A 70331-nucleotide genomic window follows, 5' to 3' on the forward strand; every position below is an offset into this window, starting at 1 on the left:
AGAGTGCCCTGCTCAGGTGACTGGGGAGTATGAGCCGTGACTAGGCCCTACAGGAAACCTAATATACAAGTTCTCTCTACCAATTCCAGGAGACATAGTAGTTCTACCTAATACATAGAAACAAATACAGATACAGGGAAGCTGCCAAAATACAGAAACAATGAAACATGTAACAAATGAAAGAAATGGAAGTAAGCAAACTCCTGGAGACAGTGTTCAAAACAGTGGTTTTAAGGTCACTCAAGGATCTTAATGAGAGTTTCAAGGGACTTAATGAGAGCTTCAAGGAAATTAATGAGAGATTCAAGGGACTTATTAAGACTTTCAAGGATCTTGGTGAGAATGCCAAAGACATAAAAATAGGACCAGTGAGAAATTAAGCATATACTAACTGAAATAAAGAATAATTTACAGGAATTCAACAGTAGAATAGAGGATTCTGAGAATCAAATAAATGATTTGGAACATGAGGAAGCAAAAGGCACCTAATAAGAAGAACAAAAGGGAAAAGAATAAAAAGGTATGAAGATAATGTAAGGAGCCTCTGGGACAACTTCCAGTGTACCAACATTCCCATTATGGGGGTTCTAGAAGGAGAAGAAAGAGAGAGCAAGATCTTGAAAACCTATTTGAATAAATAATGACAGAAAACTTCCCCCACATGGTGAAAGAAATAGTCTTACAAGTTCAGGAAACACAGTAAGTCCCAAACAAGATGAATCCAAAGAGGTCCACATCATAATTAAAGTGCCAACTATTAAAGAAAAACAGAGGATTTTAAAAGCAGCAAGAGAAAAGCAATTAGTTACCTACAAGGGAGCACTCATATGACTGTCAGCTGATTTCTCAACAGAAACTTTGCAGGCCAGAAGGGAGTGGCAAGAAATAACGAAAGAGATGAATAGCAAGAACCTATAACCAAGATTACTCTACCCAGCAAAGCTATCATTTAGAATTGAACATCAGATAAACAGCTTCACAGACAAGAAAAAGCTAAAGGTATTCATCCCCACCAAGCCAATATTACACGAAGTGTTGAAGGGTATTCTTAAAGAAGAAGAAGAAGAAGAGGCAGAAGAAAAAAAGAAAAAATATGAACAACAAAATGGCAATAAATACATATCTATCAGCAACTGAATTTAAAAATCAAAATAAATGAACAAGAAATCTAATGAACAAAATAAACTGATGAATAAAATAGAATCAGAGGCATGGAAACAGAACAGACTGACAAATCTCAGAGGAAAGGAGTGAGAGGGGTATGGGAAGATATTAAGGAAAAATCTTATATGCATATATGCATTACCTAAGGACACAGACAATAGGGTGGTGAAGGTCTGGCGTGGGGTGGGATCTGGGTGGATGGGGGCCCTGGAGAGCAAAGGGGGGCATCTTTAATGCTCTCAGCAATAAAGATTTTCCTAAAAAAAAAGGATATTTAGATGTGCCCTGACTGTAATCAAACTGAGACCTCCTGGTGTCATAGGTAGATGCTAATAAGTATATTAAATCTACTTAATTATGATATATACATATATAAATAAAAATAAAATATGGTCTGTGTTTCATTTATTTCTTTTTAGGTGCTACAATAAACAGTAATCACAATAGAATTTAGCTATGTTATCCTAGTCTTTTTATATCATCCTATCTAATAAAAGGCTAATATGCAAATCGACCTAATGGCAGAAAGACCAAACTATGATGCTGTGACACGCACTGACCACCAGGGGGCAAATGCTCAACACAGGAGCTGCCCTCTGGTGGTCAGTGGGCTCCCACAAGGGGAGCAGCTCAGCCAGAAGCCTGGCTCACAGCTGGCGAGTGCAGGGGCAGTGGCAGTGGCAGGAGCCTGCCTTTGCAGCAAAGCTAAGGCTGTCCAGCTGCCCACAGGGAGCCCCAGACTATGAGAGGGTGCAGGCTGGCTCAGGCCTCTAGCAGTTCATAAAATATGACCTACAAAATTTCCTGTCTCCCACCAGAAACTGTTGCCTGTCATACCTCTTCGATTTGTTGTGTTTGTTCTGTGGCACTATTGAACACATGGCACCAGATACTGTCAGAGGCGGAGATTCAGGACATGACAAGGTATGTTCTGTTTTTGACACATCTTTATATATCGCTATAAACTGTATAATAAGAATCCCAGCTAATAACTTAGGTAGAGTTTTTAACAGAGTTCTCTTTCTGGTGTTGCCTTATCTTTACTTTTTCTCCCCTTTACGTTGTATACATGAACACATTATGGTATCTAGGGTTGGGAGGGAAAAGATAATAGAAAGGTTAGGACATTATGGATTTCCCTTCTTTCAACGTTTACTGCTGAGGATCATCTTTTGTTTTATAGAGTAACACTTTGATAAAGGAAACTTCAAAAGCAATTAATTCTTCATATAATAATTTTTACATTATCTCCATGAAAAGAATCTGTATCTTGAGCAAAGCACCAGTGGTAACTCTATATAAAACCAAAATCATTCATTTCCTGTTGCATGGGGCCTGCTCTTTTAGGACTCAGCTGAGCCACAGCACAGTGCAGAGGGGTCACTGAATGCGCAGACTGTCCACTGCTCCTGGCTGAGTCGCGCTTGATGATTTTGGACAGCGCTTTTTGGCATTATTGATTTTTGTTAGAAAAATACACGGGACATATAGTTGGCTGTGTCACCTTAGGTTGATATTTGCTTTGTAAGAGGGCATTGAAAAAGGAATCTTTCCTATTTTTTATTTCCAAATGTGCTTTTAAGTTTGTAGACATACTGGAGACTTTGTTGATTATCTCTCCCACAGAAATAATCATTGTAACACTCCTTGGAGAAAGAAAATCCAAGATAGTCTCTGTTTTCCTAAGCCCTCTAAAGCAACAGTCACCAACCGGTGGCCCGCAGACCACTGGTGGTCCGTGAGGTCCAAAAGGTTGGCGACCGCTGCTCTAAAGAGCTCAATTTTTTCCTTCCCACTTTCTTTGTATTTGCAAAATGAAGGCTGGGAAGAGGCTTTCTAAGTAATTATGTTATAAAATCTAGGTCACATATTTTTATTTCATGAATGAAAGGGTACACACCTGTCCAGTTCTTTATCTTTTTAAAAAAGTATATATTTTATGGATATTACAAAGAGGAAGGGAAAGGGACAGAGAGTTAGAAACATCGACGAGAGAAAAACATCAACCAGCTGCCTCCTGCACGTCCCCTACTGGGGATCGAGCCTGCGACCAAGATATATGCCCTTGACTGGAATCTAACCAGAGAGGGATCCTTTAATCCACAGGCCGACTTCCATCCACTGAGCCAAACCAGTTAGGGCTGTCCAGTTGTTAACACTTTTGCTTTATTAATAACTTTCTCCAAGTAAGGGATTCTGACTTTTTTTGTTTCTCACCTCCCCTCTTCCTCATTCCCTTGCAAAATCCCACATGTACATTCCACATATCTTAAGTGTAGAGATGTTTGCTAATGACTCATCATATGTTTAAAGACTATTATTCAACTTTTCACAACTAGGAATCTGATTGTAGAGCTGTATCTATTGATTTCCAATCCAACGGCAGAACATTCTGAGGGTCTGACTCAGATGGCAGTAAAACTGCTTGTATAAATAAAATAATTGAATTGTTGGTTTAGTTTGAGTCAAGGTATTCTCTGAAACTATTGGGAATTTTGATAGGAATTTATAACTATTAAAATTTGAAAATTACTTTCTAAGTTTTCTAAGATTTAATAGAACCATTTTCTTTTCATCCTAACCCGAGGATATGCTTATTGATTTTAGAGGGGAGGGGGAAGAGATAGAGAGACGGAGAGAGAGAGAGAGAGAGAGAGAGAGAGAGAGAGAGAGAGAGAGAATGAATCATTTAGGTAAGAGAGCAACATTGATTGGTTGCCTCCCATATACACCCTGACTGGGGATTGAACGCACAACCTAGGTATATGGCCTGACTGGAATCAAACCCACAACCTTTCAGTGTATGGAATGATGCTCCAGCCAACTGAGCCATAGCAGCCAGGACATGGAACCGGTTTTCAGGAAAGAAAACCTTATATTACTCCTAGAATTTCTGCATACCTGAGGTCCAAAGTTCAGCTAAGTCAGTGGGAGTTGATTGAATGAGCTATAATGTGTGCAACGTGCTCATCACTGTGCCTGGCTTGTACTCACTCTGTGGTTTCAGTCTGCCTGACCCTGTTTTCTATGTCACTGTTATGTGTTTTCCTTAAAACATTTCTGGTCCCATAAATTTTGCTGCATTTCTCTGAAACCTTGGCCCTGAAATTTGGAAGCAGAGAGTTTAAAATTTTAGTATCCAGTTAATATCTCATTGGCATAAGCTCATATAATCAACCATTATTCAAATCCTGATTTGCATAATCATTAAAGAAATTTATCAAGAATCTTTAAGTTATATGTAATTTGCTGTGTTCTCAGTTCAGGTAACTACATTTATAAATTTGTTTCCTATTTCGGTCACATTTTGTTTTGCATTATTTTAAATCTCATCATGCTTCCCACAAATGAAGGCTGTTAGACTTTTGGTAGGTTTTATAAGAGGAATTCATTTAGGTGAGTATGAAGAAATAACACCTGTAGGTGGGCTTTTTTTTCATTTTTGTTCTTTGACTTTAGGGAATTTGTAATATTTATTGGAGCTGGATAGTTACTAAAAATGCTAATTGGTACTTTGTCCCCCCTCTATCATAAGTCCAAAGATTTCATTTACTTAAAAAATTAAATTTATTTTAAATCAAAATAAATTTTTTAGTTAACCAAAATAAAACGATTACTAATTTAGAAAATAATTAAAACACTTCTAGTTCATTGATTGACAACCTAGATGTTTAAATTTGTTCTGACATACCTGCATATCTGTTCTCTAAATGTCTTTCTTGCATGTGCTAGTTTATTGCTCCTTGCACAGAAAGCTATGCACAGGCTCTTTTTGTTAAAATATTTCCCAAATATGCAGCTTTATTTTGTTCATTTTTCTTTCCTCTAAATTACTTACTAGTTAATATTCTATCAAGTCATTTTGTAGTCAGCTGACTGGTGGGTTTAGGTGTTGTAATGTATGAACTACTAACTGGAGGGTCTCCGTTCACTGTGATTTGAAAGAGAACTCCCAAGCTGAGCTACTAGGTCAGACTTAACAAAATAAAACGAATGGTTACTTCAAAGGAACTGATCAAATTTCTGCAATTTGGCTGATGGAAAAAATAATTAAAAATGGAGATTGGCAAAATTATGTTGAAGCGGTTAATTTACATTTATAAGTACATAGGATGTAGACATAGACCTTTTATATTTCCTCATATTTTATGTGCCCAGAAAGATTTTAAATTTCATAGGGAGTGTGTCATAATTTTTGTGTATTCCAAAGCACTTAGCATTGGCCGGGAGCTGCCACAGCCCCTGACCCAGCTGTGCTCCCTGCCAGAGCCCTTTGGAATATGGGGCCCAGAGCAGTTAGGAATACAGGCTCAAGAGCCGTTTAGAATTTGGGGCAAAGAGCCTTTTTCGAATGTGGAGCAAATAGCAGTTTAGAATGTGGTGCAAACAGCAGTTTAGAATGTGGGGTGATGAGCCATTTGGAATGTGGGGCGAGTAGCCGTTGGCACTGCTTGGCGCAGAGCTGGTGGGCTCAGAGACGGTGGGCCCAGAGCCTGTGTGCATAGCGATGGACGGTGGACACAGCCTCAGGATGGACGTTACTGTCCGTGAGCTCATGGAGCTCTTTCTGCAGAGCCCGCTGGTGGCGGGGGTGAGTGCACCTGCCTCCCTGTCCCATTGCGGGTGCCCTGGCTCCTCTCCCACCCTCCTGGACCCTAGCAGTCCTGGGACTCAGGGGTCTTCACAGGTTTCCAAACTGGGGGCGGGGGTCCTGGCCTGGGAACCTGAGGGGTTTCCTACTCTGGAGCCCATGCACCAGGTGCAGGACCCCCTGGCGCTTCCAGCCCTGGACTGAGATGAGTTCACCTGCTCCTGCCAGGGGGCTGGCTGCGGGTCCAGGCTCTAGACGGTTTCGCTCAGTGGTTAGAGTGTTGGACTGCCGACCAAAGGGTCACAGGTTTGATTCCCCGTCAAGGGCATGTCCCTGGGTTGAAGGAGGTGATGTCGGCAGGTGGAGGAGAGGCTGCCCAGTGAGGATGAGGCTGTGGACCTGCGCTCACACCCAGCAGAAAGGGGGAACCAGGTGGTCCTATGTGGCCTGTGGGGGTGAGATACAGGCTCTCCTGAGAAGTATTTCAGGTTATGAACGGTTTCCTCAAAATATAAGATTGTCATGGACCCAACCTTCTGACATAAGTGCTCTAATGTTTTGCCATCTTCGCGTTAGATTTTATTTGGAGAATAAGATGTCATCCCTCTTGACCCTCCCCTTCCCAGGCTTACCCTCTTTGTGGGACACATGGGTGGTGTGCGACTGAAATCCCTGGGACAGTTGAGGGAGCTCCCACACTGGGAGGAGTGCTGTCTGGTGGGAAGTCAGTGTCCTCCTCGAGCTAGTGTGACAGCAGCAGTGGTGTGTGAGGAAAGAGCTGGGCTGCAGAGTGGCTGCACCTGCTGAGGACCCTGCCTGCCCCCCACAGGAACTTGGTGGCTGAGGGTTAATAATGTCAGTGAGGTGGGTCAGCTGTGGGAGAGTGGGCCTAGGTCCCAGGGGGCGTGGCCTTGGGAGGTGGGTGCTCTCGGGGACCCCAGTGCTGCACCCTGCCCGGCCTCCGCAGCACCTTACCCTTGTGTGCCCTCAGGTGACCCGCCACCAGGAGAGCCTGTTTAACCTGCAGAGGTTGGAGGCCTCAGACATGGCCCTGGAGGAGCTGGAGTTTCTCTCCAGCAACATGACCTGTTGCCTCAGGAGGCTCTTAATTGAGCAAGACAGTTACAGGGAGGTGTGTTTGCGGGTGGCTCAACAGCCTGGGGGACGGTGGGGAGGGGCCTGGGTCTGGGGCCCTAGTTATGGCCGCACTCCTCATCCTGACTTCCCCTCAAGCGTGCACACTGTCTGTCCTCCTGGCCCATTTCCAAGGGGGCAGGGCGTGGGCACTTTCCCTGCAGGGCACAGTCCCCTGAGACACCTGTGTGAGGACGGAGGTTGAGCTTGGGGAGCCTGCTCCATTCCCTCGGCCCTTCTGTCTCACTAAATATATCCTCGCTTCTTAAAAACTCCCCACTTTCTCCTGCCTCCCTCCTGGCTTTGCAGTCTCGGCTGCCATCTTCTCTTTTACTTTCTTCCGTCTTTTGGTCATTCTTCACCACGTTCTAGTGCGGGCACTGTGCCGGGCACAGGAGCACGCCGGTGAGACCCCTCTGTCTGCCCTGCTGTAGCTGGTCGTGACCCTGACCCAGGAGTGGAACACCAGCAGCCACCCCAGCGAGGACACGCAGCACCTGGCCGTGGAGCTGGCAGACACCAAGGCCACGCTGAGCGGCGTCAGGCAGGAGCTGTGAGTCCCCCAGTGACCCGGTCTTTCCGCTCTTGGGCCCTGTGTCGCCACCCGTTGCAGTGACATGTGGTTCACTGTTATGCGGTGCAGCAAATGGGGCAGCTCTCACAGTGCCCTGGGGTGACGGGGTTCTGCTGTGAGCTGGGTCCCTGTTGGGCTCTGGGCTAGCGCGCCCCCTTCCCTCCCCGGGCCTGTACAGCAGGGTTCTGCTGGGCCTGTAGGGCTCCGGCCAGTCCAGACCTGGCAGACTCAGAGCAGCAGCCTGCCGCTCAGCCTCGGGCCCAGTGTGGGTGCTCTTGGCTGGAGGGAGGATGTGTCTCTCCCGTCCCGTCCGGTGGACCTGCTCCCCCTTTCCTGCAGCTGGTGATGGCACCATGCCCGGTATCTGGGAAGCTGCCCCCTTCACCTCCCTGCCAGTGGGCCTCCCTGCCTGCCTGGCTGTGGAGGGAGCAGTGGCTCTGGGGGCTCCTTCCCTGTCCGCACCCTCAGAGGAAAGCTCAGGTCTGTGGTGAAGTCTGAGAGCTGCAGTGACAACTTAAAGCTCGCCTTGGACTCCAGAGCGTTATTGCAGCCCCACGTGCAGACACCCTCCTTATGCCTAGAAGCCAGGACCCCCTCCTTTCCCACTGTGGTCTCCCAGGTGGTGGGCTTTCCGGGTGCTTCTGAGGAGCCCTCACCACGTCTTCTCATCGCCCCCAGGGAGGAGAAGACGAAGCAGCTGGCGGACGCCAGGCATCAGTTGTACCAGCTGGTGCTGGAGCTGCAGGAGGCCCGGCGCAATGTGAGCAGGAGGCCTATCATGTGGGCCGGGGGTGGGGGGCTGGGATGCCCCAGTCACCGGGGCCCCAGGTCCAGGAACGTGACCTGGGACACCTCTCCTTCCCGCTCAAAGCAGCGCTGCCTGAGAGCCAGTTGTCCTGGGAGCTGCTGGGGGGTGACATGCTGCAGTGACAGCATGTGGGGCCCCCACACAGGGGCCTGCACATGGACCAGCTAGGCCGCCCCTGGCTTCTCCTGGGGCTACAGGGACTTGGGCCTTTCCCCAGCCCCGAGGGTGCCCTGAGCCAGGTCCCCTGCCTTTGCCCACCTCCCAGAACATGGAGCTGGCGGCCAGCGCCCAGGCTGCTCGTGCCCCCTCCCTGAGCTGGACTCCCTGAGGGAGAAGGCGAGGCGCGTGGAGAGGCTGGAGATGGAGGCGATGGGCCTCAGGCAGAAGGAGAAAGACATGGACTTCTATGCAGCCGCATGGAAGGGAGCCCCGCAGGGGCAGGCGGCCTGCGGGCACTTTTGTCTTGGAAGAGGGCAGAGGGGCCATGATGCCTCCCCAGTTGGCGCTCTCCCTGCACCCCAGACTGTCTGTGCGACCCCTGGGCTCGCGCTAGTAGTGGAAGGAATAGGATTGGGATTGTGGTTGAAAGGCCCTGGTTCTGCTAGGACTTTCCCTTCTCCTCCTTCATGCTATAGAGATGACTTTCTATTCACTAATCTTTTTCTTTAAGACTCCTTGTAATCTCTATGGCTAAATCTTACCAGGACTGTTTCCTCATCTATAAAACAGAGATAACTGTACTAGTCCGTGAGGTTTATACAATGAAGAGGTAAAATACCTGGTATTTGGGCAAGTCCCATATGAAGCTCTCCGTGGTGTAGCCTACTCGGATCCCGAGGTTATGGGTCTGTTCAGAGGAGGGTGTCAGGGCTGAGGGGGGATGGAGACCAAGACCCAGGCAGGGTTACTGATGCTCTGACCATGCACCCAACTGCCTCACGTGAGCAGTGGGTTCAGGACCCTCTCTTCCAGTCTTGTTTGCTCCTCCCACCTACTCAGGGAGTGGCTGTTCCCGCAGGAATGTTGGTGGCTCACTGCTCTGCCCCCTGGGGAGAAGGCACCCTGGGTTCTGTGCCCAAGCAGCCCGGCCCAGGAGGGGTGGGGGTGGGAGGCCAGCTCTCGGCTTTGTCCTGGAAATGGTCCCCTGGCCCTGCTGGTGATGAAAGGCATCAATCTGCAGCACAGACAGGTGTGGGGCGCGGGCACCCTCACTCACAGGTAGGAGGGTTGCGGAAGGTCATGTGCAAGCTTCCCCAGGCTGCCGCCTCCGCAGCCTCCTGCACACTGGGAACCTAAGGCAGGCCCCACATCTCAGCCAACACTCTGCCCCGTGGATGGGGGCGGGTTTCAGGGCTCAGCCTCTGTCTCCGTGTCTTTTCCGGGCCTGTCCAAGCAGCCTCGCTCAGTCATGCAGACTTAGTGACTGAAGGCCTGTGTGGCACCAAGCCCTGTGCCAGGAGCAGGGGATCTAACACAAAGCAAGACTCGCTCCTGGCACTGGGGAGCTTCTGGGCTTTTGCACGGTTTCCCGTGGGAACCCCTGTCCGTGTTCTCAAGGTGTGTCCCTCTGGGTAACAGCAGCAACATTTTTAATATTCTATTTAATAAGAGCCTAATATGCAAATTGTCCCCTTGGATGGGAGTTCCACAGGGAGGCCAGGAGTTCGACTGCTTGCTATGACATGCGCTGACCACCAGGGACGGCGTGGAACATTGCTGGCATTGGCAATGCGCTGCTACCTCTTGCTGGCTACCCGGGAGCGGGGGTGACAGGGATGGAGGTGCTGTAAGAATGCAAGCTCGTTCTCACTCCCCCTGCAACCCTCCCCCGGGACGCCAGGGCTCGCCCGCCAGGGAAGCTCCTGAGCTCAGGTGCTGGGTGCCCAGGAGGAGCCCGCCCTGCACCCGCACAACCTCTTTAAGGTGAGCCAGGCCACAGCAGCCAGGACCACAGGGGCCTGTGGGGCTCCTGGTGGGTTCGAGCAGGAGCTGGTCTGCAAGGCCGGCCAGGAGAGAGCGTGCTGCCCTCCCTGCTTCCGGGGGACACCACTGGGCGGACCAGAGGCCTACACTGCTCTCTGGCCCGCAGTGTCTGGCCATGCTCACCGCATCTCTGTGTGGAGACTTGGGCACCATGACTCAGGTATGGGGGTGAGGGGGCTGCATGGGGGCCAGGGGCCCAGAGGTCAGCTGTGACCTGCCCTTCCATGCCAGACGCTCACACTTCGATCTCCAGCCAGGCCTAGGGACCAACCCAGCAGGAATTTCATGCACCGGGCCTCTAGTCAATTAATCATTTTGCTGTGAAACTAGTAATGCCTTACACTTTGCATTAGTAAATGAATTACAAGAGAAATAGAGAGGTCCATGGAGACCAGGCCACATAGAGGATGAGTCACACTGTTCTCCAAGGCCCGTGTGCCAGGGCCCAGGGAGCAGCGAAGACAGAGCTTGCGCCCACATGCTTACATCACAGTGGTGCCAACAGCCCTGCAGGCTGTGCACAGCCTCCCGTCAGCCCTGCTGGGCCAGGTTTCCTGTGTGCAGCGCGAGCCCCTGAGGGCAGGGGTAGGGGCCTGTCTGACTGCATGCCTGGGGCTGGCACACCCAAGGCACTTGGTAGTGACCTCACAGGTCAAGTAAAAACCCATCTCAGCATGAAAAGACTTGCAGCCTGGGGAGAAGGACGGGGGAATCAGAGGTGTTGTCTCCTTCGGACGGTGACAGTGCCGGGTGTGATGGGCAGCAGAGCAGAGAGCCAAACACGACTGTCACGTGGACACCCACCATTCGGGGCCCTCCTAGGGGTACAGGGGGAGCCACAGACGGCCCGGTGGCCGTCCAGTGTCGCCACTGAGAAACATAAAAGGGGAGGGTGTCAGTGCCACAACCTGAGGAGACAGGCTTGGGCGCCCCTAGGCACAGCTGGGAAGTGGGGGTGCACCAGGGGATCCTTGACTTCCGTCTGCAAACACTCATCCCACCTCTGCCAGGGCCCGGGGTGGAGGACAGAGGAAGAGAGAGAGTGCCTGGAAGGTCCCGCTGGTCCTATGCTTTGTCCTTGGCTGAAATTCCCGCTTCCAGAGGGCAGAATTGCAGGTGCCTTGAGGGTTCTGGGCAGCTGAAGGCCAGCTGGGCCTGTCTCTGCCCCTCAGAGAGGGATGGGCACTGAGCTTCCTGGGCAGGGCTTGCTCCCAGAGGCAGCGGAGGCTCCGCAGGGGAGTCCCAGCTCTCACTCCACTTGCTGGGTGTGGAGCAAGCCTTGTCCCCGTCCATCACAGAAGAGGTGGTCGAGGCACCTCTGAGCCCCTCGTGCCCTGGCACCGGGTGGCGTCGATAGGAACACGTTTCTAGTGAGCTTATAACGTGACGTTCTGTCCACAGATGGGGCCCCTGGATCTGATCGTGCAGGGAGGGGCAGGGCGGGTGGTGGCAAGGCAGGGAGGAGCTGGGTTTAAGATCGGGCCCCGGGGCAGGTGGTCTCACACTCTCTGCCTCCTCCAGGCCCAGCCTTTGCCACTTTAGGACTCAGGCACAGCTTCTCGGGGTCTGGTCTCTCACTTCTGCGGTGGTGGGGTGTGCAAAGCAGGTTTAGATGTTTCTGCTGCCTGATACATGGGGAAGGTTGGCACCCCCAGAGAACTGAGGCCCACTGGAAGAGTAGCTATAAATCATTCCGTTCCATGCTGCACTCTGCTTCTGGACACTTGTCCATCCTGCCTTCCCCAGGCCCCTCAGGGCCCAACTCACATGGCACCTCTGACTCCCCCTCATGGTGTGATTCAGCTGAGAAGTGTCTTTGATCACTTCTGGGGGCCCCGTGAGAAGAGGAGTGGCATAGTCCTGCCCTGCAGGAATAGCCTTGGGGGGAGGGGGCTCACAGGCCAGTTCAGTGTTGCCTCATAGTGGGCACTCTGGGTGCCCAGCATCTGACTCAGTGGGTGGGATAGAGTGGAGTTGAAGTCCTCAGAGTGGGCAATTCCGGCTGGGTTTTGAAGGCTGAGTAGGAGTTTGTTATAAGGATGACCGAGAGGCTGTGCTATTGGATCATTCAGGGCCTGAGAATATGGTGAGACTGGTGAGTACTGGCGGGTAGACACAAGATGAGAATTCTGGGGGCAGTGGCCAAGCGGGGAGAGCTGGGCGTCCTTCCTGTTGAAGCCCCTCCATGAGCTCCGGCTCACATCACTGATAGTGGTCGGGGCTCCTTACCCACGCGGACTCCTTAAGGATAAGGTGCAGGCTGCTGAGGGCAGTGAAGAGACAGGACTGGACCTCTCCAGCCTGAATACAAGCCCAGCTTCACCCCTGGCTGGCTTTGTGACTTGGGGCTCATTCCTTAATTGACCCAAGTCAGCCTCTTCGTGTGTAGGAAGGGACTGTCCCTGCCTCCCTCTGGGGGCTGTTGTGAAGAGTGAATGTGGCAGAGACAGAGAGCACCTAGTGCAGGGCCGGGGACAGGCAGCGAGGGGGCTGCCAGGTGAAGCCAGAGTCACTGACCAAACCCTTCCGGCTGCCAGGCTTTGACCAGAACCATGTCCACTGGTGGTAGGTGCACGGTTTCCCCTCTACCGAGAATCCGGGGTTCTGGCCCGTGCGGGGAAATGAACACATGATGGATAAGCAGGAGCTACTGGCCCGCTCCCAGGTGTTAGAACCCGTGAGTGGGGCAAGCCTTGGAGAACAGCCCGCCAAGAGAAATGGGCACATCCCCGTGTATGTGTGCTTGCAGACTCTGAGGGCATTCAGGGGAGACTCAGACCCCTGAGACTGAGTGGTGCTGGGAGGGCTTGTGGGGGTGGGGCGGGACCAGGGATGAGGGGGATGAGCTGAACGGCTCCCCGGTGTGTGCTGGGCACTGGGACAGGAGTGAGTGCAGTGGACGCCGCCCGTGAGGTTGCCTGTAGGGGCCCCACCGTTGTGTTCCACCCCCAGCATGTGCCTGGCACACAGAGGCCATAGTACTTGTTTGCTTGTTGTGTCTTACAGACCCTCATTTCCGGGAAACTGCCCAGAGCTGTTGTTTCTCTAAGAGTAGGTGTGTGACATGTTCAAATAGGACCTGCTATTGAACAAAAGCTCGTCTGAATTTTGTTCCAGGACCCAGATCAGTGGAGTGACTGTGAGAGGCCTGGACTCGGCCCTCAAAGCCAGGACAGACTCTCAGCCACACCCCTTCCTTGTTTAAGAAAGTGGCTCAGCCTCGTCCCACACCTGTCAGCAGGTGCACGCGTCCAACCACCGAGGCTGTACATGTCAGACACTCTCACAGAGTTCCCTTCCCGAATTTAAACAGTGTCTTGCTGCGGGGATTTTTCCATCTGGCCTGGCCTAATGGAGGAGGGCAGGGGCTCAGAAGTGGAGACAGAACTTCCTGCGGCAGCAGGGCCATCCCTAGGTTGTGGGTTTGGGTCCAGTGACTGGAAGAGCTGTTGTCATGACCAGGGGCCTTAACCTGATGGCTCTCATGTGTGTTCTTGCTGACCAGGTGCCGACTGGAGACGATTATTTTTCCATGGACACCGAGGGCCATCTCCAGGAGCATTGGATTTGGTATTGGATTGATAAGCTATTCGAGCGGGAGAAGGAGAATGTGCAGCTGAAATCGAGGCTGCACCACCTACAATTGGTAGGACAAGCTGTGGTCACCACGTGTAGCAGAGATGGGGGCAGTTTTAGGTTCATGTTGTGCCCTTCTCTGATGTTCAGCTACTGGATCGGTGCTGCTGCCAACACAGTGACGCTCTGAGGGCAGAGAGTCGCTTGCTAAGCTCAGTGGCTTGAGTGGGCACCACTGAAGCCTCCCACACAGAGAGGGCCTGATGCTGTGTTGCTTTCCTGTGAGGATGGAGGGGTTGGGCCTCTGTTGCAAAAAAGGTCTCCTCGGGCGTTTATGATGTGGGTTGAGCTGTGATGTGAGAGTCCCTACGGCCTTTCCAAGGCGTTAGGCCTGCTAAGGGGCCACAGAGCTGCCGTCACCATAGCACTTGCTCTAAAGCCCTGCGCTGTACGTCACTTTGTTCAGACACCCCTCAGAGACCTCGGGTGTCTTCATCCCCTAGGTCACTGGGTCAGCATACCTTTTAGTGGCTGTAAGTCTCACAGCTGGGCCATGTGCTGGAGTCATTTCTGTGCAGCTGTGTTTTTGGTAGTGAGCAGGGGCATGCAGGCCCTTCATCCTGGGGGAATGAGGACAGATGCACGGGGGCCGGGGCTTTTCCAGAGCTTGCCCCCGTCCACATCCTCACCCCCACCCCCACTTCCTGCACTAGGCCCAGGACACAGACCAGAAATGCCTTGAGGAGCTGCGGGAGGAGATCATGGCCCTCAAGACGGCACAGGGGCAGAGTGTGGAGGAGTCCGCCCACCTACACTGGGAGCTGGAGCAGCTGTCAGAGGGTAAGCAGCAGCTCCTGGTGGCTGGGAGCCAGCCTGGCTGTGGATTCTCTCTTACCCAGGTAGCTGAGCCCTTGGCTCTGAAACTCATGTGTCAGCCCTTCCTCTACCCAAGTAAATAGGGTTTTATTCAAGGGCCATTTGGAACTGTGTCATTGCAATTCTCCCCAAGAACATGAAGGGCCTGGCCACCTTGAGTCAGGACGCAAAATGTGAAGGAAGTGTTGCCAGATTTCTCAGCTTCCGTTCAGCCAGTACCAGGAGCTTCCAGATGACAGCACGCTGATGCCCAGGGGGTGGCATCTTCGATCTATCGGTGGAGGATTGGAAGCTCTGGATGCAGGAGACGTCCCCAGTGGTCACTCGCCTCCATTATAGTTGTACCCGGGGCATGGTTTCCTCCGTTGATTTCATAATCGGACAGATGGGTATGGTCTGCTCTCTGTCTTCCTGGGCTGGGGCTGCTCAGTGGCTGCTGTTCAGGGGACTCAGGCCTCTTCCTCTCCCTCTGGTGTTTGCCCCCTCCCAGCCCCCAGAGGAGGTGAGGGGGTGGCCAGGGAAGGTGGGTGTGGTGGCCAGCAGTGCAGCAGGAGCCTCAGCACCCGGCAAACATCAAGCCAGTTCCTGTGTCCAACAATCGCACGTGCACCTGAGAGTGCAGGTTAGGGTTTGCTTAGAGCTCTGCAGAGCCAGGAGGGCCTTAGGCTGGTTTGGGGAGGGGCTGCTTTTTCAATTCTGAGTGTCATTCCTCAGTGTCATGGAAAGGCTGTTGAAAGCAGCTGGGTATTCCTTCTCTTCAAGGCGTCCCATCCGCTCCAAACCTAAAATCAGTTCATTGAACTACGAGTCTGTGTGAGAAGTTAGTTCTTTCTGTGGTTTGGTGTCTCCCCAGTCCTGGGAACCCAGGCTCTGGGAGTTCAGGTTCCTGGGGAGCACACTGCCCCCTGGTGGGACACAGAAGTGGTGCCAGCTGGCAGGGACTGGCTCAGACCAGATGTGCTTGTTAGAGACCAAGGTGGCTGATGGGGTTGGAAAGCCTCCCTGATCCAGATGCTCAGTGCAGCTTGTGAGCCCTTCAGGGTCAGTGACTGACTTCTTCTTCATGTTCCCAACTCCTACTGCTCAGCTGGCAGCTCACGAACAAAGCGTGAACGTACTTTGTGTGGTTGGGGTGGTGGCTTCTTGAGTCAGAAAGGCCTGGTTTGAAGTCCTGGCTCCTCTCCTTGTTAGCCAGGTGACCTCTTCTGCTCCTCAGTCTTCTTATCTGAAAAATGGGGGTAATGAAGCTGCCTCACAGGATTGCCATGGGTACCGTGTGAGAGGAGACAGTGAAGCGTTAGGCTGTGCCTGGCCCACGGGGCGCCAACAAAGGATGGCTGTTCTTCTCGCCCTTGTCTTATCCAAAGATACCCATTGCTCTGCTTCTTGGGGTGCTCGTGAGCAGCCCTACTAGCAGTACAGTGTGATCAGGCTCCCAGAGCTGAGTGTGCGGCCTGGAGGGACAGGCGAGGGAACAACCCTGACCCCTCGGACAGTCATGTTTTCCTCCTGAACAAGCCCCGGGAGTTTCCCAAAGTCACACACCTGCTGGCGGCAGGGAGGGGCCGCGAACTCCCATTCATCTCAGGTCTGTGCTCCCTTTCTGTTCTGCATTGAAGCTGTTTAAAAGCAAAGGAGGACATTGCCTTTTTCTGCCTTACGTTTTCATCTCACTTAGAATTTTAAAAGCAGTTTGGATACACTGTGTCATTCTCTTTCAATGCAACTGTGAAAGTACAAAATGAAATCTCTGACTGAAGAACCGTACCCAGAGATGACGAGTGCTGGGCGTATGCGCCCCATAGCCTCTTCCACCCACAGACATGCGGTCAGTGATCGTGTCCCCGCTGCACCCTCGGCTGAGCCACCTGGATTCCCACCACTCTGAGGCTGGCACAGGGAGCGCACTCTCTCTGCCATCTCCGTTAGTCTCTGAAATCTTTGGCTTGACGATCAGGTTAAAACGTGGCAGAAAGTGGTGCCAACAATTCCACTGTCTTGAACGTTTGCATTGGCTTCTCTCTGCCATCACCTGCTTTCTTCGTAAGCTCTGCTTGCTCCCCTAACAAACCCAGCTGAGCCAGCAGAGGGGCCATAACCGCCCGAGGAACCCTCAGGTGCAGACAGCAGCAGCACCCTGGGAAAAAGGGAGGGCACCCAGCTGACCATCCCAGACCCTCAAGCCTAGGGCTCAGGGTGATGGCCGTCTCAGGGCCGGGGGCAGAGAGCAGAAGCTGAGGCCCCTGGAATATGGGCTCTGACTCCACTTTGCTCTTCAGCCTCCAGCTGCTTCCTGAAGCAGGACAAGGAGAAGCAGAGCCTCCAGGACACCATCCAGGGGCTGCGGGACGCCTCCCTGGCCCTGCAGGAGAGCAGCCTCCAGCGCCGGGAGCTGGAGAAGGAGAACCAGCAGCTCAGAAAGCAGGTACCCGTGGGTGGTGTCCGGAACATACAGGCGTGTAAGTGGCCAGGGGGAGCACACGGGTGTCGGTGAGCATGCGCAGCTGGGGGACAGGCAGAGTCCAGTGCAGCCACTGTTACGGTAGGGGGACAGGAGGCCTCCTGGAGAGGCGTCACGAGGCAGCATGAGGAGCCCCTGCAGCAGTGAGACCGCACACGATGGGCCTCTGTGGGCCTCGTTGCCCTCACCTGTGAAATGGGGGTAACGGTGCACCCACCAGTAGGTGCGGTGAGGATGGTGTGAGTTAGTGCAGGCAGAGGGTCCAGCCCGTGGTAAGTGCCTCATGGAAGGAGAGCAGCGCCCTGTTAGAAACCATCAGGCGGGCCCGGGAGAGAAGCAGCGATGGAAGACTCGCTCCCGTGTGGAGACCATGGATGGGCCGTTTCAGGGCTTGGCTGCTGGTGACAGGAGCGCAGTGCCCACTCTCTCCTTTCGGTCGAGGGGATGAGGAAGAAGAGATGGCTGGACTGCATTGCGTTTCTGGACAAACCAGGTCTTCCCAGTAGCGCAGTAGAAGACATCTGGGAGGACAGACAGGCTTCCCAGCCAGGTTCATCCTACAGTTACCAGGACCCCATTCACATGGCAAGAAGGGCCCTGAGAGGCTAGCGACAGCCTCCCTGTGCCGGTCATTCTGGGTCAGAGGGCCTCAGTCCATGTAGCCACCACGGGTGACACAGCTGCGTCATGGGCTCTGAGCACACCTTCACGGGTGCCCGGATTCCGGGTGAGGAAGGCGCAAGGGCACTCTTGCTTGCTGACCACCTGGCAGGACTGGTGCTTTCAGGTGTCTGGGTGTCTGTCCCGACCGGCCCAGGGGTCCTGCCAGTGTCATTTGCTGAGGCTGCCCCGGCAATGGAAGGGACGTGGGCTGCAGACCGGAGACCTGGGTCCCGCTGGTCACAGCTCTGCTGGAACTTCATCTCTGGATGAGGCTTGGGACTGCCCCTCCTCGTGTGCAGTGGTTTCTCCAGGCCTCTCGTGGGACGTCCGAGGTTCTGTGACTCACGCTTCTCATCCTTTGAGGCTCCGTGCGCCTCGCAGCAGAGCAGCTACCAAGCAGTGTGTCCTCTCCCTGGGGGCCGGAGGAAGGCCCTCCTCATACCGCGTCTCTCTGTGCAGTGCAGCTCAGGGAAAGCCACCAGACAGTCTGGGTGTTAGATTCATGTGGGCTGGGCACAGTGAATGTCTCTGTAAATGGCAGCTCAATCTTTGCCGTGATAGAAAGGCTTGACTTTTAGAAAGATGAGAACCTCCAACGGGGTAGGTCCTCAGGGGTGAGCTGCAGAGGCCTGCGCTGTAGCCTCTGGCCCAGCTCCCGGCAGGGCTGAGAAATGATCTCTGATGCTTCTCCTGCCCTCAGCGTCCACTCCGGTCCCCCCTCTGCACACACAGGACAGGTGGTGGCTGCCGCCTCCCCACATGACTCCTTAGCCCTGTCTCTCGGGTCCCATCCCCACTTCCTCTCCTGATCAGTTCCCTGTAAGACCCCAGGACAGTCCTGCCATAGCCCTCAGAGACTTGTCTTGGCTCTGAGCCCCTGGTGGGAGGGAGGGGCCACAGCTCCCAGACTAGCACTGTCCCTTGTTTGCTACCAGGAGCCTGTGAAGGTGGCCCTTCTGCTCTCCTCCCTGTCCTGCTCAGCCCGCTTGGGGCCTGGCTGCATCATGGGTCCTCCTAATGTTGGATCGATGGTGCATCTGGGCCATCAGCTAAAAACCACAGGGGACATGGCCTGACATTGACCTCCCTGGAGCCAGGACAGGCCCATCTTGGACACGTCCAGACAACATGGCCCTCTGGGAGGTGTCTGAGAAGAAGGGACAAGGGTCAGCCAGGACAGGTGGCCTGGAGTCCCAGGCCCCCCCGGTGCCAGCTCCGCTCTCCCACCACCCAGTGTCGCCCAGGATGTAGGCTGCCTTTGGTCTGTGTAAACCTTAGTTCCCGAAGTTCACGTCCTTCCCTGTAACTCATGACCTTTCTGTGGACCTTAGAGAGGGTGCGCCCCCCACCCTCACTTGGCACTGACATCCTCAGACTTCATTCCTCTTAGGAAGAGGGCAGCCCTTTGGGGCCTATCGTGGGAACACAAGCGCAGCACAGGGGCTGATGGCAGGCCCCTGGCACCTGCGTGCTCTGGGCACCTGGAGCCTCCACACAGGAGCCGTGGCCCAAGCCTTGTGCTTTGAGGAAGACAGGAAACCATCTCAGCCCAGGCAGCTCTCAGAGTGGTTCTCAACCTTCCTAATGCTGTGACCCTTTAATACAGCTCCTCATGTTGTGGTGACCCCCAACCATAAAATTATTTTCGTTGCTACTTCATAACTGTAATTCTTCTACTGTTATGAATCGTAATGTAAATATCTGATATGCAGGATGTATTTTCATTGTGCGTGACCCACAGGTTGAGAACCGCTGCCCTAGGGGAAGGGAGGGCCTTCAGGGAAGGATAGGAGTGAGAGTTCCAGTTCCACGGCAAAAAGAAGCAGGGAAAGATGGGGGTGTCCAGCGGAGGAGGGGGGCCGGGGGGGCATGGGGCAGTCACAGCTTCAGACAAGAAGCAGCCACACCAGATATGCAAAGGTTGGACATAACATTCCTTTCACTGGGACAGACGGGGGCAGCAGGGGAGAAGGATTAACAGTAAGATGGGGAGGGGTGAACAAGGCAGGAGGGTGGGGGTCACACACCCCAGGCCCTGTCTGAGAGAGCAGGCCTGGGGTCGGCCCACTGCGGTGCGTTCGGCTCTGCCGCATCCTCACTGTGGGGCTCTGGGCAGATCACTGGACTCCCTGGGCCGGTGCCCTTCTCTGAATGAGGGGGAGTGACAGCTGCGCGGGGCCTTCCTCCTCAGGGCCGGCTCCAGAGCAGGCGCTGCCATCAGGGCCGATGCCTGCTTCCTGCTGAGCCCAGACCTGGTGCTGGGAAGTGAGGCAGCGATCAGGAAGGAGAAGAAAGATGTTCTCACTTGTGAGAAAGACTCAGACACGTAGCTCCTTGCAGCGCCTTTTGCTGTTGACCCTGGCTGGGTGGGGCTGCCCCGTCCTCGGGTCCCCATGTTGGGGCAGGGGGCTGGGTGTGCCCACAGGGTGCTGTGAGGGCACGGATATGAGCCCCACTGTGCCTGACCCTCCCCTTCATGGGGAAGAAGCTGCCTGCCTGCTACTTCCTAGGAGTCTGGAGACAGTGCCCAGACCTGTGAGATAAAGGCAGGGCGGCCTCGGCCCAGGAGAAGTAGGCAGAGCTGGCATTAGAGCAGCGATCCTTCCGGGAGTTTGTCAACCTGCCTGTACCAGGCCGCCCCCAGCCAGGTGAATGGAGCCAGCTCTCGGTCCTGCTGCTCACTGGGTTGCTGGGTATCTGAAGGTCCTGCCCCCAGAGGTTCTAGTCGGTGGCCTGAGGTCTCGGGTGTTTAAAAGCTCTGAGAGCCACCTGATCTGGATCGTGGGGCTCCTCTGTTTTAGCTTTAGAGCCATCATCCCAAGCCAGCATCAGGGTCACAAGTCAAATGCAGGCTCTTGGGCCCCAGCCGAGAATGACCATGTCAGAAGCTCTGAGGGTGGGAGGGTCCTGGCGTTCTCAGGAGGGGTCAGCTCTTGTTGCACCTGCCCCCTGCCAGGTGTGAGCTGAGCATGTCACCCTGACAGAAGCTGGCGCCCATGCCTGCTGCTTGCTGGCACTGTCAGTTAAGGACACCTGCTCACAGTCACATCGTTAGCAGGGAACCACCTTCTCCCCATCCCCTGTGGTCATGAGTTTGGTGTCAGTGGGAGGGGACAGCAGCACGGGCCTCGCCTGGGAGTCGCACCTCAGGGCCCACCCTGAGTCTGAATCTGCATCCATCACGGTGTTCAGGTGTCAGGCACAGAGTGTGAGACGTGCGGGTCCAGGCAGTTCATGTTCAGGGAGTGGGCACTGGTGGTTCCCACAGAAGAGCTCCGTGTCGGGCCGCTGATTGGGCAGTCGTCCAGGCAGGACGGAGCTGGTCTGACCTGGGCAGCAGTGGGGTGTGGAGGGGGAGCCGCATGGGGAATGAGGACAGGCCTTGGTGGTCCATTTACTTGGAGGGGAGAGGAGGAAGAGAGATAGCAGAGGACCCCTCCGAGCAGCTGGATGAATAGGAATGCCACCAACTGGGTGAAGTCCCTGTAGGACATCCAGTGGTGGCTGCTGGCCCCAGGAATGTGGCCTGGCCCTCAGGACAGTAGTGGACACGGCCTAAGACGGAAGCATTGAGAGTGAGCAGTGGAAAGCTGGGAGGGAAGCTGACCAATTGGTGTCCATGGCCTTTTTCTCTACCATGAGCTGGAAGTGCACACCATGGGCTGGGAGGTGATGGTCAAGGGTATGGGGAGCTCACTGCACAACTAGGCCTGACCTGGGCAGCAGCTCAGGGACACCACACAGGAGCCAGGCTCCTCCCTTCCTGCTCTGCAGCCTTGGCAGTGGCTGATGTACCTCCCCAGGAAGTGGGCAGGAAGGTTTCCCCTTGAGAAAAGGCCTGATAAAGTGTTCCGTGGGGCTGACAGGTTTCGGGTTTGCTTTAAAACACAGTTCACTCCCTGAAACGGACTTTTGCACTTGTTGGGTCTTTGACTCCGCAGAATGAAGACTGGCAAGTCCAGATGGAAAGAGAAAAGCAGACCAGCCGGGATCTGGCAACTCTCTGTGAGGAGCTGGTGGAGGAGAGAGAACAGCTGCTCCGTGACATCAAGACCCTGAAGGCTGAGGAAGCCCAGGAGGTAGGCCCTCCAGCGCCATGCCTCCCCTGGCGCCCCTGCCTGCAAGAGGGAGATTCCAGGACCATAGGCTGTCCTGGGAATCCAGCAGTGATTCCCGGGTCACCAGTCTCTTCCCTCAGCTTCAGCTCACACCAGCAATTCCAGCCACAGCAGGGGCGCGGGGACAGATATTGCTTCCCAGGGACACTGGCAATCTTTTTGTTTTTTCAATCTATTTTTTATTTGTTTCAGAGGGAAAGGGAGAAGGAGAGAGGGATAAAAACATCAATGATGAGAGAGAATCATTGATCAGCTGCCTCCTGCTTGCCGCCTACTGGGATTGAACCAGCAACCTGCACATGTGCCCTGACCGGTAATTGAACCGTGACCTCCTGGTCTATAGGTTGATGCTCAACCATTGACCCACACTGTTTGGGCAGCACTGGCCATCTTGTTTATGATTGTCATGACTTGGGGGAGGAGAAGGGAGGTGCTCCTGGCTGTGCTCCTGGCTGTGGTGGGAGAGGCCAGAATGCTGCTAAATGTCCTGCAGCTCATGGGACAGCCCGCAGGACAAAGATCCCCCTTCAAATGTCCAGCTTCACACTCAGAGCCCTGGATAACCTCCAGGGTTGACCCGCCTCACACTACAGGAAGTCCTAGGGTAGGCAGCCCAGTGCTGGGGCAGCGGCTCAGGGACGCCACCCAGAAACCAGGCTTCTCTCTTCCTGCTCTGCCAGTCTTGGCAGTGGCTGTTGTACCTCGCCAAGAAGTGGGCAGGAAGAATGTGGAGTGTGAAGAGACAGAGGGAAGGCCTCCCGGGATCCTCTGTGGACATCTCATTGGCCACACCTGACACATGACTAACCCTAGCTGCAAGGGAGGCTGGGTATCAGGTACTTGAGTTCTTCAGCCTCTCTAGTATTGCAGAAAAGGGACTTGGGGTGGTGCTGTGTAGACTTAAGAGGCATGCATCCACCCTCCCCCAATATGGCTTCCAGTCTAGGAGGTGGAACGACAGGTGACAAGCCAGGTGACTTGAGACGTGTGCTATTGAGGGAATATACGTGGGTCCAGGGAGAGACTTATTAGGTGGAGGACATTCAGAATCGTGGTGCAGGGCTTCCCTGAGGAGCTGTCAGTCACACTGAGCCCTGGAGGATGAGAAGGAGCCAGTGATGCGGAGGCCGCGGGTGGAGGCAGGTGAGCATTCACAGCAGAGGGAAGAGCATGTGCAGTGTCTGCAGGGGAGAGTGGCGTGAGGAGCGGCCACAGAGGTGGCGGTCAGCTCTCGAGCCCCTGTGGACCAGGGTAAAAGCACCAGGAAATCACCTCACTGCTTTAGGAGAAGATGTGGTTTCTGTTTCTGAGTCATCTGGCTCCTGTGAAAGTGTTGAGACTGGAACTGTCTGGGGGGGGATCTCCGTGCCCTTCACCTTCTGTCCATGTCAGGCCTCTGGGAAACGTTGGGACGTCCTTTGGGGCCATGATGAAATGCGCATTCCAGGCCTACACTTTAGGTCTCCCGTTTGGACCGAAATCACGCCTGTGTCGTTTCCATTGTGTTTTCCTGCAGTTCAAGGATCTTAAACAACTGGTGCGTTCGCTGCGGGAGAGTTCACAGACCAGCAGCAAGGCCCGCATGAAGGGCCAGAAGACTGAGAAAAAAGTCCTCCTCCAGACGGTGACGGACTCCAAAAGGAAAGTGACCATGATGGAGTGGGAGCGGCGGCAGCTGTGCCGGGACCTGGAGCAGCTGAAGGCGCAGGCGGCGCAGGCACAGGAGCTGGAGCACATGAAGGTGCGGGTGAAGGAGCACGTGGTGCGGGCACAGAAGCTGGAGCAGGAGCTGCATCGGCTGCAGGAGGAGATCGAGAAGCTGGCCATGGAGGTCAGCGCCCTGACAACGGCCCCTGGGAGGGTCCACGCCCTCGAGCGGGAGAGCCCGGACCTGTTGCTGGAGAACCAGAGGCTGCAGACGTCTCTGGACACCCTGCAGCCCGAGGGCCTGGAGCAGGACAAGCAGCTGGACACCAGGGTAATTCTGGCCTCAGAATGAGGACGGATTCCTCCTGGTCAACTTTCTGGTGGTTTGAATGCGGTTGGATGGGTGTTGTGTAAATATCAGAGAAATGGGTTGGTAGTGCTGTTCAGGTTCTCTATATCCTTACTGATTTTCCATGCACTTTTCAAAGTGGTCAGAGAGGGTACCCAAGGAGCTTATCCAGAGAAAGGGCATAAATTGCCAAGAAAGGTCACATGTGCAGAGAGGGGCCCAGGACTAAGCTTAGGCCCATGGGGCAGTCCGTTTCTGCCGTGGGCCTTCCCAGAGCAGCTCCTTGAGTGCAGGGAGAACTGTCCTCAGCACGGCTGGGTGCTGCCTCTCCTGAGGGTCCTGCTATTTTGGTGTCGATACTTGGCCTGCTCTTGGCCCCTCACTCCGTGTGGGGATGTGGGGATCTGGAGTCTGTGGTCCCCCTGGGCCTGCACCTGGTGAGGCATCATCCCCTTCTCCCTCCCAGCAGGTGGAAAATTCCACTCTGAGCTCCCAGTGCGCCTCGCTTACTGCGCTCACAGAGCAGAACACGCAGCTCCAGCACCAGCAGCTGGCAGCAGCCCACAAGGCCCTGCAGCAGGAACACGCGTGCCTGGGCGCGCTCCACGAGCACCTGACTAGGGAGCACGAGGCCCTTCTGGACAAGTACCGCCGCCAGAAGACACTGCTGAGTCGGACCCTGAAGCTGGAGAGCAAGGCTCTCAGTGACAGGTGGGTGCCTGTGGCTGGGGGTGACTGACAGGCTCCCCGGGCTCCTGTCCCCCCTTCACTCTGGCCCCTCATGTTTCCTCTGGTCCCGCTGCTTCACAGTGAAGAGAAGTAAATCCACCTTCACCCTCAGCGATGTGGAGTTGGTGTGGCTGGAGACTGAGGGGCAGGAGGGTCCCCCAGGGGAGAAGGGTGTGCCCACTAATCCCGGCTCAGGGAAACCAGGTGTCAGCATTGGGGTCCCAGCTCCCGGGGGATTCCTACCCCCTCTTCCTATTCTCTCCAAACCAAGGACCAGGAGGGGAAGTCACCACAGCTGCCGATTTTCAGCGGCGTGCCTTACCTAGCTCCCCAAGCCTTTTCCCTGTCCAAGTCTCAAAGTCTGCACTTCTGATTTTCTTTTTTTACTTGTACTTTTGGAAAGTTTTGAATATATGGACTTGTACAGACTAGTATAGTGAAAACCCCGGGTTCCCCTCACCTGCAGCAGCATTACCAATACTCTGCCATTCTCATGTCACCTTTACCTCTGACTCTCCATATACCTTTTTAAAGGTAAAATTGATGTACCTTAAATGCATAAATCTTAACTTTGCACTTTTTCAAAATCAGGGCTTTGTGTGCATGTAGTCAGCCAACTTCGTCTGAGCTCCTGCCAGGCAGATCCCTGATTGGAATGACCCCAGCAGGTGCACCGGGACCCAGAGCCTGGGGGAAGTGAGATGTACAGAGGACTCCAATGTGGTGGGGAGAGAGAGGGAGAGATACTCTAAAGAGAGGCTCTCCCACACTTGGAGCAGCCCAGGAGGGAGCTGTCCACTTCCTGTGCTTGTGAGTTATCCCTGCTGAGTACTTCCCATGCCTCTGCCTCAGCAAGATGCTAGGCAAAGGCTGGGGCTTCCCTGGGAGCAGCTGAGGTGCAGGAATTTGGCATCACAGGGACCAGGAGGGCACTGAGCCTGCAGAGCCTGCAGAGGGCGCGTGCTGCTGCATGAACTTGGGGGAGATGACATTCATTTAAATACTCACCCAGTGCTTCCTGTGGACTCTCTCCAGAGCCTTCCACCCCTTTCTCCACCCAGATGCCCATCCTTCGGGGGTGCCGAGATGTCTGCTCCTATTAGACTCTCGTTTCTTCCAGCCAGAATGAGCATCTTCTGCCTCTTGGCATCTCCATCTCTGCCTCCTCTGCACCCATCCTGTGTTCACGAGATGCTTAGTGAGCACCCACTGGGCGCCTGGTGCTGTCTAACATGGTTTGAATGCACCCAGCTGACTACTGATGGGAGCCTCCTGTGGTGCCCACCCCTCACCAGGTGCTGCGGGCCCTACCCTCAATGATAACCGTGTGGATATAGTCTTATGGCTGTTAACATGGGAAGGTTTGTACAGGTGGCATTTGACTGGTCTGAGGCAGGAGTTCATTGCTCTGCCTATGACTCCTTGCTTGGTGGACCTACTGTGTGATTCAGTGGTTTTTGCTGGTTGGACAGATAGCTGGAGGCCCTTGGTGTGTCTGCAGCAGGGCTGCAGGTTGGAGGTGGAGGTGCCTGGAACACTGGCCGGGGGATCTGTATTCATTTCACCTGACACTTGACTGGGACACTCGCTCCTTCGTTCCCCTGGTGCACATGCACTGGGTGTCAAGCCTCGTACCCGGGATTCAGTGGGGAGAAGCACTCGCAGTTTCTGCCCTGCAGGAGGGTGGTTACTAATGGTTGCGATATGCTTGATCCTGTGCTTTTCCAAGACACAACAGGGAAGCAGGAGGTGGTGACCCTAATGAACCATAGCCCTGTTTGTCAAACCTGGATGAGAAAGATCGCCGCCCTGAAAGCCCAGCAGAGCCATCACCCCCACCTTCCATTTCCCATGTCTGGGCAGCCTCCACTTGTGGCTAAAGGCCACAGGAAGGAATGTTTGTCTTCCAACAGCCGACCGAGCAGGTGTGTGTGTCTGAGTCCGCACAAGTCTTGGCTCCAGGCAGATGGTACAAGTACAGCTGATACGGGGTGGGCAGGCGGGGATGGAGGGCTGCAGGCAGGGGCTGAAACCCTGGAACCTGGGTGGACTCTGTCAGCCTGTCTCTGGGTGTGGACACCTCAGGAAGGGGTTCTGGAAAGGGTTTTGCCTGCCTGGGGAAGATTGAAAGGTGATGACTCAGTCTCCACCTTGGACCTGGGGAGGCCCCTGAGTCACCTGAACAGGGAAGGTTCCTGCAGGAGGAGGAACAGCCTGGGGCTGGTCAGGGACTCCCTCTTGTGCTCTGCTGCCCTCCGGAGAGGCTGTGCGGAACCCTCTGCAGACTGAGACAGGAAGGAAATAAAAGCCCGAGTTGAGAGGGAGGCTGTGGGAGAGGGAGGGCAAGGGCTGGACTGGGGGTGCCATGAGGAGCAGGGTGTGCAACTGCCGCTGGTGGCTGCCTGGGCCCCACCAGACAAGACTCTGGCCCCCAAGCTGCCTGGATCAGAGCAAGAAGAGTCGTGTTCCTGAGTTGGGGCGGAGGGCTCACCCAGGGCTCATTGAGGGGGATCAGCTGTTATGGGCGGTGGAATTCTGCTGTATTTGCAGTGGTTTCTTTGAGAAGGGCGTGGAGTTCAGAAAACAGTGGTTTTGTTCCCAGTGGGATGAAGGAGGGAGGCTGCTTTGACAGGGACTGGTAGGGACCATGGAGACACGTCGGGTGGGAGGAGGAGGGACTTGCCTCCTGTGCCTGAGGAGACCCCCAGAGCTGGCCCAGTGACAGTCCCCTCTCTATGTCCAGCCCTGTCCCCTGTCCATCCCCCTCTCCCTCAGCTCTGCAGAGAGAAGCCGCTCACCAAGGCTTTGAGGTCTCCCTGGGTTTCCATTCCTAGCGGGTATGTTTCCCTTCAACAGATACAAGGACCAGCTCCAACATAAGGCGGCGCTGGAGCAGCTGGGGACGCTCTTGACCACCGAGCGGGAGGCTCTGCAGCAGGAGCAGAGGACGAGCACCATGGCCGCTGAGGAGAACCAGAGGCTGCAGCGAGAGCTGGACAGGTACCCAGCGGACCCCCTGCAGCGCTTCTGCCAGGATGCCATTCAGACCCACTCACTCAGCACCTGCTGAGCTGAGCTCAAGTGAGACCCCTGGTGATGGTGCATTTTTACCAGCCCTGCCCTGGAAGCAGCTGGTGGGAACAAGGTAAAGGGGCCTCCAGCTGGTGGCTGGAAGGAAGGACTCGGCAGCTGGGATGGGGCATTGTCTCGGTTTGGACAGTCTCCCCTCCCACAGTTATGATGCTGATGACTGTCGGGCAGGGGCACCTGCATCCTCTCACACCAGCGATCCCATGAGGGAGGGGGCGTGGTCCTCAGCATTCACACATTCCCATTTGTGAATTCACCTCCTGGCTGAAATGCACTGGTGACCCCCAAATCATTGCCCATGGCCTGTCATGGATGCCCAGAGTGGGAGATACTGGAGTCGCCTGATGTGCACATTTGCAGCTGAGGTTGAACAAGGCCTTTGACCCCAGCCTTGTTTTAGCTCTCACCTACCAGCGTCCTCTTCATGGGCCACTGAGTGCCACGGTGTTCTATTTTGTGTGCTTTGGAGGCGATTTCGCTGTTTGAAATGGCCCCCAAATGGAGTGCTGAAGTGCTGACTAGTGTTCCCAAGTGCAAGGCTGCGCTGGGCCTCACGGGGAATATTCGAGTGGCACACAAGGGTCATTTGGGCCCAGGTATGGTGCTGTTGGCCCTGAGTGTATTACACGAGGCATCTTTATGTCTTGATGAGCTGACAGAATGTGACCAGAGACTCCCAGGAACCGGTGGGAACAGTTTCAGTACTCACTAAGTCAGGGTTCACGTGGTTGGGCAGAACATTATACTGTGAATCACAAGAATTGACTGAGCTATTGTTATCCTTTCAAAAATCCACAGCAACAGAGGAGGAAACAGGCTCAGGGAGATTAAACAACTTGTTCAAGGTCAATGCTCCTAGTTAGTGGCACAGGCAGGATTCGAATACAAGTCTTGCCTCAACCCAGAGGCGTGACCATATGAACCCTTCCTTCCCACAGCCCTGAGTAAACTCAGCTGCCTGCAGTGGCCGGGCAGGTCCAGCAGGTGGGGAAGGAGAGTCAACAATAGACCAGGCCCTGGTGGAGAATACAGCCCAGCTATAGAGGCTGTCAGCTGGGAGGAAGGCAGGGCTGCCAGGTCTTCCTTCTGTATGTTTTTTGTTTTTTGGTTTTGTTTTTTTTCCTGAGAAGAAGATATCTGAATGTTGATGAGTACCTTAAAATTTTGGAATGCTGATACAGTAATTATTTTTTTGTTTTGTTTGTGTTTTTTATTAAATCTGCTTTTTTGGGCAGGACAGAGGAATGGGAGGACCTGGAGACATATTTGAGGCCGGGGACCCTTAAACCCAACCCGCGAGTATTCACAGGACCACAATGGCGAATCTTTTTATCTTGTTCTGTTTCTTCTTTATGTTATTTTATTTTTTTTTTAGTTGTCTTTATTGGAGAGACATCAATTAATAAAATCATACACACTTTAAAATGAAATAAAATAGAATAAAATAAGTAAATGTTAAAAAAATTTTAAAAAGCTGTGTGGGCCAAACTTCACACACCTGTGTTCACATTGAGTCCATGAGCCTCTGGTCATATGAGCTTTTTTGGTATAATCTACCCCAAGGAATCCCAGGTAATGATGATGATGATGATGATTTAAGTGGATATAGGTAACACTCCAGAATCTTCTATTTTATTTATCTCAGTAGTTGAAATTAGAAAGGGGCTTGGAATTGGGGAGAAGAAGGGATATAGACATAGAGTCTTAGAGCAGTAATGTTCTGATTCAGTGTTTAAATGTTTGAATCAAAGAACCCTTTTTCCAAGTAGGCAGATGTGCCAAAGCCTCACATAGAAAGGACTTTTACAGGGATGCTCTGTTGCCGTGGTGTCCGAGCCTGCCTGTCGTCCTCCCCCAGCTGGCAGTGGGGCACCTGGGGTAGCCTCCTAGAACCCCAATGAACACAGTTTGAAAACCGCTGATTTTGTTCAACCCTTCATTCACACATGAAAAACACTGAGGCCCAGAGAGGTTGCAGTTTTGATTAAGGTTGCACAACTGGGACAGAGCCTGGGAGTGCGCCTCAGCCCTTGGCCTTGTGTCTCTCCACCCCTAGGGCCAATTCCCTGCACCAGCAGCTGAAGGCGGAGCAGGAGGAGCTTCAGACTCACAGCAAGAAGCTGTACACCTCCATGAATGATATGCAGCTGGAGGTAAACCACTGGCAGGCCCAGTGTGAGGGGCTGAAGGCAGAGCAAGAGGAGCTGTACGCCCTCACCAAGGAGCTACAGGCCGACGCCAATGAGCTGCTCACAGAATACAAGGAGCTGCTCACAGACAACAAGGAGCTGCAACTGTCCCTGAATGACACGCAGCGGGAAGTGAACAGCTGGCAGGCCCGGTACGAGGAGCTGAAGGGGCAGCAAGAGGAGCTGTACGCCCTCACCAAGGAGCTGCAGGCCCTCACCAAGGAGCTGCTCACAGACAAGAAGAAGCTGCGAACCTCCCTGAAGGACACGCAGCGGGAGGTGAACCACTGGCAGGGCCGGTACGAGGAGCTGAAGGGGGAGCAGGACGAGCTGCTCACAGACAACAAGAAGCTGCGAACCTCCCTGAACGACACGCAGCTGCAGGTGAACTGCTGGCAGAACCAGTGCAACTGGCTGAGGGAGGAGCTCCAGAGCACGGACATCTCGCTGACCGAGCTGGACAACCGCTGCCAGGTGAGGCCTGGGGCTGGAGGGCCTCAGGACCTTGGGTGGGCCTGTTCCCTGGGCTGACTCCGTGGGCTCAGCCAGGTGGGAATGGGTCCTCAATGGCATCTCTGCTCAAAGGGTGTGTGTGAATGTCACTCAGAGGCAGAGAGGAAGCCAGAGGCAGTTGACTGGGACGAACACCATGACTGGCAGGGGTGTGCTACAGAACACCTTTCACCTGATCTTTGCTTTTTGTCGGGGTGGTGCATGGAAGCATCCAAGTACCGTTTCATCTCCATCCTGTCGACTGAGCACTCTGCTCTCTGTGTCATCTCATTTAATTCTCACAGTGATCTTGTGAGCTGGGGTTCCCATCCTTGTCCCTCTGAAGTAGCGGGTTGGAACCCCGTTTGTCTGAAGCGAAAGCTTGGGACTTTCCTGCTACACCAACCACGATGATATTCTAGAGCAGGAGCTGGCCAGCCTCAGCCCAAAATTCAGGTCCAGCTTCACGCCTGTTTGTGTACAGACAACTTTCTAGTAGCCATATTCAAAAAGTAAAAGGAATCAGGTGGGATTAATGTAGGGGTCTGTTTTATTTAACCCTTATATCTAAAATATCACATGGAACCCCAAAAGCTTATTAATAAGATTTTTTAAAATAATATGATTTTTTATTGATTTTTTGAGAGAAACATCCATCAGCTGCCTCCTGCATGCCCTCTCCTGGGGAATGGAGCCAGCAACCCAGGCATGTGCCTTGATCAGTGTGGGGCGCAGCTACAGTGTTTGGACAGGTTCAAGCCTTGGACTGATGAAAGGGCACAGTCCTCTCATTGCGACGTGCAAGGCCCAGCTTGGAGGGCAGAGCCTTCCCAGCACAATTATAGCCAACAGCTACAGTGGTAAGCTTGAACCTGTGGTCCGAACACGTGGCCCCACATGCCTGAGTGATAGAGTTCAGGTGCATGTAGTTGAGTAGGACTGAAACCCACGAGAATGTTGTAAACATCTTGATCACACCCTTCCTTTGCCTCGTGGCATCTGCTATAAAATAAAGACATGGCTTGTGGGCGCTGGCGCTGTCTCTATGTCAGAGGAGCAGCATCCCACTGAGACCCAGCTTTCATTCTCTTGCTGTCTTTTCTTAATCCTTCACCGACCCCTCTCAGGGTCACTGAACCAGGCTGAGCTGGCCTGGCACATAAGGCACCCTGGGGCTGAGTATGCCATGGCCGTGCCGGCTCACCACAGATCAGAAATTACACTGGTGATTTCTTAGTGAATGGGACACTCAACCTACTGAGCCACACACACACCGGGCAGCTTATTAATGAGATACTTTACATTATTTTTAATTGTTATTAAGTCCTCAGAACCTATTATATATTTTGCACTTATGGCTCAGCTCAGACTGGCTGCGTTTTCAGTGCTCAGCAGCCACACGTGGCCAGTGGCTGCCCGATTGTACGGTGCAGTGGCAGAAGGCTTGGCCATCCCCATGGCATTGGCCGTATTGGTCATGCCAGCTGACGTAGATAATACCAAAATGACCATCTTTGTGCACGTGGCCTTTTTCTCCTTTTGGAAGTAGATTCCCAGCAGTGGAATCACGGGAGCGTGTGGTGTTTGAGACATTGTCCATCTGTGTTTTAGCTGCTCTCCCGCCTCAAGGGCAACTTGGTGGGAGAAAACCGTCACCTGCAGAGCCAAATCCAAAGGCTGAAAGAGCAGAACCAGAGGCTTCTCCAGGAGGACGTGGAGGACAAGGACCAGCACCAGGAGGAGCAGCAGCAGTACGTGTGAGGGGTGTGGGCTGACGGACGCCCGTCAACAGAGGGGCCGTGGCTTCCAGCTCCATGACTAGACCGCGCCATTCTGGGCAGCAGAGAACCCCTGGGTGCATTGGTGTCCCAGGCAAGGGGACGGACCATCTTACCAGCACATCCTTCTCTCGTTTTCCCGGGAATGGTTCTAGATTTCTGCAAATAGGGGTGGTTGGCTTTGTTGGCTTTTCAGAGACACTGCCCCCTGCCAGATGCTTCTTAATCTTCTTTTGGGATCAAGTTCACTTTGAAAAATACAACAGTGATAAAGAGAGGCTCCTAGGGAAGGTCTTCAGATCACAGGCTGACCCCTTTCTGTGTCGGTTTTTCCCTTAATGGGCTGCAGAGTGGGTTGTTGGTGCACAGTGGCTCTCCTCCCTCTGCGGACATTGTGTTTGCCGACAGGCCTGGCCCTGCAAAGTGCACAGAACCAGTTACCTGGTCTCCAGGAACCAGTAGGAGTGATGGGATGTGAGTAGAGCTATGTGCACACAGACGTTGAGGAGCTCCATGGAGGTAGAAGGAAGCGTAGTGGTAGGAGTTGGGGTTCTGCTGCTGACATGGATGGGGAGAAGGCTGGCCAGTGTGTGTGGGGGGGATAGGGGCTGAACGTGAAGGTGGGGCTTGGCATGGTCTGGGTGCAGGGAAGGTGCAGGGAGTGGCAAGAAGGAAGGCTGGAGGAGGCAGCGCTGAGCTGTGGAAGGCTTCCATGCCCGGCTAATGAGTCGGATTCACTGGGAAGTGGGTGTTTAAGGGATGCTGGTGTACAGGGCCTAGGAAGCTGCCAGAAATGAGGGCAGGAGGAAGAGCCTCGGTGCTGGAAACCTTGTGGTTTGGAAGTCAAGTCAGCTGAGATGCATCTTGTGGGTCCAGGGTGGTCTTCACCCCTCAATGCTGTGCTGCTGGGACTGTCCTTCCTTGTGATCGGGAATGGCTGGCCAGTGTGGGACAGAGGGACATGGCCACAGTGACCACTGGGTCACTGTCCCAACTCCCCAGGGTGACGATTCTGCTCACTGTTCTCCCGGATTCGTCTGCTCATCTACAGGGGGCTCAACACCTACCAAGGATGGTTGACATGGAAAACCGCACTGTACTTTTGGGGTAGAAGTGAGAGTTTGTACCCTGAAGTGGGCTCTCTATAACGCAGCTGCTAAAAATTACCAGCAGAGCTTGGGCAGGTGCAAACTAGAAGAGTAGGGACCTGGTAACCGGGGGGATGATCTGATGACGGTTTTGCATTAGAAAGTGTCTGTAGGAGGTCAGAGAGTGGGCAGGCTTCCTGAGCCTGTTCCAAGCGGAGTCTTCCCCAGCCCTGGGATAGCTGGGCCATGAGTTTGTGGGGCTAGGGAACGGCTGTGGGAACAGAATAACAGACTAGAAGAACAGAGTCCGAAACGAGGGTGCTGGGAGCAGAGCAGGTCCGTGGCCAGGGACCCAGTGGTTTGCAAGCGATCACTTCTCACGGGTGCTCACTTTGCGGTGAACTCGCGGGAAAGCCTTGGATTAGGGGGGCCTGGGCACCTTCTTGACTGAAGGAGCCAGAGCAGCTGCCTGGATGCCGAGGACTCATTTTCCAGCTGGGAAAGCTGGGGTCTGAGCTGTCAAGGCCACATGGGTGAGGAGAGGCAGGATCTGGACAGGCGCCGGCGGCCCAGTGGGGGGCGCTGTATAGCGAGCACTGTGTGCATGGCTCCTGGACCAGTGATGGCGCACCTTTAGAGCTCAGCGTGTCAGCATTTTGAAAAACCCTAACTTAACTCTGGTGCTGTGTCACATGTAGAAATTTTTTGATATTTACAACCATAGTAAAACAAAGACTTATATTGTTGATATTTATTTCATATATTTGAATGCCACTTAACAAAGAAAAATCAACCAAAAAATGAGTTCGCGTGTCACCTCTGACACTCGTGTCATAGGTTCGCCATCACTGTCCTAGACAGACAACAGGAAAGCATGCCATGCCCTCTGCTTCAGAAAGGCCAGGCTCCCTCTCCCAGGAGCAGGGGTGCCCTCTGGCAGCCCAAGGTTTAAGAGGTGTCTCTCTGGTCCTTTCTGTGTTTTATAAATGTGAACTGACTTCCCACGTTTAGGAATTAAGGGATTGTGCTTCAGAGCCGGGGCTTCTGGATCCTTCGGGAAAAGCAGTCAGAAGCTCTGCCACATGGAGAGCGGCGCTTCGTTTGCAGGCCCCGCGTTAGGTCCCAGGTGACACCAAGCGCTCAGCCTCGCCTTAGCCCCCACTCCTCCCTCAGGTCCTCCCAGGCCGCTTTGCTCCTTATCTTATCTGTCTGGCTCCCAAAAGGCTTTGAGTTTGCTTCACTAGAAGTGTTAGCAGAAGCCCAACATTGGAGTGGGTCCAGTTGGAGGACTGACTTTGCTAAACTGACCTTTTTAATCTGATGCCCATCTAAGTCACCGAGGGCAGACCCCTCCCCACCACTAAAGGTATCGTTGGTCTGAACCCGCAGGAGCTAGCCTAGCCCTAGATCTGACCCGAGTGCCCAATGTCCTGAGCTGACGTGGCTGGGACCCTCGGGGTTTCCCAGCTTGAGTGTCAGATGGTTCGGGGTCTCTCTCCTGAGGTGACGTACACCCTGACCCTAGGTGTTCAGCCGTCTCCTTGACATGTTAGGCTCCTGGACCCATGTCACATGCTTCCATCCCCGTATTCCCAACTCAGGGGTCATGGTGGTCATGAGCACCGTGATGTCTGAGTCCCAGAAACACACCGGCTCCTCTGGGCCAGGTCCCAGGCAGGGGTGATGAGTCAATTTATGTGTTTTATTTTCAAAAACAGACTGTTTTTCTCTCTCCTCTGTTAGAGACAAATTAAATGCCTTACAGAGACAAAATGAAAAACTGGACAAAAAAAGCATGGCTCAGCACAAGTTCCATGATCCAGCACCAAAGAAGTGAGTTGATTTAAGCGTCAGTAGCTTACACACAGGATAGAAAGCTTGCTTTTTCACGAGTGAGGGAAGCTGTAGCATCTAGAGCAGTGGCCAGTTTGTTGGGCCCGTACCTTTCACTGTATGGCAGGTCCCTGTGTGCAGGTCCCTCCCAGCATGGAAAGAATTTAGAGTTTCTGTCAGTCCCACCCTCAGTACTCAGGGTTATCCTATGAGGGATGGTGAGTGCCAGCTGGCCAGGAGCCTGTTTAAGGGCAGAGTCTGTGCTTTTAGAGCCACTAAAGCAGGCATATCAGCTTTTGTCTCAAGATTGCGGGACCTAGAAAATCATGCTTCTGTTTTGGGAAGGAAGCTTGGGGCAGATGCCTGGACCAGCACCCCAGTCTTCAAGCACAGGAGCCTTTTGTTCTGTCCTCCATTCCTCTGGGTTCACTGGACCCCCCGCCCCCCGCCCCAGGGCAGGTTCACAAACACGTTCCCTTCCCCAGAGAGCAGCAGCCCGGTGGTGGGCCGATTTGACCCCCAACACTGCCGGCCTCCATCCAGCAGGGCTCCCCTTGTGCCTGGGCCTGAGCCCAGGAGCAGGGCCTTCCCATTGTCCTGTCCCAGCCCAGGCTTGAGGTCAAATCACCATGAATCCCGCATGGCCTCTCTGTAGAAATCACAGAACCACAGAATTTCAGAACCTCTGCCTGACCCTTCTGTTGACAGGGAAATTGAGGCACCGATGAGGAAACTGAGTGGCTTGTGTAAGTAAGCACAGTGCTGTTTCGTGGCAGAGCCAGGACCAGAACCCAGCTGTGGTCCTTGTTACATTCGAATGCTTCATTTTCTGTTAGCTGCAATGTATTACCCTTTACATCCACTGTTTTCATTTATTTACTTATTTTTCTAATCCTCACCTGAGGATATTTTTCCATTGATTTTTAGAGAGAGTAGTAGGGAGGGAGGAAGGGAAAGGGGAAATGAGAGAGGGAGAGAGGGAGGGAGGGAGAGAGAGAGAGAGAGAGAGAGAGAGAGAGAGAGAGAGAGACATCTATGTCAGAGGGACACACCAATTGGTTTCCATCTGCATACACCTTGACTGGGGCCGGGGATCAAACCTGCAACACAGGTATGTGCCCTTGTTGGGGGATCAAACCCACCACCCATCAGTGCTCAGGCCGATGCTCAACCACCAGGCAACACCACCCAGAGCTCACTGTTTTTAATTCAAACGGCCCACTCTCCTGCCCTCTTCCCTTCACCCAGATTCCTCAATGCCGGGAATGGGCAGAGTATGCCAGCCTATTTCACGTATTATTAACTCTAGCAGAAAATGAGGAGGTCCCTGACTCTTTCTGAAAATGGCGTTTTGGTGGAATTTTGCCAACCAGCATGATTAGGTCAGCACAGAACCACTTCCTGCACTTGGCACAATAATCAAGAGCTGAGAGCTGGGTTTGAAGTTCTGTTTTCCCGAGGGGCTAGTGTGGGCTAGTATGAAGGCTTCCACCACCCCTGGGTCTGTGCAAATTAACTGCACATTGTGTGCCACCTCCTGAGCCCCAGGTGGGATGATCATGGTGATGGCAAAGAGCAGCCTCATTCTGAACCAGATTAAGCACCACCTTCTCAGGCTGGTGATGGAAATCCCAGCTCGCGTAGGGCACCCAGACACCTGCTGGAGGGGCAGTGAGGCTTAGTTGTGTCCTAAAAACCTACTTCTTACAGGAAAAAGCACTGGATTGGAGCCAAAGACTTAGTCAAACTCATCAAACTAAAGAAAGGTGGTTCCAGAGAACGACCAACGTCAACCCCACAGAGGCCTCCCTTTCCGCTGGGGTCCTCAGACCAGGCCTCGCCCAGTACTTCTCAGCCTCTTCAATCGCAGCTGGAGCCCCTCGAGGCCACCCCATGCTGCTCAAAGGGGACAGAAGAGCAAGACACCTGCAGGGGGCACAGGGGAAAAGGTAGGAAGGGCTTACCTGGCTTGGCTGCAGGCAGTAAGTGAAGGGGGGAGGATCTCAGGTCTCCCTCAGGGAGGGGAGAACCAAGGAGACTGCATGCTAGGTGTGTACACGTGTGTGCGTGTGCGTGTGCGTGTGTGTGTGTGTGTGTGTGTGTGTGTAGGAGCCTGAAGGGGGCATGCTCCACACACCACATCTGCCTCCTTTGGTATGTGAACACCCAAGTAGGAAATATAAACCCCCGTCAGTGTGGCTGCACTTTTTCCCAGAACAATTCAGGTCCTTTAGCATGAGGAGCCTCACAAATCATGGACACTGTGGTAGGGACTCAAATATCCAGAGCTGATCTCCACACAGTTACCGCAGATACAAGCTCCACAGCGGATGTTTCCTCCAGGCCTACAATAGGCCATTTCTGTAAGGAGATCCGCGGTGCATTTAACACGTGATGGACAGCTGCAAGGTCTTCAGCGAGGCCTCCTGTGGCTCTGATCTTTTGTCACTTTGACAAGCAGGTCCAGTTTTCTTCTCTGACTTTGTATCTGGCCTGGAGTCCTGCCACCACGGGGTGCACTATACCTCATCATTCAGGGTTGTCATGTGGAATTGCCAGAGCTTTTGAAGTGGATTCCTAGTTGCATGTGCTGTATGTATTTCATCGAATCTAAGAGGCTGTCAGACAAGGGTGCTCACATAAGAAGAAGATAAATGGGTTGTGGCAGTGATGATTTTGTCACAGTTGCCACCTGGCCGACAGTGACTGTGAGACAGGCTCGAAGCTGCATCCTGATTTCAGAGATGTTAAGGTTTGGGAGAGGGGGAAAGTGCATCTTACTTGCCTTAAACATGGCTTAGTTTTCAATTTACTTTTAAATATCATGTTCTACAAGACTTACCTATAAACCTGCCAAACGTGCACCCTGAGAATTTAAATTTTATGAAGGACACCACGACTTCCTGAAGACCAGCCTGGCCTGAGACTCATGCCCTCTTCGGGGCAGCCGTGACAGCACCAGGGCCCATGACAAGCCGCCTCTTGAGTGTGACCTGTGCACACGCCTTTCTGGGTGACATTCACCACTTCAGGACCTGGTGTGTCCCTCGAAACTCAAAAAACACAATGTGTACATGCATCCATACTAGTGTTTGGGGACTAATGCTTGCATTCCAAGTCTTTACAGGAGGTAAATTAGGTAAAATCCTCACATGCAGGGAAATGATAATAAACTTATTAACATTTATCTAGAGGTATCTGTTGCCTCTGGTTTTCATACAGGATACATAATTTTTTTCACACTCACACCTCCCCTTGTGTTATTGTCTAAGTTGACTTAATTAATGATAATCAGCCTAATTGACTTTGCAAAACTTTCAGAGAAAAGATGCTTGACTGCCCAGGCTGGTTTTTCTCAGTGGTTAGAGCATCATCTCTCATATCAGAGAGTCCAGGGTTCAATTCTGGTCAAGGGCAAGTACCTGGGTTTCAAACTCAATGCCTGGCCTGATCGAGGTGTGTGGGTGGCACCCAATCAATGTGTCTCTCTCATGAAGATATTTTTCTCTCTGTCTGCGCCTCCCTTCCACTCTCTGAAAAAAATATCCTCATGTGAGGATTAACAAAACAAAAAAATCGGAGAAGTAAGATGGCTGCCGATGGGAGTGCAGGCTGCTAGATAGTGTAGAGTGAGAGAATGAAAGGAGAGTGCATGGATGTGTAGGGAGTGTCAGTATTTGAGTGAGGGACAGCTATACTCCAAGGGACTGTTGGGGATTGCCGGACTGGCCACCCATGATTGGGCAGACTCTACTCCAGCTGAAATCTCTTCTGGTAGTGGCTGGCTCTGCCACAGAGGCCATGCCATCTTGAAGGGGAGATGGCTGTGATCAGAGACTGACTGTGATTGGAACCCCAGCCTTACCTTCAACTGGGGAGATCTCGGATGCCTCCTGGGACCTTAAAACCAAGACGTCCAGGGACCAGTTATCTCAGCTGCAAATCTAGGAATTCCAGAACTCCAACCTCCCCGACCATGGGCACCTGGAAGGTCTTCTCAGGGGGAGACAAATGCGCGAACTCATGGACAAGCCCTGTGCCTTCTCACAGAGCAGAAGGAACAGCTGAATCAAAGAGCACGCACCCGGAACTGGCAAAGTAAACACAGCTGGCATTGCCTAAAGAAAGTCAGCGCAAGAGACAGAGAGCTACATAACCAGAAACCCTGAGAGGGGAGATCCTGGGGAGACAAAGAAACAGCCCGCATACAAAAGAAAGGAGGACTAACCAGAAAAGGAAGGAAATGAAATGGAGGCAAGCAATATGACAGAGAAAGAATTCAGAGAAGTGGTCATAAGGTCACTGAAAAGGATGGAAGACACATTCAACAATATGTGTGGGAACCAAGAAGAAATGAAGAAGAAGCAAGAAGAAATGAAAAAATGACATCGCTGCAATAAAAAACTCAATAGAAAGCATCAACAGTAGACTAGAATAAGCGGAGGACCACACCAGTGAGCTAGAAGAAAAGGTAGGAAAAATACCCAAGCAGAGCAGCATCTAGACAAGAAACTTAAAAAACAGGACGAGAGCCTAAGGGAACTTTGGGACAACATGAAACAAAACAACATCATTGTAATAGGGGTGCCAGAAGAAGAGGAAACTGAACAAGGAATAGAAAATCTGTTTGAAGAAATAATGACAGAAAACTTCCCTGATATTGGGAAGAAAAAGCTCACACGTTCCAAAAAGCTCACACAGTCCCAAATAAGATGAACCCCAAAAGACTGATAACAAGACACAATATAATTAAATTGGCAAACACCAACTACAAAGTAAGAATCTTAACACGTTGTTTGAGGGTAGTTTTTATCGCACACTAACAGGTGGCATGGGCCATTTTTGCTAAGTTTTTTCGCAAATGGCAACGTTCAGTAAAATTAAGATAACTTTAGTTTACGTATTTATACGTTACCCGCATTCTACCGCTAGTCTATAAAAACGTATCCAGCGTCTATAAAATACGTGTCCTGCGCTCTACAACCAGTCAATGTAAAACATATAAATACGTTTCCCGCATACAATGTGTTAAAGGCTGCCAGAGAGAGACAGAAAGTTACCTACAAAGGATCTGCCATCAGACTATTGACTGATTTCTCAACAGAAACACATCAGGCCAGAAGGGAATGGAATGAAATATACAAAGTCATGCAAAGAAAGGGTCTGAATCCAAGAATACTGTATCCAGCAAGGCTATCAATTAAAATTGAGGGTGAAATCAGGATCTTCACAGAAAAAAAGGACTAAGGGAGTTTATTACCCCCAAACCAACGATGCAAGAAATGCTAAAGGGTCTGCTATAAAAAGAAATAGGAAGGGAAGAAGGAACACAGGCATAAAGAATAAAAATGGTGACAAACAAGTATATATCAATAATGACTTTTTTTTTAGCATATTACACTTTTATTATTTTTTTTCTTTTCCTTTTTTTAAAATTAAATCTTTATTGTTAAGATTATTACATTTGTTCCTCTTTTTTCCCCCCATAACTCCCCTCCTCCCAGTTCCCGCCCCACCCTCCACCCTCACTCCCCACCCACTGTCCTCATCCATAGGTGCACGATTTTTGTCCAGTCTCTTCCCGCATCTCCCACACCCCTTTCCCCCCCAAGAATAGTCAGTCCATTCCCTTTCTATGTCCCTGATTCTATTAAGATCACCAGATTATTTGTTCACTTGATTCTTAGATTCACTTGTTGATAGATGCATGTTTGTTGTTCATAATTTGTATCTTTACCGTTTTCTTCTTCTTCCTCTTCTTAAAGGATACCTTTCAGCATTTCATATAATACTGGTTTGGTGGTGATGAACTCCTTTAGCTTTTCCTTATCTTTGAAGCTCTTTATCTGACCTTCAATTCTGAATGATAGCTTTGCTGGATAAAGTAATCTTGGTTGTAGGTTCTTGGTATTCATCACTCTGAATATTTCTTGCCATTCCCTTCTGGCCTGCAAAGTTTCTGTTGAGAAATCAGCTGACAGTCGTATGGGTATTCCCTTGTAGGTAACTGAGTTTCTTTCTCTTGCTGCTTTTAAGATTCTCTCTTTGTCTTTTGCTCTTGGCATTTTAATTATGATGTGTCTCGGTGTGGTCCTCTTTGGATTCCTTTTGTTTGGGGTTCTCTGTGCTTCCTGGACCTGTACGTCTATTTCTTTCACCAGGTAGGGGAAGTTTTCTGTCATTATTTCTTCAAATAGGTTTTCAGTATCTTGCTCTCTCTCATCTTCTGGCACCCCTATAATTCTGATGTTGGTACGCTTGAAGCTGTCCCAGAGGCTCCTTACACTATTTTCGTATTCTTTTTTCATTTTGCTTTTCCAGTTGGGTGTTTTTTGCTTCTTCGCATTTCAAATCTTTGACTTGATTCTTGCGCTCCTCTGGTCTGCTGTTGGGAGTCTGTATAATATTCTTTATTTCAGTCAGTGTATGCTTAATTTCTAGTTGGTTATTTATCACAACATCGAGGGTCTCATTAGATTTCTTGAGGATCTCACTACATTTATCGGCAGTTTCTAGAAAATTATGGAAAGACCTTAAAATTGTGGTTTTTAGCTCTATATCCTCCATTTCTGTCATGTTTCTTTGTCTCCGCATTTTTGATGCTTTCTTGGTGCACCCCCTTGTAGTCTTTGTGCGCAGTCTTGTTATAGTTAAGCCTTGATTGTTGTCGGCAATACTGGGGGTGATTTGACCTCCTCAATAATGACTTTAAATGTAAATGGATCAAATGCCCTAATCAAAAGACATAGGGTAGCTGAGTGGATAAGAAAACATGACCCATATATCTCCTGTCTACAGGAAACTCATCTTAGAACAAAGAACTCACACAGACTGATGGTGAAAGGTTGGAAAAAGGTTTTTTCAGGCGAATGGAAATGAAAAAAAAAACTGGGGTAGCAATACTTATATATGAAAAATTAGATCTCAAAGTGAAGGCCATAACAAGAGATAAGGGAGGCCACTTCATAATACTAAAGGGAGCAATTCAACAAGAAGATATAACTCTGGTAAACATATAGTCTCCCAATAGAGGAGCACCCAAATACATAACAAAACCTCTGGAGGATATCAAAGGAGAGATTGACAGCAATACAGTCATAGTAGGGGACTTTAGTACCCCACTAACACCACTGGACAAATCCCCTAAACAAAAAGTCAGCAAAGAAACAGCAACCCTAAATGACTCACTAGGTCAGATGGAATTGACATCTTCAGAACTTTACACCCCAAAGCCACAGAATATACATTCTTCTCAAGTGCACATGGGTCATTTTCAAAGATAGACCATGTATTGGGGCACAGGTAAAGTTTTTTCAAATTCAAGAAGATAGAAATCATATCAAGCATCTTCTCAGATCATAATGGCAAAAAACTAGAAATCAACTATAATAAAAACAATTAAAAAATCAAACACCTGGAGGCTAAATAGCATGCTTTTAAATAATGATTGGGTTACCAAAGAGATCAAAGATGAAGTAAAAAGCATCATGGCAACAAATGACAATGAAAACACAACATCCAAAATGTATAGGACACAGTGAAAGCAGTCTTGAGAGGGAAGTTCATAGCTTTGCAGGCCTATCTCAAAAAAAACAAGAAAAAATGGTAATAAATTATCTAACCCTACAACTCAAAGAATTAGAAAGAGAGCAACAAGAAAATCCCAGTGTAAGCAGAAGGAAGGAAATAATAAAGATCAGCATGGAGATAAATGACATAGAGACCAAAAAAACAATAATAAAGTTCAACAAAACCAAATGCTAGTTCTTTGAAAGAATAAACAAGATTGATGAACCTCTAGCCAGGCTCACCAAGAAGCAAAGAGACAGGGCCCAAATAAAATTAGAAATGAAAGAGGCAAAGTAACAACCAATCCCACAGAAATACAAATGATTATGAAAAAGTACTGTGAACAACTCTATTCCAACAAAGTGGACTACCTAGATGAAATAGACATATTCTTCGAAAAATACAAGCTCCCAAAACTCAATCAAGAAGAATAAAAAAAAACCTGAATAGGCCGATGACTGCCGAAGAAATTGAAGAAGTGATCAAAAATCTTCCAGCAAACAAAAGCCCTGGTCAAGATGGCTTTACAGGGGAGTTCTACCAAGCATTCAAAGAAGAACTTAAAACTATCTTCCACAGACTATTTCAAGAAATCCAAGAGGAAGGCACACTTCCAAGCACTTCCTATGGAGCCAGCATTACCCTAATTCCAAAACCTGATAAAGATACCACAAAAAAAGAGAACTACAGGCCAATATCCTTGATGAACATAGATGCTAAAATCCTCAACAAAATTCTAGCAAATCGAATTGAGCATTACATTATAAAGATCATACACCATGACAAAGTTGGATTTATTCTGAAGATGCAAGGATGGTACAATATCCACAAATCAATAAATGTGATACATCACATAAACAAACTGAGAGACAAAAATCACATAATCATATCAATCTATGCAGAAAAAGCATTTGACAAAATCCAACACCCTTTCTTGATAAAAGCTCTCAGCAAAGTGGGAATAGAGGGACCATTCCTCAACATAATAAAAGCCTTCAATGACAAACCTGCAGCCAACATCAAACTCAATGGGCAAAAACTAAACTCGTTTCCCCTATAAACGGGAAGAAGACAGGGATGCCCACTTTCACCACTCCTATTTGAAACAGTACTGGAAGTGCTAGCCATAGTGATCAGACAAGAGGAGGAAATAAAAGGCATCCAATTGGAAAAGAAGAAGTAAAACTGTCCTGTTACTATACATAAAAACCCCCAAAGACTCCATTAAAAAACTATTGGACCTAATAAGTGAATTTGGCAAAGTAGCAGGATATAAAGTTTACACCCAGAAATCTATGGCCTTTTTATACACTAATAATGAACTCACAGAAAGAGAAGCGAAAAAAACAATCCCATTTACCGTTGCACCAAAAAAAAAATTTAAGATACTTAGGAATAAATTTAACTGAAGATATAAAAGACCTGTACTCAGAAAACTACACAACATTGAAAAAAGAGATAGAGGAAGACATGAACAAATGGAAGAATATACCATGTTCATGGATTGGTAGAATCAAAATCATTAAAATGCCCATACTACCCAAAGCAATTTGTAAATTCAATGCAATCCCCATTAAAATACCAATTGCATACTTCAAAGATCTAGAACAAACTCTCCAAAAATTCATCTGGAATAAAAAAGGCCCCAAATAGCTGCAGCGATCTTGAGAGAGAACAATATAGGAGGGATCACAATACCAGATAGCAAGCTATACTACAAAGCCACTGTCCTCAAAACTGCCTGATACTGGCACCAGAGCAAACATAAAGACCAGTGAAACAGAACAGAGAACCCAGAAATCAACACAAGCCAGTATGCTCAATTAATGTTTGACAAAGGAGGCAAGAGAGTCCCTTCAATAAATGGTGTTGGGAAAACTGGACAGATACTTGCAAAAAACAAGAAACTAGACCACCAACTTACACCATACACAAAAGTAAACTCAAAATGGATAAAGGATTTTATGATAGGAAACCATAAAAAATCTTAGAAGAAGCAATAGGCAGCAAAATAGCAGACATTTGTGGTATCAATATCTTTACCGATGCAGCACCTCGGGAAACGGAAACTAAAGAGAAAATAAACAAATGGGACTACATCAAAATAAAAAGTTTCTGAATAGCAAAAAAAACCCCCCAAAATTATCAATAGAACAACAAGATTAGCTCACTGCATGGGAGAACGTATTTGCCAATGTTATCACCGATAATGGTTTAATCTCCAACATTTACAGGGAACTCATACAACTTAACAAAATGAAGATAAACAATCCAATAAAAAGTGGACAAAGTACCTGAATAGACACTTTTCAGTAGGGGACATTCAGAAAGCCAAGAGACATATGAAAACATGCTCAAAGTCACTAATCATCAGAGAGATGCAAATCGAAACGATAATGAGGTACCATCTCACACCTGTCAGAATGGCTATCATCAACAATTCAACAAATGACAAATGCTGGCGAGGATGTGGAGAAAAAGGAACCCTCCTGCACTGCTGGTGGCAATGCAGACTGGTGCAGCCACTGTGGATAACAGTATGGAGTTTCCTTAAAACGTTAAAAATGGAACTCCCATTTGACCCAGTGATCCCACTTCTAGGAATATATCCCAAGAAACCAAAAACACCAACCAGAAAGGATATATGTACCCCTATGTTCATAGCAGCACAATTTACCATAGCTAAGATTTAGAGACAGCCTAAATTCCCATCAGCAGATGAATGGATTAGAAAACTGTGGTACATCTACACAATGGAATACTATGCTGCTGTAAAAAAGGAAGGAACTCTTACCATTTGCAACAGTATGGCTGGAACTGGAGAGCATTATGCTAAGTGAAATAAGCCAGTCGATGAAAGGAAAATACCATATCATCTCACTCATTTATGGATAATAAAGAACATTATAAACTGAACATTATAAACAAAAATAGATACAGAGGCAGAGCAGCATGGAACAGACTGTCAGACTACAGCGGGAAGGCTAGGGAGGGTTGGTGGGGGAGGTAAGGGATCAACCGAAGGACTTGTATGCATGCATATAAGCATTAACCATGGACTCAAGATATTGGGGTTAGGGGAGGCCGGGGAAGGTCAATGGGGGAAAAAGGAAACATGTACTACTCTTTGTAATACTTTAAGCCAGTGGTCAGCAAACTGCGGCTCCGCGGGCCGCAGCTCCCGAGCCACATGCTGCTCTTTGGGCCCTTGGGTGTGGCTCTTCCACAAAATACCGGCTCTTTCACAAAATACAGGCTTCTGTGCATGGGCCATACAGTCTCAATCGCACTGTATGTGCATGCCCGCATGTGGTGTTTTGTGGAGGAGCCACACTCAGGGGGTGGAGGGGAAGGGCATGGAGCTGCGTGTGGCTCGAGAGCCGCGGTTTGCCGACCACGGCTTTAAGCAATAAAATAAAAAAAATTTTAAAAAGATAAAGAAACAACTGTTTGGATCCATGAATGAGCAGGTCAGTGGTAGATATTAGTAACGGCGGCCATGTAATGGGGGCTCTTTTTGGGCTCAGCACCCTTTAGCTAGTTTCACACTTTACGTCTCTCCTTTAGTTCCAACTGCCATGTGAGGCAGGTACGATTCCTATCCCCTTTTCAGGGCTGGGAAAGTGAGGCTTGACAAAGATAAGCACTTGCCCAGAGAATGATGGGTTGGGCTGGGATCTGAACCTGTGTCTGACAGATTACAGAGCCTGAACTCTTAACCACTGTGAGAACTGCCTGCAGTTGAGGCTGCTTTGGTCCCTGAAGGTGCTGACCAAGCCTGGGGCACCAGCATTGCATAGTGCAGTGATGGCGATCCTATGACACGCAAACTCATTTTTTTGGTTGATTTTTCTTTGTTAAATAGCATTTAAATATATAAAATAAGTATCAAAAATATAAGTCTTTATTTTACTATGGTTGCAAATATCAAAAAATTTTATGTGACACAGCACCAGAGTTAAGTTAGGATTTTTCAAAATGCTGACACGCTGAGCTCAAAAGGTTCACCATCACTGGTAGTGGGTTCCTTCTCCTGTGGTGTGAGCTGTGGCCACCAGGTGGTGCTGTGGAGAAAGAAATAACAGTGGACCTGCTATGAACTTGAATCCTAAGTCAGAAATCAGATAAGTCAGTTACGCTCATGTACATGACATGTTCAGGAAGTTAGGCCAATTGTCTGCTCTGATGAGACTCCATAATTTAAAGGTCATGAAGTGTAAGTTTGCAGTAGAGGATGCGTAGGGATCTAAATGGGAATAATTCTTGATGTTGACAGGGTTTTGGTCTGAAAAAGAGCAATTTCAAACTCATCCTTCCATAAGAGGCTGTTTGAGATGCACAAGGACTATTAGTGAGCAGTTCAGGTGGCCTGTCCCATTGCAGCAGCCAGAAGCACCCCAGGAAGTGTCCCAAGGTGTTTGAACAGGAGCAGGAGTTAGTTGTGTGAGAGCCAAGTTGCCAGGGATTTGTCACTAGGGTGGAGGACTAAGAAAAACTGGGTCCTAAACCAATAAACATTCTTATTTAATAATTTAACACGTTGAAATTGAAAAATAGTCTAAGGCATTGGCTCCTAGAACAATATAGAATCCTGCTCACGTGCTAAGTAAAGCCTGGGCACAAGGATGCCACTAAATTAATTAAGTGGGGTCAGAGCATAATGGCTCACGGAGTCCTCATTCTGGTTGTGCCGTGGGTATTGTTTCCAACTCTCCTGGGCAGGACAGGACTCTGATTGCCCAAGAACATTTAGCTGGCGCAGTCATTTGTTACTCATTTCATTTATTTGCTGTTTTGTTTTGTTTTTCCTTCCTCTCTTGGGTTATCGGGGGATCACAATTTAGCAACTGGGCGCATAAAGAGTCGCTTTTGCAGAAGCGGAAGTGAGGACAAGGCCAAGTCTTCATCATCCCGGCCGGCTTTCTGTAAATGCCTGAGGTTCTGGGCCTCCTCTGACATCAAACCTGCTGCTCCCTAGCCCCTCCCTTTCTCAGACAGTGGGGATTTCTAATCCATCAGTGTCTTCACAATGTACCTGCCTTCATGTCTGAAATTCAAAAAAACAAAGAGAAACACAGTAGCTAAAGGCCAGATGACCCACAGTGGGCCCCTCCTCCTGACCCAAACTCCAAGCCAAGCTTAAAGTAGCCAACCTGGATTCTGACTTTAAAGGAGACCAGTTGTCCCAGCCGCTGGACCTGACTCCAGTGCAGCGCAGTGTTAGGGAGGCTTGGGGCATCCACGCCCAGGTCCCTGGGCCAGGGTGTCTGTGCTAAGTGAGGCCCTGGGCCCAGTGCCGCCCCCTCTCTCACACCTGCAGGCTTGTAGACCATGCCCCTGTGTAGCGCAGAACTCATCAGCGGTCGCTATGCTTCCGAAACTGCGCACCTCCTGTCAAGTGAGATTTTTAAGACTCATTTTTGGGCAGCTAACTTTAAATCTGCTGCCCTTGTCTCCACCTTCTAAGTCAGAGCACAGAATCTTGGCTTTTGCAGAGCAGTCCCTTTTTAGATGTGTTCTGTGTTTTGAAGAATTTACTGCTCCACTCAGCATCTCAAATAATCAGATCGATGTTGCTCAGCCGGGGTTCAGCCCAGAGCGACGTTTTAGGACCGTGCTGAGGTCCTCTGACGTCTTGGATGCTACTGTGAGGGCAGCAGTGGACAAACAGGACATCAGCTCACTGTCACCATCAGCTGGGAGCGCTGGTCCACAGAAGCCTTTAGCTACTGCATTGTTTTCTGTCTTCAGCCATCCTCATACCATCTCCATGATTTTGCAAAGTCTATTTCACCTGAGTGATACTTACATACTTTCCCTTGAATCGACTTGCAGTTTCCACTTTATTTTAAAAGATTGTTATCCGTACTGTAAATGGAAAACCACTATCATATAAACACAAGGTCACCGTAAAAGTAAAGGGGTGACTCTCGCACTGCTCCTGTCAGTTGATGTGGCACTGACTTTGTCACATGCATCGCTCTGATTCCTGGGCTGCCGCGTGCTGGTCCCCCGCCTGCCTGCCCAGCATGCTGTTGGAAACGCACGCTCTCTGCCCTGGCTGCTGTCTGCGCCTCCGCCTCCCCGCTGCTCCTCACGCTGACTTCACGCAGTGGACGCCTGTCAGAGTCATCCCACCAGACTTGAATCTTGCTTCTCATCAAGGTTATCTTTCAGAATCCAAATCTCCCCTTGATTTCACATTGCAAGGCTTAGGTGCTTAAAACTTCCCCGTGAGTCCAGACACTGGGTGGCTGAGGGGCAAGGGCAGCAGGTCCTGGGAGAGTGTGGAGGGCCCAGAATCCCCACAGTGGGTGTGGCTCCAGGACCATAGCCCTCCGGCTGCCTGGAGCAGGACACTGTGCAAAACAGCCTTGTCCTGATGCTCTGAGGAACTCCAACCGCATTCGTTTTTCATTTGTATTTGGAGAGCCATCCCCTTTCCTACTACGAGGTAGTCCAAGGTCTTTTAGGTGTGTTTTTGCTCCCAATGTTGCTGTTTTCATTGGGGTTTTATTTAACTTGGACAAGAGTATATGTTCACAGTAGAAAACTCAGAGATTGCAAAACATACAAGGTAAAACTCATTCTTGCAGTCAGTCACCATGAGAGATGAAGACTTCTTAAACAGATGATTATTAGGGTGGCAATGAACTTCTTTCTCAAATCATAAGGGAAGCCCGTTGGCAGGGTGCACATCCTGGGCCTTGAGGGCCTGGCCCACAGGTCGGGAGTGGTCCTGAGCAGCCACAGGCCAGGTCTACTCACTAGTGATCAGGGATCGAGGGACACGGCAGGGGGGCCAGTAGTTAATGTGTTGGACTTTTACCAACATTTTGTTAAGCCTCCTGAGCTTACCCTTTATTTTCTCCGGGCTGTTGGGGGCTCACACTGTGAGCCATGGTTAGAGCCAGGGACGACCTCCCAGGGCCTCCAACTCAGGCTGCCGCCAGGACCCCCCCTTAGACCACAGCCCGTGAGGCACACAGCCCCGATTTTGTCCCTGGGCTCCCTGGCCCTGCTGCCTCTGCTTCTCGGCCTCAGTGTGATCGCCCCACCTTGGCATGGGATTTGCAGCCCCATTTCTCACTGTCCTTCTCTGCCCCAGGCCCTGGGGACCCAATACCAAAGGGAGTGGCCTCACCCAGAGGCAGCCTTGACCGCACTCCAGGAGATGCCTCCGCTGACCCAGCCACCAAGCCCCAGGCATCAGAGCTGGTCTCCGGGGCCTGTTCATCCTCAGCCATCACTACAGCTCCTTCCAGCTCCACCTCCACCTCCCGGCACCCAGGCCGCACCCACGGTGAGTCACGGGTCCCTCCAGAACCAAGAGGGATGAGCATCTCAGCCGAGGTCCTTCCCAAAGACCCCGGCTCACAGGGGCAGGAGGCGCCTCTCAGACTGAGAGGTGGTCAGCAGGTGGGTGACGCTGTGGACAGGATGGCGTCCCACACACACAGGTTCAGAGCTCAGCTCCGCCTACAGCTGTGCAACTTTGGGAGGGTAACTCCGCCATCTGGATGGCTGGGCCTGAGCCCTGGGACCCACACCACTACTCAGGAATTGGTGGCCACAAGCGGCTCCTGAACGGAGGTGAACCAGCGTTTGGGCTAAAATCAGGCAACGTTGGAGGTTTATTCTCCAGGGAGGAGACCTGACAGGGTCGCTGCCCTGGAGGCAGGTCCATGGCGAGGAGGGCAGGTGTCCTAGACTGAAAAACAAGGGGATTCGGGGAGGATTGACAGGTTGGATGTCTCCCAGATGCCAGTAGCCCTGCGTGCTCGCACCTTAGATGGGACATCACAGTCCTCTTCGAGGCATCTGATTTGCGGGAGACACTCCCAGCCGGGCAGTCGGGTCACATCATCCAGGGGGAGCCCATGAGAGGTCAGGGTCCCCGGACACCTGAGGAGCGTCTGCAACACCAGAGACAAACCAATGTGAGAGCAACAGGGTCAGCAGGCATTGGGCACAGAGACAAAAGCTTTAAAATGCTCATCATGACAGCAGAGTAAGCCACTTTGCATGGTGCAACCAGGGCAGGATGCTATGAAAAGGGGCATCTGGGGATGAGCACTGGGAAGTTTAAAATGTCCAACAGATGGGAGAAATACAGCTTAAAATTTAAAAAGACATTCTGCTTATGACCTAGAGATGACAGCATCTGAGGACAGCAGAAGAGCTGGAAATGACCGCCCCGGAGGTGTTGGAAACTGACAAGAAGAGAAGGGGTTATGATTTTTCATCATCTTGCCTCCCACTGGACCCTGGAAGCTATGACAAGCATAACTGTGATTTGACAAGCCCAGCAAAGACAGACAGGGCCCCTGCTCTCAGCGCTGCCTGGCTCAGCTTCAGGACCGGGCCCCTGGTTTACAAATCAGGAACACCCCTGGGAGAAGGTGAGGTGAGTGAGCACAGGGCAGGAGGCAGTCCCCCTGTGCTCCTGGCCAGACACTGAAATGGCAGCCGGTGACTGTGGGGTGTCGGGCGCTGTGCCCTGTGCAGCTGGGACGGGCTCGCTCTGTGTTCCTTGTGGCCACTCAGCGGTCGGCCCCGCCTCCCAGGCTCTGCAGAGCGGAAGCCCTGCCTGGGCTCCAGCAGGAGCCGGGAGCACCCCCTCCCCTGGGCCTGCCAGCAGGCTGTGTGGCTCTAGGCCCAGCCCTCCAGGCTAACCTCTGGCTGCCTCAGCCTGGATCCCCCCTGAGCCAGAGCCCAGGCCTGTTCAGATGCCTGCGGAGCCTGCCCCAGGGCCCCCCATACTGCACGCCCAGCACTGCCCACGGCGATTCCTGGCAGCCCAGTGCTCACGCTCAGGGGGACCTAGAACTGTCTGCAAAATGGAGACCCTGGTGTCCGTTTGGAGGGGACCCAGGGCTGCTGTCAGAGAGCAGCTGGCAGGCCTGAGGCACAGGGCATCCTAGTCCTTCTCAGGGAAGAGCAGTGACTGGTGGCCCATGGATTCCCGAAGTTGCTGGTGAGGAGCTGCTGGTGCAGGCTCATTCTCTAGGGAACCAGCCTCCTCCCTCAGGTGGTAGTTCTTTCCTTGACCTTCTTCCAGGCCCCCCCAACCTTCCCCTCCCTCCCCCCCCCCCCCCCCGCCAGAGAGCCTAGACCCCTGGGAGGGGATGGCTCTCAGAGCCCTGCTTTTGGTGCAGCTGGCCCTGGAGGTGGGAGGACCTCCCGGGATACTAAGTATCAGCTGCCTTTGCTGCATGGCCCTTAGGGCAGGACACTGCTGTCCTTTGGAGTCCCAGTCATTGCGCAGGCGGAAGAGTGATTTAAAGTTAAGTCAGAGAGAGTCCCGAGTGTGAGGCTGTCCCAGCAGGAGAAATGGGGAGAGATAGGACATGCAGGGCACGTACTCCCTAAGGGCAGGGTCCACCCACCCCTCCCTCCTCCAGGAGCTGGACACGACCACGACTCAGGGCTGGGCCAGAGTCAGAGGTGGCCGTCTGGCAAAAGGCCCAGGATCCCCGTGGATGTTCCAGGTCCGCTGACTCACCAGCCTTATGTTCTCCACGGGCTAGAATTCAGGTGACAGCCCCTGTGAGCGGTCCCTGGAGCTCCAGTTCCCCACCACAGGCAGCACGGGGAGTGGGCGGTGCGTGGTGCCCTTCAGCCTGTGTTCTCAGACCTGTTTCCATCAGCAGTGCTTTTCCTTCAAGCTAAGGCCTGTGTGCAAGTCCCACACACAAAGGAGGGGAACGTGGAGGTGTTATGCTGAAGCGGGAATGGGGACCCGCAGTTCCTCCACACCCCTTCCCTGCCTCCCCGAGGGGCCTAAGCATGCAGCTCCTGCTTCCATCCCTCCGTGATGGGGGGTCACTCTTCTGGAGGCTCGGACTGCCCTTGCCTGAAGGAAGGCCTAGTGGCCCAGGCAGAGAGCACTGATTGCAGGAAGGTCTCACCTTCCTCACCTGGAGTGGAGTTGCCCAGAGCAGCTCCCAGTGGTAAATTTCATCTTAGAAATTGGTGGAAACTCTTGCCATCTCATGTAGGCAGAAGGGAATCAGCGAATGAGACCAGCCTTCTCGACCATTAACAGTCGCTTTGGGTCTTTATAATTTCCGAAGAACAAAATCCTAGGAGGGTGGGAAGCTAAATTTTTAATTAAAACAAAAACTGAGAGCGTGTACATTGGCTTCGGCTTCTGAAGTATCAACAATAAGTGCAGGAGGAGCACTATCTCCCCCCCTCCCATTGCCTAGAAAGCTCCATGGTGCTGGCATGGGCTCCTGCAACTTATGGGCAGAGACGGGCTCTGTGGGGGGCAGTGTGACACTGCGGAGCCCTCCCCTCTTCACACCGGATGGAGGGTAACAGGACAGAAGGAGTCGGCCACTGTTCTTGGAAGTGTCACCGAGGGGCCAGATTTATGCCGAATCTGCTGAGGACAGGGATCATCTTCCTCAGTATTGTGATTCCTGGAGCTTCTCTCAAGAGACAGAGGCGAAGGGGTGGGCAGAGCAGGGCTGGGATGGACGGAGGCTTTGGGAGCCGCTGATCTGTATCACAGTTGCCTTTCAATGCCATGTCCTTTTCAAAGAGGAAGGTGGGATTTTTTGTTCAAGTTTTTCCTTCTGAAAGGGGGGGCTCGTTCTGCTTCTGCTCTTCACGGAAACCAAGTACTTGTTGACTCACCCCCAAACCCCGCTGCTAAGAGGCTTTTTCTGGTGCCTGCTATTTGGGGAGTGTGCCAGGGCTGGGGACCTGGGTGCCCTGTGCCCCAGTGAGGCCAGAGCAGACTGCTTGGTGGGGCAGGAAGCAGATCCGCTCCTGGTGTGTCCCTGGTTATCAGTGCAGTTCAGCTCAGCACCAGCTGTGTGCAGGGATGACAGACACACAGTTCCTGTCCCCAGCTGTGACTGTGCAGCTGGACCTGCCTGATGATACCGGGGGAGGGGGGGGGGCTGCACCGTGGGACTGCGTGTGCTGGAGGCGTGGACCAGGAGGGGAGGTCGGCAGGCCTGGAAGGGACCACCTGCCCTGACCGGGAGGTGCTTCCCTCCCTGCAGCAGGTGCTCCCCCTGTGATCCTAGGGAGGCAGGGAGGGCTGCCCTAGGCAGGCTCAGGCGGGCACACACCGCAGACAGGAGGGCAGCTGCCCCACACTTGTCACGGGGGAGGACCGATTCTTTTCCCTTTGGGGCAGATGTCAATTTGAGACAAAAAAGAGAAGGAGCTGAAGGACAGCAAACAGCCATGGAAAGCCAGCACGTTCTTTCCTCCTGAGACCCCAGCACCCGCCCCTCCGACCACCGAGGGGAAGCGGGCCCTGGAGCGGGCACAGGCTACATTGTGCACACGTGGCGCCCACACTCTGCCCTGTCCTGGCTCCCGCCCTCACCAGGTGCCACTGTCCTGGTCTAGGCAGAGTGTTTCCACGTGTTCTAGAAAGCTTTATGTGTAGTAAGGGTGGGCTCCACACCCCTCCAACCCTTCGCTTTCCCAGAGCCGCCCTGTTTGGCCTGTACCGGAGTTCTGCGTGAAATTTCCTTTGTTAACAAAATTGTTTGAGCCCCAGCCCCAGACCTCACAGACACAGAAACACAGGCTGTCATCCCGTACAGCTCATGCCCACTGTGCACGGGGCCAGGCACTCAGGGGAGGCGGGACCCCTCCGGGGCGTCTCCAGAATCCGGGTCTGTGCTCCTGGGGGTGCTCCCCTGAGCTGTGGCAGAATCACTCTGTTATGTCCTTGTTGTCAGACTGGAGAGCTTAGTCTGGGCTAGACTGGATCATCGGCCCTTTGGGTTAAGGATTGTCCTTTCCTCTCAGGGCCCCGGCCTGGCAGCTTGGAGAGCCCTAGTGATGCATCCAGTGACAGCTCACCTCGTGGCCTGAAGGGTAAGTTGGCTTTCCTTCTGGGCACTTTCCACTGCCCTTGGACCTGGGCTCTGGGCTTTGTGTTATTTGTGTGATTTAAAGAAGGAAATTAGCAAGTTCTTCACAGCATGATGGGTTTGCCTCCATAGGGCACATCATGCAGTTTCAGGCTCAGACCTGGGAGTTTTCATGGATTTGGGTTCAGATCCCTTCTCCTCACTGACCATCTCTGGGCACCTGGGCGAGCCACCCATCCTCCAAGTGTGGGTTCCTGCAGCTTCCAGATGGGGACAGGGCCGGGAGTTCCGGTCCATCGTGTTCAGAGGACACGGGTGAGTGTGATTCCTTTACAGCATTTAAGTTTGTTAATGGTGCAGAAGATGGTCTGTCTACGCTGTCCCAGGGGCTAAGGAGGGTGGTACCTCACAGCTGTTGCTAATTTCAGCTTTAGCAGGAGCTCTGCACTTCCCTCCTACATTATTTTGTTTTTAAACCCCACTGTGAACTTCTAGAGAATCTCAGCATGTCCTTGACATCCCAGTGCCAGCCTGGGAGAAGTGTGCTCTGGGTTCCCCAGCAGGGCTCCCTGTGTTCCGTGAGCCAGAGGCAGCACAGAGCCCCCTGGAGGTAGGTGAGCGAGAGTGAGAGACTGACGTGTGTCCCTCTGTGTCCCCTCGCCCTGACACCAGGTTCCTCTGACCCCGCCGTTCACTGCAGGCCCGAGAGCTTCTGCAGTGAGGACCTGATGCCCAGCACTCTGCCCCGCCCCGCGATGCCAGCACCCCAGGCCACACTACCATCAGCCTCCAGGAGTACCCGCCACCCAGAATGGGCCTCTCCACCAGGAAGCATCCAGTAGAGGGGTGTGGCCCAGCCCCAGGCCTTGGGGCAGCCCTGGGTCCCCCAGAGCAGAGGATGGTCACCCTGGAGGAGTTCCTAGAGGAGCCTGACCGGGCTCCCCCTACGCTGTGTGAGGCCTGGGAGTGCTCTTTCCTCTCTCCCCTCAGATGGACCTGGACCAGAGGGGAGACCTGGACAGCAAAGTCATAGAGAGGGATAGGGTGGGGCTGGCGCCACCTGTCTGCAGAGCTGGCTTGGATGGGGGACATAACCACTAGCCAGAAAGTGACTGTGCTGGCAGCCCACCCAGACCTGGGAGGCTGTTCTCTCCATCTGTGCAGGGAGCGGGCAGAACGGCCAACATGGAGGGCTGAGCCATGCAGTCTCTGTGCAGTTACTCTACGCAGCCGCTGGGCAGGAGGCGGTCCTAGGCCATCTATCAATAAACGGGAAGGCTGTGCTCCAATGACACTTTGGTTATGGACACTGTCCTTTGAATTCTATAGAGTTTTCACAAAAGTCTGTTCTTTAAAAATATTTTGTTTTAATCATTAAAAAATGTAAAGACTGCTTAGCTCACAGGCCATACAAAAACAAGTGGCAAGTCCTAGCCGGCTTGGATCAGTGGTTAGAGCATCAGCCTGTGGACTGTAGGGTCTCAAGTTCAATTTGAGTCAAGGGCATGTGCCTCAGTTGCAAGCTTGGTCCACCAGTCTTGGTCAGGGCATGTGTAGGAGGCAACCAGTCATTGTGTCTCTCTCACATTGATGTTTCTCTCTCTCTGCCCCTCCCTTAACCCCTTCCACTTTCTATAAAAATCAATGAAAGAAATATCCTTGGGTCAGGATTAACACAAACAAAAGAAGGGTGGCGAGCTGGAGTCGGCCTGCAGCACCAGTTTGCTGAGCGGCTTTAGGAAACCCTCGAGTCTCCGTGTAGCTTTCCTGAACCTGCACGTGCACTGTTACTGAGCTGTTGCCTCTGTGCACAGATGAAGGTCCCCGCCTGACAGTTGAGACCCTTGGAGGATTTTAGTAATTGTCTCCTTCCCCTTAAGCATACACAGTGGAACTTTCTCCGGCCACATAGCGAATTCTCTGGCCTGCATTAGTGGAGCCTGGTGACACGGAATACAGACTATTTGTTCAGTAGATATGTACTGAGCGTGTACTCTGTGTTAGGCAGCACGCATGATGCCTGCTCCCCCCAAAGAACAAAGTAAACCAGGTGCCTAGTCAGGTGGGCAGTCCTGAAGGCAATATGTACATGGTCTCTGCCTCTCATCATTTCTGTTTCTGTCTACAGAGCACTGTGTGCCGGGGCTGGAGAGAAACCAAAGCCCTGCCCTCAAGTTCATGGTCTGATGCATGCTTCTCAGACTGCGGCCTGCCTCACGCTCACCTGGGCTGCCTGGACACAGGACGGACCCTGGGTTTCTGGCTCAGGGGCCGGGGGTGGGGCTCCCTGAGAGTCTGCCTCACCACCAAGTGCCCAGAGGTCACCTGGTCCTTTTCAGCCTCAGTGAGACCAAAGCAGCCTCGCTGTAGGAGCTGGTTGTGGAAGCTGATACTCCCTCCTGAGAGCCACCTCCCTCCCTCTTCCCAGCGTGCTCACCCCACTAACCTGACACCCCCGAGCAGGCCTGAAGAAGTGGAATTCACAACCGTGCCCCTGCCTCCACTCCCTGAGTGTTGATGCTGGGAGAGGGTGTCACAGTTGGGTCCTCTGGGTGGCTAGGGAGGGTGCACTCATGAAGATGGGTGTCAAAGATGTACAACTGTTCAGAGAGGGGCGGGGTGGTGTGAAAGACGGCTGCAGAGCCGGGCAGCTCTGGGTTCAACCCCCACCTGCCACTCTCTAGATGTGAGACCTGCTGGACTGTGGCCTCACTGTTGAAGGTTACCTTAATACAACCTTGCAAGATTGCTTTGATAATTGAATGAGTGTGGGGGGGTTGTTTTTGTTTTGTTCTTTTGCAGTTGCACCTGTAGTTTCTAGCATGGTGCCTGGCACATGGGAAGCAGGTGATACATGGTACCTATTGTATTAGTGACCGCAGGTCTTCCTGGACAAACTCCCAGGGTATATGACTCCTAACTGGCATGTGAAACAGCAGGCTGTGTCTCTGGCCAGTTGAGCATCCAGATGTCTTCATGGGCCAGGGAGTTGGTAGGTGGAGGTGTCTCCTAGGATGCTGAGCTATCCCGCAGACTGATTCTGCCTGACACAGTCTGGTGGCCTGGGTCTTAACCCTGACTCACCTTTCACATGCCCTCCTTCTCTCTCCTCTTCTCCTGGTGGCCTCCACCTAGGAGATGCCTGTTACAGAAGACTGGAGAAGAACCAAGCAATGCTGAGAGAGATGGAGTTATATTTTGTATTATGTGCGGGCCCAGAGAAAAATGTCTCTAGAATTCTGGGCCCGCATGTAATAATAAATGTAACTCCATCTCTCTAAGCATTGCTTGGTTCTTCTCCAGTCTTCTGTAACATTATTGGTTCCCTGACCAAGAAAACCAACCCATGCTTGGACTTTTGGCCTCCGCTGATTGGACTAGGTTGGGGACCCAGGGGTGTCGGACAGGCCTCTGAGAGGCATGCACACTGCTGATCTTAGCAGAATTAAACCTGGGGACTCTGAGCACTCCTGCACCTCAGCCCAGGACCTGGCCAGCATCTGGAGAGAGTGGACAGACACCTCTGGACCTGTCGACAGAATCGGTAAGGTAGGGGCCCCTATCAGTCAGGCCCACTCCAAGTGAGTGGAAGGGGGAGCTTAATCACCTCCCCGGAAGCCATTAATTGCCTACAGCTTCCTTAGGCAATTAATCAGGAATCAGATGGACTATTTAAACTCTGAGTAAATATCTAGTAAAGTAAAAAACTCGGATTGTCTGGTGTATAAATATAAGTGTGAAAGCCTGTGTAAAAGCGAAAGCTACTTTGATTTATTCTACATTTCTGTTGATTCGTCTGGCTAAACGTTTGATTTATTAAAGGCTGAACCCATGATAATCTGCAAAAGTCTTAAGCAGTGCTGCTGAGTTATTTTTCTCAGAGACATTTGCTCTCTATCACGGAGGGAATCGGCCCACTTAGCTAATAAAAATTTCTGTCTAGTGGTTGCTCTTCCCTGGGTTGTGAATTTGCTGTGTTAAATAGAAATTTTTGAAGTTCTGGGGTAAATTGAAAGGCTAAAACAAAGGCCAGCTAGGTTCCAAGATTGCTTGGTTCTGAGATTGCTTGTAAGAAAAGCAAGAGAGAAGTGTTTTCAAGTTAACTATTTGCAACAAAGTAGTAAACTTCAAAAAACAAAAACTTGTTATTTATGGTTTTTCTTTATCTCTTTTGGTGGACAGAGACTTCCAGGGGCAGGGCTTACAGCTTTGCAGGGCAGAGAGATTTATGGGCCCTGCCCCTGCCGGTGACATCATAGTCCAACATGGGCCACCTGAGGCGGAACTAAGTCTGAAGTTATTATTAACTGTCTATGGACCCCATTAACCTTGGTTGTTTGTTGTGCAGTCTGTTGTCTTCGTGGTTGTGTGTTTTGTTTGACTTGTTGTTTTCAGTTACTTATTAGGCTCCTCATAGAGGACATAACCTGGTCTTTCCCTTACTCCTTCATCCTGATTCGGACAACATCTGTAACTGGATTAAAGATCTTTTCTTTCAGGAAGCCCTCCAGGCTTTCAGTTGCAAGAAATCTCCCTACACACCCTTATCCTCATCTGCTATCTTTCCAGGCTGACTAAAAGTCATTTTTCTCCACAGGTCGGACCCCAGCCTCCAGGAGGGAGGACTACTACAGTGGTAGTCTGTGGTTTTCTCCAAAACTCCCACTGTTTCTATTTCCCCCCTCTGTAGGAATTGTCTTCCTCTGACTCACAATAGGAGAGGGAGACAAGCACTGGGCCCTGGGCTGGGGGACAAGGGGGGTGTCGGCTGTTAATTATGAAGCAGGGAGAGGTAGGTTTTTGTTGATTTTTACTGGCTGAAGACCACTCTGCTGGTGTAGGGGTCTGGTCCATAGCCTATTAGGTGTCTTATCAGAACTTCACTAGATTCAAGGTCGCAAGTTTTCTGCAAGTACAATTAATCTTTCTCTGCTCCGGTTTATTATTTTTAACCCTTCCAATACTAAATTAGACCGATACAATATACTTTAAGTTCATAAATATTAATCTAAAAATGCTGACTAGGATGATGACACATTTTTAATTCCTTAACTAATAAAGAATTTAAAGATTTTAAAAATAAAATAAAGAAACAAAAATGCTGACAATTCACTTTTGGTAATCATTAAAGGATTGAAATTTCTAAGAATAAAGAATTCTAATACATGAAAAAAAAAAAAAAAACAACACTAAATTCCCAGGAGCCAAGTGGAGGAGAAATGGAGCTGAAGTCCACAGCTGCCCTGGTGATTTAGAACTGGTTGCTAGGCAGACTCAGCCCCAGAAAGCCAGGTGAAAGAAGCGGGGGTAGGGGCTGGATTCGTGAGCTGCCTGCAGCAGCCCTGGAAGAAGCAGCAGCAGCTAGAAAAGTGGAGGACAGCAGACATTTACCTGACACTAGAGCTGCCCCACTGCCGCCCAGTGAGTAATGAGTGTTTTACAACAAGCAATACAAGACTTAGACCTTTGGCTTGCTGGCTACAGCAGTTAAACCAGAAGCCAGTGACTGTTACTAGCCTTCCTGCAGCCCCAGGAATAGAGCAGTGAGCTCAGGATCTGTGAAAGCAGCAGATAGAGCTAGTGAAAGCTCCCTGTTTGCAAATGTACTGAAAGGGTTCAGTACCTGTTGCTGCTGGAAGAAGAGGGACTGATATCCCCTTACAGTGCTTCCCTTGGGAGAGGCCTGTTCGCTGCTATGCCACAAAGGGGACTGGGAGGAAGACAAAGGGCCTAATACCCAAGTCACTGCCACAGGAGTGTTTTGCAATATGCAAAGCTGTTTCTAACTGCAACTCTGGCTGTTTTGGACTGGCAGCTTAAAGTCAAAGGGCAAAGGAAAGACACTCTCCCTGGACTGTGGAGCCTTCAGGACTTTGAGATTCTCCAAGAGAGGAGGAGTCTGACTGAGGGACTGGTTGAGACCCCATTGAGTTAGGAGAACCGGAGTTTGCATATTGAACTTACAAAGTGCAGTTTGCTAGACAGAGGTCCAAGCCCAGTTGTATAGTGGTTAAGCTGCCTGTGTATAGCAAAACAACTCAGAATACATTTTAGGGAAATTGGACAGACTGTGTTTGTGGCTAGAAAAAAAAGGAACTGGCCACCATACACATCCCTAACAGTAGCCTCCAGAAAACTGTATAATAGACTTCGATAATGCCTGCGTCTTCATGGACATGACTCCAGAGAGACAAGGACAGTTTTGCTTTGTGTGAGAAAGTCAAAAATAGAAGGTCACCTCCCTAAGATGTTTGTATAGCTCTACCATGTGTCATGTTTAGTAGCAAAAGATTTAGCTGTCAGAAGTGGCCGCAGTGCCAATGTTATACTTCATGATGGGTATGTAAGACAAGGGGCATAGCCAAAGTGGTACTCACCCAAAGTCTCAGCCCCTAGAAAAGGCCAGTAACCTATTTGTCCAAAAGACTTGACCCCTTTACATTTGGGTGACCTACTTGCCTCTGGGCAGTAGCAGCCACAGCTATGCTTATCAAAAAAGCAAATAAATTAACCATAGGGCAGGAACTAATGGCCCACATGCAGTCAAGGCTTTACTCCAGAACACACTGGAGCGCTAGATGTCAAACGCTCGAGTCACCCAGTTTCAGGTTCTCCAGTGGGCAAAAGAAAAATCAGTAACAGTTTATAATGATAGCAGGTACTCATTTGCAGTGGCTCATGTACATAATGCTATTTACAAGGTAAGGAGACTCCACAGAAGCAAGAGGGAACCAGGCCACAGACAAAGCGGCCTGGGAGGCTGCCCTAAAACCACTGGGGCCTCTACAGATTCTAGTGACTCTTTCAGACGCTGACCTGCCCAATCTAGAAAAGCTGAAATCCATAACCAATCTTTTCTCTAGTTCTTGCAGGCTTTACAGTCCACCCAGAAAGCAGTCCAGAAGCACGTTCAACACGCTCTGCCTGTACCAAATTCTGATCTGGTCCATCCCTTCCAACCTGGTGACTCTGTTTAGATAATGAAATCTGCCACCCAAGGACTGACTCCTACATGAGAAGGACCACCCCCACGGCAATCAAGGTCGACGGGATCCTGAAGTGTCTTCATCACACCCGGCTTAAGACAGCCATGGAAAATAGAGTCCAGGACTCTTCGGACCCTCTAGAGATTATTCCTGGCCCTCATTCCAGGCCCTTATAAGCAAGCCCACTAACTTTATTTGGCAGAGAATTGATTCTATTGAGCTTATAGTCCTCAGGTGTCAATATAACTCCCTCCCCAACAATGACCCCAGAGAGTCAATGATTTGAGTCCTGTATAGAAAACCAGTGGGGAATGAAGTATCCATCTTCCCCAGAGAAAGTTATCAGTGGTGGCACCAGGCCAAGCCTTTGGTTGAGGTCTCAAAGACCCAGCACATAGGGGCTTTTTAAAAACTCACAAAGGGGACCAGAAAACCCCATATTTGGGAGACAAAGAGGGTAAAAAGATACAAATACAGGAAACTTTCTGAGTGACTTTGCCCAGAATTCTAGAGTCATTTTTCTCTGGGCCCGCGTGTAATAATAAATATAACTCCATCTCTCTAAGCATTGCTTGGTTTTTCTCCAGTCTTCTGTAACACCTGCATTGATTGAAAGATTTAACTGTTAATGCTATAATTACAAGACACATTTCAGTATTGGAGATTAAGAACAAGGTCAAGTTCAACTCAGGGCATGGTCTAGACCAGGCGTGGGCAAACTACGGCCCGCGGGCCGGATCCAGCCTGTTTGAAATGAATAAAACTATTCACAAAAAAGACCGTACCCTTTTATGTAATGATGTTTACTTTGAATTTATATTAGTTCACACAAACACTCCATCCATGCTTTTGTTCCGGCCCTCCGGTCCAGTTTAAGAACCCATTGTGGCCCTCGAGTCAAAAAGTTTGCCCAGCCCTGGTCTAGACTCTAGAATGACAAAAACAACCACTGAGAGAGGTAGGCCAAGTTCTCATTCATTATGCCTCTGCTTCTTCTTTTTTAAATTGTAACTTTAAAAAAATATATGTTTTTATTGATTTTTAGAGAGAGAGGAAGGACCGGAGAGAGAGAGAAATATTGATGGATGTGCAAGCCCTCCCCCTACTGGGGATGGAGTCTGCAACCCGGGCATGCGCCCTGACCAGAATCGAACTGGTGACATTTTGGTGCACAGTATCACGCTCAACCAACTGAGCCACACTGGCCAGGGCTTCCTACTTCTGGACAATCTGCCACAGCGAGCATGTCCTGCTGGACAGTCAGGGTGTGTCCCAGTCATGTCCCGTGCTGTGTGCCCCCTCTACCCTTCCACCGTGCACCTCTGTAGAAAGGCCCTTTCCTGACGTCTTCACAGGGCACATCTCCAATCCTTCAAATCCCATTTCAAATGCCCCTTGTCTTACAAGCTACCTCACACATCTTCACTTAGATCAGTGCTTCTCAACCTTCCTAATGCTGTGACCCTTTAATACAGTTCCTCATGTTGTGGTGATCCCCAACCATAAAATTATCTTCGTTGCTACTTCATAACTGTAATTTTGCTACTGTTATGAATCATAACGTAAATATCTGATATGCAGGATGTATTTAGGTGACCCCTGTGAAAGGGTCGTTCGACTCTCAAAGGGGTCGCGACCCACAGGTTGAAAACCGCTGCCTTAGATGAATGCTATGACATACTGCACCAGCTACCTGTCATTACATTTGCATTTATTTACACACTAGAGGCCTGATGCATGAAATTTGTGCAAGGGGCTTGGCCCTCGCAGCCCCTCATAGCCTCGGCTGGCCCTTTCTGCCCTGGCTTCATCCCGAAGGTCGTCCAGATGGTCGTTCTGCTGTTCGGTCTAATTAGCGTAATAGCTCTTTATTATATAGGATATAATTACAACAGCAGTCAATACTTAGAGCTCACACTTTCAGTGTGTTAATGTGTGCCATGCACTATAAAGAGTAGCTAAGTGTCGTATGTGTATTTTCTCATTAAAGCTCATTATAGCTGATGGGGTTATATTTCTGCTGTGCCCGTTTTAAAAATATAGGCATTGAGACCCCAAGGGAGGCAGTGCTTTCACTTGTCCAAGAGGTTCCTGAGTTAGAAATGGATAGACCTAGATTCTCCTAGTGTAAAGGCTCCCTGCAGAAAATGCAAATCAAAAACCAAAACCCCAGAGAATACCAAGTGTTGTCAAGAATAACTAAAACGCTCATACACTACTGGTGAGCGTGTAAAATGGTGCGGTCGTTTTGGAAAACAGTTTGGTAACTTCGTAAAAACAAACACCAGATGCCCCAGCAAGCCCACTCCTAGGTGTCTATACCCATGAGAAATACAAACATATGTCCACCTTAAAAAAAAACTCGTACGCAACTACTCAGCACAGTTTTATCCATAATTGCCCAAACTTAGAAACAACCTAGATGTCCATCAACTAATGTATGGATAAACACTCTATGGTGCATCCAGCCAATGGAACACAGGCCCACCTCGCTTTATTGTGCATCGCAGATACTGAATTTTTTACAAATTGAAGATTTGTGGCAACCCTGCACTGTTATATTGGCCACTTTTCCAACAGGCTCATATAATGGTAAGCATTTTTAAATTAATATTTTTATTGATTTTTAGAGAGAGAGGAAGGGGAAGGGAGAGAGAAAGAGAAACATTGGTGTGAGAACAAAACATCGATTCGCTGCCTCCTGCATGCCTCCTGCCGACGAGGATCAAGCCTGAAACCCAGGCAATGTGCCCTGAATGGGAATTGAACCAGCAATCTTTTGGTGCATGGGATGACACCCACCCAACTGAGCCACACCAGCCAGGTGCCTACTTTAAATTAAGGTATATATATTGTTTTCTAGACATAAAGACCGAGCTCAAAGTATCCCCAAGGTGTACCTGTACTGTTTAGAATGAAAAAGAACAAACTTCTAATACGTGCATCGGCATGGATGAATCTTGGAAGCATTAGGCTGAGTGAAAGCTTGACTCACAAGTCCACGTACTGTATGATCTGATGTATAAGACATTCTGGAAAAGGCAAAAGTATTGGGAAAGAAAACAGGAGTGATTGCCTGGGGCGGAGGCTGGGCTGGGGCATTGATGACTAAGAGGCAGAGGTGCTGCTTGGGTGATGGACACATTCTCTATCTGACTGTGTGGACAGTTACATGACTGTATACGTTTGTCAAAACTCAACAAACTTAACATTAAAAAGTTACCTGGCCCTAGCTGGTTTGGCTCAGTGGATAGAGCATTGGCCTGTAGACTGAAGTGTCTCGGATTCGATTATGGTCAAGGGCACATACCTGGGTTGGAGGTTCAATCTGGGCCCTGGATGGGGCACGTATGGGAGGCAACCAATCAATGTCTCTCTCACATCAGTGTTTCTGTCTCTCTCTCCCCTGCCTTCCTTACCTCCCTTCCACTCTTTCTAAAAATCAATGAGAAAAATATCCTCAGGTGAGGATTAAAAAAGAAAAAAAGTTCTCTGAAGATAGGTTCACGGATCGGTAAGCCCACGTAGAAGTTCTCCACACTATTTCTGACCAAATCTATCCTTTGTGCGAAGTAGTAAGTGGAAGAGTAAGCTCATCTGAACTTTATCACTATTCCATTTCCTTAGCGATCTTTGGCAGACGAGTTAATGAGGAAAAAATAACCAACAAAAGGTGACAAGCAGGGAAGCTGGGAGCAGAGATGGCCCACATGCTGAGTGACCTGAGCTCCCAGACAGGCAGGAGCCGCACCAGCTTCACAAGTCTCTTGATCCTCTGTTCAAAGACCTCAGTGTTACCAGAAGCTGCTGGCTGCCGCCTCCTCATCATCATCTGAGGGAAAGCACTGCCATGTGCTTAAAAAAGTTAACAAATGTCACAACTTTAAGTAAAAACACAACCAAGTATTTTCATTAAAATTAAAAAACAAGGTATTTTGCTATAACACAACAAAGTCTTTTCAGCACCAGTGCCATCCCTGGCAACTTCATCATTGTTGCCAGATTACCAAAAAAAAAAAAAAAAGGGGGGGGGGTTGGGGTGAGGGGAGTTTAAAAAGCATATCTGGCCTGGCCAGTGTAGCTCAGGGTTTGAGGGTCAACCCATGAACCAGGAGGTCACCTTTCCATTCCCAGTCAGGGCACATGCCTAGGTTGCGGGCTTGATCCCCAATAGGGGGTGTGCAGGATGATGTTTCTCTATCATCACTGATGTTTCTCTCCTCTCTCTCTCTCTCTCTCTCTCTCTCTCTCTCTCCCCTCTTCCTTCCTTTCCCTGAAATCAATGAAAAAGATATTGTGGGTGTTTTTTTGGCCTAGTGGCTAGAGCATGGACCCTTGCACCAAGAGGGCACATGCTGGAGTTTCGGGCTCCATCCCCAGCAGGAGGCGTGCAGGCAATGGATGTTTCTCTCTCATCGATGTTTCTATCTCTCCCTCTCTCTCTAAAATCAATAAAAATACATTGAAAAATATTTTAAAAATAAATAATTACCCTAAAGAATTTTTTTAAAAAGCATATCTGACCTTAGGTCCAACCACCTGCATGCCAGACCCCGAGCTCCTTTCTGTCCCAAGAAGAGGGCCTGGCACGGCCGCGGCAGCAGCAGTGGGGAGGCCTAAGGAGTGAGGGGAAGGCCCAAGGCTGCCAGGCTCGGAGCTGCAGGAGGCACGGACCACCCCTGTCTGACTCTCCATGCCCACTGCCCACGGCAGGGCCTGGCCAGGGAAAATACTGGAAGGTGCTCCGTATTTCTGGAGGGCAATCTGCCCGATACAACACAACTGCACGTCTACACCCTTGGACGAGGGATAGACAGTCTCTGGATTAGCCTGGTTATGCGTTTAGCCGAGTGCTCAATGAGAAGGAGCAAAGACAGGCTCCTCACACTCGCTCATTTCCTACAGGAGAGTCTCAGGTGTGCTGGCAAGAAAAGAAGCACTCGGATAAAGTGACCAAGACTTCAGCATCGAGCAAAACATTTTTTTAAAATATATTTTATTGATTTTTTTACAGAGAGGAAGGGAGAGAGATAGAGAGTTAGAAACATCTATGAGAGAGAAACATTGATCAGCTGCCTCCTGCACATCTCCCACTGGGGATGTGCCCGCAACCCTGGTACATGCCCTTGACCGGAATCGAACCCGGGACCCTTCAGTCCGCAGGCCGATGCTCTATCCACTGAGCCAAACCGGTTTCGGCCGAGCAAAACATTTTTAACACGTGAATTTCCTATTTGTGTTAGAACAGGGCCATCTTCTCGGATGCCTCCTGTTTGCTTGATCTCTAAGGCCAGGAAGGGAGGTGCCCCCTGGGAGCTATACCCCTTCTGGAGACTGAAAGATCCACTTCCACACCTTTTCCACAAGGGGCGCCACCGTTCAGGGGGAGCTCCTAAGTCCTACAAAAGCAGGGTGTGCTGTGACCTAGATTTGCGGTGGTCAACTGAGTTAATCCCTTTCAGCGCAGATACCTTTGCAGACATTTCTACGTCACTGATGAGTGAGAATGGAAGCTGACCCTTCTGTGGGGGCATCAGCTCAGTAAATAAGTCTCTTTCTTTTCTTTTCTTTTTTAAAATATATTTTATTGATTTTCTACAGAGAGGAAGGAAGAGGGATAGAGAGTTAGCAACATCCACGAGAGAGAAACATCGATCAGCTGCCTCCTGCACACCCCCTACTGGGGATGTGCCTGCAACCAAGGTACATGCCCTTGACCAGAATCAAACCTGGTACCCTTCAGTCCGCAGGCCGACGCTCTATCCACTGAGCCAAAGCAGTGACGGCATAAGTCTCTTTCTTACCTGTGAACCGTAGAAATACATTTTCCCACAATAATGTGAGCAAGATTACTGATGTCATTAGAGTATTTTGCCTCTAAGGACTTATTTGAGAAGTATTTTTAAATTGTTTCAAATCATCATTTGAAATAAAGCAATTATGACTTTATTATTTTTAAAATATAAAAGTAACATGTAGAGTGTTGTAAAAAGTTTGAATGACTAGAAATAAGGAAAAAGTGACAGCCACCTCCCTCCCCTCTAGTTTGGTAGTCCCTCGCCCTATCTTGTTCTATGCAAATGCGAACAAATACATTCCACAGTGAATCTCAAAAGGAAGACCTTTTCTTTGAAAGTTGCAAACTGCAGAGGTGTAGAAGCAGGAGGTAGAAGGCCTCTCTAATCCTGCTGCCAGTCCCCTCTCCCGTTCCATGGGCAGCCTTGGGAACAGTTCACATAAACCCACCCATGAAGGTGCACAAACGCAGCTCTTCATGGACCAAAGTGGAGTCACAGTACGCATCCTATCCTCTACTTCCCTTGTTTATACAATAATATACGTTGGAAGTGTTTCTGTATCAGTGCACAGGCCTTCACCTCATTAAAACAAAATAGCAGTGACTGCCCTGGCCCCGAGGCTCAGTTAGTTGGAGCGTCTTCCCATACACCAAAAGGTTTCGGGTTCTCCCCCCAGTCAGGGCACACAGCTAGGTTGTGGGTTCGCTTCCTGGTCAGGGCACATACCTAGGTTGCAGGTTTGATCCTTGGTCGGACTCATGGGGGAGGAAACCATCAATGTTTCTCTCTCACATCAATGTTTTTCTCTCCCTTCCTCTCTCTAAGATTAATTTTTTAAAAAGCAGCTGCAACTTCACTTTAGGAAAGATTGAATATACATCTTTCCCTCCTACTAAGAACAACAAAACCCCTGAACATTATTATTAAAACCACCAAATCCTAAGAAGTCTGTGCTTGGATATGTATTGGGGGCAGGGCAGATGGACACAACGAAGTGCCCCCCCTTCTGCCCATGACGTCAGAGGACTAGGGCAGTCAGGACTTGCCCAATGTGTATTATTATATGAAAAAGCTAATTGCAGGGTAGTATGTAGAGTGTGAGTCCCCTTTGGTTCACCCAGAGCTGTGTTTGTGCACATACGTGGGTGGGTTTATGTGGTAGGAGGTCCTGTCCACCTGGTGGTGTCAGCAGAGGTGGTGGAGGGCCGGGGCGGGGGGGGGGGGGGGGGAGCGGTGGTATGACCTGAATTAAACCTTTGGGGTTAGAAAATATGATAATCCCCCATTCTAAAACTGGGGGATTCTGCAACTTGGAAACTGAGTTACACAGACACAGGGCGACTAGAGCCCTGAATTTTTCATAAACCAGGGATCTTCATCATCCTCTTCCTGACTGCCCAACTGTATCTCTCTGTGAATTTCCCGCTTATATCCTAGACTTAGATTTCTGTGTGTGCCCAATTTACAGTTATATTTCTGTGTGTGTGCCCATTTTACAGTTATATTTCTGCGTGTGTGCCCATTTTACAGTTAGATTTCTGCATGTGTGCCCATTTTACAGTTATATTTCTGCGTGTGTGCCCATTTTACAGTTATATTTCTGTGTGTGTGCCCATTTTACAGTTATATTTCTGCGTGTGTGCCCAATTTACAGTTATATTTCTGTGTGTGTGCCCATTTTACAGTTATATTTCTGTGTGTGTGCCCATTTTACAGTTATATTTCTGCGTGTGTGCCCATTTTACAGTTAGATTTCTGCGTGTGTGCCCATTTTACAGTTAGATTTCTGCGTGTGTGCCCATTTTACAGTTAGATTTCTGTGTGTGTGCCCATTTTAAAGATAGATTTCTGTGTGTGTGCCCATTTTATAGTTAGATTTCTGTGTGTGAGCCCATTTTATAGTTAGATTTCTGTGTGTGTGCTCATTTTAGAATTTATATTGTCTTCTCAAATTTTAAGGGCTCTTTTTATATCAAAGATAGTAACCTTCTGTTAGGTACATATTGCACACACTCGTACCAGTGTGCCTGTCAGTCTCAGGTGTTAAATCTGCTCACAGTGGCTGCCAGGCCTGTGTCCCTGTCCCACCTCCAGAGGAAAGGCAGAGTCACTGAGGACCCGGACCAGGACTCACCTTCCCCCTCATTGGAGGGAACTGGGCTGGTGCAGCACCGTGATGACTGCTAATCCCACAGGAAACCACTGAAGAACATTCTCAGCAGACAGTGGTGCAAACATCTCCCAAAATCCCTTTTCTATGCATCACTTCCCTGCCTGGCATGAGACTGTACATGCTGTTTTCACACACTCCCTAAAGGAACAGAAAATCAACAATGAAAGCCCTCTCCCCACAAGTTATTGAAATGCTAACAGAACATACATTCTGAAAACCTGAGTTATCTTGATCCTAAAAACTGAATTTCTGAAAAGTTACCCCCTTGGAAGGAATATATCGCCAACTTACTTTGCGGGATTAGGAATTCTACCGGCATCAAAATGTTTCAGAAACAGCCATCGCTTAATTCTCCTCTTTCACGGGCTGACTAGGAAATGAAAACCTAGATGAGACAGTCTGAAGCAGTTCAGTTTATAAGCACAGACCAGGTCCTTTTAAAGGAACAACGTTAGTGTTCACTGTAGACTAAGACACTCTTCACAAGAAATAAACAGAAGCACAGCGGTGTCCCTGTGTATGGTACTTGCAGAGCTGAAGGTCATGCGCAAACCCCATCCAGTTAAATTGCTCCTGAAACTCCCTGCACCTGAATGATGAGGTGGCAACTGGTGCTCGAGTCCCCTGAGTGACACATGCGATAGGATGAGCTCAAATCCCACCCACAGCACCTGGGCTCAGGAAGCCTTGTGTCCCTGACAGAGAAACAGAGAAAAGAGCAAGTTCAACTGTTCAAGGGCCTTTCCTGCCCAGAACGTCGTCCAACTATCAACTGACAGGCCACTGGGGCCCACTTGGGGTCCTGCTCCCCTCCTG

General features: G+C 50.6%; 1 protein-coding gene across 4 annotated transcripts; it reads left to right on the forward strand.

Annotated features, from left to right (window-relative positions):
* The first annotated feature begins 13759 nt into the window (after positions 1-13759).
* Positions 13760-55885, forward strand: LOC308525683 (uncharacterized protein). Of its 4 annotated transcripts, XM_081100482.1 has the most exons (14): positions 13760-14670; positions 16986-17131; positions 21772-21909; positions 23465-23926; positions 24411-24655; positions 27530-27673; positions 29820-29957; positions 30127-30426; positions 32056-32195; positions 49821-50015; positions 50865-51114; positions 54494-54562; positions 54691-54873; positions 55231-55885. In XM_081100482.1, the coding sequence occupies exons 1-8, from the start codon at positions 14592-14594 to the stop codon at positions 30212-30214; spliced, it is 1440 nt and encodes a 479-aa protein (XP_080956608.1). In that variant the 5' UTR covers positions 13760-14591; the 3' UTR covers positions 30215-30426; positions 32056-32195; positions 49821-50015; positions 50865-51114; positions 54494-54562; positions 54691-54873; positions 55231-55885. The 4 variants fall into 4 exon arrangements, 3 of the variants coding, with proteins under 3 accessions (XP_080956608.1, XP_080956607.1, XP_080956609.1); XM_081100481.1 differs by lacking the exons at positions 49821-50015; positions 50865-51114; positions 54494-54562; positions 54691-54873; positions 55231-55885 and adding an exon at positions 35054-35143 and having other exon boundaries at positions 14229-14670; XM_081100483.1 differs by lacking the exons at positions 49821-50015; positions 50865-51114; positions 54494-54562; positions 54691-54873; positions 55231-55885 and adding an exon at positions 35054-35143 and having other exon boundaries at positions 14496-14670; positions 24414-24655.
* Positions 55886-70331: the final 14446 nt, after the last annotated feature.

Source organism: Myotis nattereri (genome assembly GCF_964212035.1).
Source record: "Myotis nattereri genome assembly, chromosome: 10".
NCBI classification, from domain to species: domain Eukaryota; kingdom Metazoa; phylum Chordata; class Mammalia; order Chiroptera; family Vespertilionidae; genus Myotis; species Myotis nattereri.

What these genes read in the sequence shown, in the direction of transcription:
- LOC308525683 (XM_081100482.1), top strand. Translation starts at nt 14,592, where the DNA reads ATGGCCCTCAAGACGGCACAGGGGCAGAGTGTGGAGGAGTCCGCCCAC. An exon ending in ACAAGCAGCTGGACACCAGG is followed by an intron (nt 23,927 to 24,410) that starts GTAATTCTGGCC and finishes TCTCCCTCCCAG; the next exon opens with CAGGTGGAAAATTCCACTCT. An exon ending in CTGCAGCGAGAGCTGGACAG is followed by an intron (nt 27,674 to 29,819) that starts GTACCCAGCGGA and finishes CTCCACCCCTAG; the next exon opens with GGCCAATTCCCTGCACCAGC.